The sequence below is a fragment of the Pongo pygmaeus genome, chromosome 2 (assembly GCF_028885625.2).
Source record: "Pongo pygmaeus isolate AG05252 chromosome 2, NHGRI_mPonPyg2-v2.0_pri, whole genome shotgun sequence".
NCBI classification, from domain to species: domain Eukaryota; kingdom Metazoa; phylum Chordata; class Mammalia; order Primates; family Hominidae; genus Pongo; species Pongo pygmaeus.
This window is the reverse complement of record NC_085930.1, coordinates 167,616,036-167,688,124: the sequence shown is the minus strand read 5'-3', so window position 1 is coordinate 167,688,124 and position 72,089 is coordinate 167,616,036. Positions and strand designations below refer to the sequence as shown.

Genomic DNA, 72,089 nt, shown 5'->3' with positions numbered 1-72,089 from the left:
CAATATCAGAGCAGCCCCTTCCTAGTTGTAGGAGGAGTATTCTAATGGAGGAGAACTCTTGGTCTCACTCTGCAATTGCTCAGACTTCCAAGTGGAGAGTCTTCACTAAAGGCATTTCTTTAGCTCTGGCTACTTTGCTTTTATTTACTCATAAAAATATCAGGAGGTGCAATACACTTTCAGCTTTATAAATATTCCCTTTTAGCAAAATGCATACTCTTTGCATTTCAACCTCTCTGACTTTGGGAAATAAGATGACTATAAGAGGAGCACAGTCTTTAAAAGGCTCTTGCACTCTGTGGGATGGTTAATTCCGGAGACTTGGCTGCTTGTGTGCATTTTGGAGTGCTCAGCTGTAACTACATGCATCTAGAACAGATGCACACAGGAGACCCTCAAAAAATATTTTTAAGACAATAAAAAATTAGGCCGGGTGCGGTGGCTTCTGCCTGTAATCCCAACACTTCAGGAGGCCAAGGCGGACAGATCACGAGGTCAGGAGTTCAAGACCAGCCTGGCCAACATGGTGAAACACTGTTTGGCTCCAGAACTTCTATCTGATACTACTAAAAATACAAAAATGAACTGGGCATGGTGGCGCGCACCTGTAGACCCAGCTACTTGGGAGGCTGAGGCAGAAGAATCGCTTGAACCCAGGAGGTGGAGGTTGCAGAGAGCAGAGATCATGCCACTGCACTCCAGCCTGGGCGACAGGGCAAGGATCTGTCTCAAAATAAATAAATAAATAAAAGAATAAAAAATTAAAACCTTGCACCTGATGGCTGTAAGCTTATCATACCACAATATGAGAGACTGTTGGCAATTTCTATTTTGCGTTCTGTTCACATACATTTGTCCATCCTGTGAACTTACATAGACTCCACCAATTTGTTTGAGGCTCCCTGAGAACTTATGCTGATTAGTCTAGTGGCTCCATGTTCAGGTGTAGGGAGAAAGGCCTCTCTTCTTGCTCTTTCCAAATGAGCTACTTCTTGAGATCAGCACCAGGAGGACAGGACTCCAGCTGCCATTTTCCTTGAACCATGCAGGCCCTCTAGCATGGATCTGGTGTGTAGGAAAATCTCCATGAGTGCAGAAAGCAGCTGAAGAAGTCACAGGAAGAAGAACCCCATAAGCCCTGCCCCAAACATGCTCCATTTAAGGATTCTGTTATGGAGGCTTAACACCAACTATGTGTCAGTGGTAAATAAGACAGACAAAGCTCTGCTTTCAAGGAACCTATAGTCACATGGAGGAGCTGGAAATTGCAGGGTCCTATGGGGGCACAGAGAGGAACATGTGGCCCAGATGGCCACAGAGAAAGTAACCTCTAAATGCTGACACCTAAAAGATAAGCAGCAATCATTAAGCCAAAGCAGGTGGGCAAGGAGAGGGTTCTCAGCAGGGAAGCAGCAGCTGTCAAGGCCCGTAGGTGAGAGATGCTGTGATTTATTTGGGGTAAACCTAGAACAGAGAATGCAAGGGGAAGAAGTAGCCAAAGATAAGGGGAGGTAAGAGATGCCAGGGGAAGATCACATAGGGATCGTGTTAGAAGGTTTGTCTTTATCCTGGGAGAAATCGGGAGTCACTGAAGTAATTTAAGCAGGGAAGGGACATGATCAGATTTGCATTTTAGAAATATCAAATAGTGATTTGAACCAGGGGAGTGGCAGTGGAGATGATGAGAAGCAGCAGAATTTAAGAATCATTTAGGAGGCAGAATTTACAGATCATGGAAACTGAATGAATGAGATGGATGGGGGAGGGGGGAAGTCAAGATCAAGCTGCAGGTTTGTAGTACAAGCAAGTGGGAGAATGGAGGTGCCATTCCTGAGCTAGAGCACGTAGAAGAAAAACAGGTTTGGAGAAAGCGGGAAGACAATGATTTTGTTTGAACTGGTTGAATCTGAGTCACCTGTAGGACATCCAAGTGTAGATAGATGCCCATCACATGGTTGTGCATTTGGTCTGGAGCTCAGCAGAGAATCTGGGATTTGGAAGGCATCAGCATAGAGATGGCTGTGAAAGCCATGAAAGTCAGTGGGTGGGCAGGGGGTATAAACTGGTTAGTTGATGGATTAATTGGTTGGTTTAAAGGTAATATAGATGGTTAATACTAGCTCTCCAGCTGAAAAATCAAGAGCACATTTCAAGAAGATCAGTTTGACGTTCCAAGGCTAGAGCTTAACCAAGACCACGCTAACTCTGTTCAAGGGCGTAGAGCCGCACTGCCCAATACGGCAGCCACTAGCTGCACGTGCTTTCTTAAATTTAAATGAAGTTAAATTTAATTTAAAACTCACTTCCTCAGTCATACTTGCCACCTTTCCCATGCTCGATAGCCACATGTGACTAGTGACTACCATATTTGGCAGCACAGATATTATAGAACATTTCAAACATCACAGATAGGTCCATTGGACAGTGTTGCCCTAGTTACTTGTATTGTCAAAATTAAGAGCTGACGCAAACACCACAAGCATGGTGCAGCTTAAATTAGCAGAGGAGGGCAGCAAGATGATGCATGTCCTTTCCAAGTCACTCATCACCCAAGAAAAACATACTTAAACCAGGCACCCCTGGATGCAACCTGTCTTGTGCTCCAGGAGAAGGAGCCCCTGCAGCTCTACCTTTTGCTGTAGACTTTGAGACTGAGAGCAGGCGGCAAAACCTAACCAAGGATGTGACTAGACGGTTTTGTGGGAAGGAAGCCTCTCAGTGGAGATGAATCTCCTGCCAGCTGATCAAGGGTCCCCCTTCCAGGGTTCTAGACGAAGCGAGCCATGGAAACTCCTTAGGCAGGGTAGAAGCCCTGTGCCCAGTGGCTTGTTGCCAGGAACCCAGAGAGATTTAGGTCATTCGGGGGACAGTACTACCAGGGCCTCCTTAATGATAAAGCACATTCTATGCTTCTTTTCTAAACTAAGCCTTAAACCTTTATTGACAATGTTATATTAATGATATAAAAAGTTAGACTCACAGGACATTGGAAGTCATCTGGTTTTCTCCTGACACAGCTGGGAGAGATGACCCTTCCTCTGCTGATGGTCCTCCAGTGACCTCCCCAGTGGAGGATTTATAATTTAGATAGATAGATGTGTGTGTGTGCGTGCGTGAGTGCATGTGTGTGTGTGTGTGTGTGACAGAGAGAGAGAGAGAGAGAATCTCTACTGGTTCTGTTTCTCTGAAGAACATTGAATAATACACAGATAATATCCAGTTCAACCACATTCTATTTAATAGCTACATGGTAATCCAAATCCATGTTGATGGATATTTGCGCTGTTTGTTACAATGCCAAAGTGAACATTCTCAGTCATGTCTCAGTGTGTGCAAATGCACTTCTAAAATGCATTGGTAGAAGTGGAGTTTCTGGATCAAAGGGCATGGACATTTAAATTTCATTAGGTGTTGCCAATTTGCTTTCCAAAAAGTTGCACCAATTTACATGCTACTAACCAGGAATAAGAATGCCTGTTTTTCCATGTAAGAAGTGGTTGGTTGGTTGCTTAGTTTGCTGGTTGAAGATGGGCAACCATCTTCATGCTTAAAAAGATGAAATGAAAGAAAGGGGAAGGAGAAATAGAGAAAGAGAAGATTATAGAAAGGGAGAAGCCAGAGGAGAAAGAGCACAGAATGCAGGTGCAGGGATTCACCCTGGAGAGGAGGAGGGACTCTCCTTCCATCACAACAAAAAGAGGAGAATGGGGTGGAGCTAGTCAGTTTGTAAGTTTGGTGGCAGGCAGAGGCTTTTATTTTTTCTGAAAGGTAAAAGGAATGAGTGGTTGCTTAAAGTGACAGTGGAGGAATTAGGTTGGGAGGTTGGTACAGAATAAATATTAAAGTAACCACCATGAAGAATAGGAGGGAAAGTTGACTAGTAAAACAAAGAATGATTTCCAAGCAGTATTTAAGTCCAATCATTTATTTTTAGCCAAACACAAGTTTTCAACAACACTTCCACTCAGTCTCCATCAATACATCCCTCCCTCCTAACAGAACACAATGGAGGAGGCACTTGTAGGCAGGCCACCATCTGAGAATCCCTCAAGACCGGGAAGGCAAGTGGGGACCTTCCCAAGGATGGAAGTTAAGCCCCCACTGCAGAGTTTTTTGTGTACCAGAGGCATCCAGGTTCTCCTAACTCTATAACCAAGGGCCTCTCTCCACTTGGTTACAGAGGCACCTATGGTGTGGTTTCAGGATGTCCTCAAAACATCTCCCCCATCACTCCTGAAAATTCACCTCAGAGAACTAAGAGTTGGTCCTTGCTTCTTGCTGAGGTACACAACAGATGCCCACTGCAGCCTATATTCCTTAGTAAGGACTAAGATCCCTTAGTCCAGTCCTATTGTCCAGCCCTCTCCCCAACAGTTCATCCCATACTAACTCTGATGGTGCCGCTGCACTCCAACCTGGGCTACAGAGTGAGACCTTGCCTAAAAAATACATAAAATAAAAAATAAGACATCTATCAATGACACCCTGCAACAGTGCAGCAGTGGGGGAAGGACCTCGTAGAGAGGTTGCCTATGTGCTATCAAGGGCAGGTCAGAAGGAGGGGCCCTAACAAGCTGCCTTCGCCTTGAAGCTCCGTGTTTCACTGTTTGGCTCTGCCAACACATAGAAATTAGATACCCACATGTTTTTTCAAATTAACAAACCTAAAATTTTATTTATTTACTTTTCAATGAATTTGAATCCTCCAGTGGTACAGCATCACATGGATTCTGTGCCCAATGGCCTTAGCAGGAGGGTGGCTCTGGAACTTGGCACACTGTTCTTTCCTTGGGCACAAGTTACCTTTCCCCAGATGACTCTGGTTTTGTTTGATTTGCTGCCAGGGCCACTGTGTTGTTCTTTGCACACATAAGTACATCTGTTTCCCAAATAAAATTCAGTTTCATCTCGGGCATAAACACCTTCAATTTCAAGAACAGTTGTGTGCTCCCTCTGGTTCCAGAAATGTCACTTCTAGCAAAAGTGGCCTCAGGGCACAGCCCTGCAGACATGTTTGCTGTTTCAGAAGCCCTGTTCCCATGGGCCTCTCCAGGCTCCAAGAGGGCAAAAAAAAATGAATTTGATATCTTTTGATAGAATAAGAATCTCTCTTTCATTAGAGAAGAACAAAGTACTATCTTATACAATGTATCCCAAAATAAACTGTTTTAATTGCTGAATCTAAGACATAGTGATACGTGTAGTCCTAAATCTTACTCCAATTCCTTAAAACTAGCTTGAATTTCCAGAAGGTTGGTGCCCTACTATTTGTGATGAAAAATTAACACTACAAAAAAAATAGCTCCACTAATAATTCCACCGGAGAAAAATTACTTCACTTCTCCCTATTGAGATTTTGAAAGACAGCGTATCTGTTTACCTGGACATCTTCCTAAATTTCATAATTAATCCTCAAAGGATGTAAGTAAAAGTTCTGCAGGTCAGTAGGAGGAAACAGAATTGAATTTTATAAAGTATTAAGATTGCTCAAGATACGGCCTAAGGCCATACTCCCTTGGGCTCTGGAGGATCATGTTCTCAGGAAAAGTAGAGTTAGGGTTGGAGAGAACTCAAAAAGTATATGAGGGGTGTAGCAGGATGTGGTCGTTGCGATTTAGGAGGCCTCACCCCCCTTGAGTCAGTAATAATTACAATACTGAACACTCCTGGGGTACTTTTGAAACCTTAGAAGCCCCTCAAAGCCTCACCGTGGGTCCAGAGCACTGGGTTGCTGAGAAAGGTCATTTTTACAAATATCACGTAACCTGATGTGCTCTGAAGTGGTGGACAGCATGGGGGAGGAGGAGCTCCATCCTGACTGAGTGCTAAGTGTTGCAGTCACATCCTCCTCACTGAGGATACTGTGCGTCCACTCTGCCTGTCCACAATTGACAGCAGGACAGTCAGTGGGCCTCTGAAGACACAGTCTGAACACATCACACCTCTAACCTGAACATCTGAATGGCCCCACATCACTCTTAGAACAAAGGCCGAATACCTAATATGGTGTTTGGAACTTGGTATCTGTCTTAGTCCATTTGAGCTGCAGTAACAAAATATCTTAGACTGCGTAACTACCAAAAAAAAAAAAAAAAAAAATTATTGGTCACAGTTCTGGAAGCTGAGAAGTCCAAGATCAAGGCACTGGCAGATTTGGTGTCTGGTGAGGGCCATTTCCGCATATATAGGAGTCTTTTCACTGTAAGCTCACACGGCAGAAGAGAAAAATGAGTTCCCTGGGTGCCTTTTATAGGCACTAATTCCATTCATGAGAGCTTCTCTTAATACTCATTTGGATTAGGTTTCAACATATGACTGGGGGCAAGGGAACATTCCCATCAGAGGGGTATCTGACTCCTGCCCACTTGCCCACTTCACCTTCCCCATCCTGTTCCTGCCACTCTGGCCTTCTATGAGCTCCTCAAGCATTCCAGATAGGCATCGTCCCACTGCAGAGTTCTGCACATGCTGTCCCCCAACCCAGGGCGCTCTCCCTTCCCCACCTCCTTGCCTTGCCGAAACTTTAGGAAGCTCATTTATCTTGACTGGATTGCTTAATGTTAGTCTAATGTTTAAATTGTCCAGTTGAGATAACAGGGTCGCCTTTAGTGCCATGAGTTTATGATTATTCTCTTTTCCTGGAGGACAGAGATGCAAAAGTTAAAGTAATCAAACTACTGTTAAGTTATAGAGAATAAAATTCAAGGGTAAACCTTTACTGTGTTAGGGGTAGAAATCTGCATGTTAATTATACCCTGTACTGGTGGGGAATTAAGCCAAATGTTACATTTATAAAGGATGGTACAGCACTATGCCATTGATTCATGTGTCAAGCGTTTATTCAGAGCCTGTGATGTACATGTGCCAGGTATTAGGAAATAACACAGTGAGCAAAATAGACATGGGCCTTGCCCTTATGGAGATCACAGCTCAGTGGGAGAGGAAGACGTTAATCAAATAATCATACACATAACTGCACAACTGCCTATTGTGATAAATTCTCAAGGGAAAGGTTCTGAGAGAGGTAAACTAGTCTGGGTGGGAAGCTTACTGAGAAACAGACCGTTAAGCTGAGACCTAAAGCAGGAGTGTGAAACAAGGCAAAGGGACCAGCCAATGCCACCACTGCCTTGCAGGAAGCCCAAAGCCTACCTTCCTACCAACACACAGAGCCCACCTGACACGGCCAGAGCCAAACACAGCCGTGCTCCCCTTCTCTCCACATAGACGGAAACACATGCGCATCCACACCCAACATTGGCAAGTAGACACAGCCCAACAGAAGGAGAAACCCCACATGGATTACTCATCTCATCTTACCACAATCTACACAAAATTAAACACAGCAGTGCATCCATACTTTTATTATGACTTCCTTTTTAATTGAACTTTTAGTTTTTCTGTTATAAATATTATGAACTTTTTACAAATTCAACTCTTTCAATGAACTATAATTATCATTTTCAGGGCCACGTTCACACTTCCAAAGGCAGGCAGGAGCTCTCTAGGTCAATGCCTATGTCCTTTCATCACGGATCCTAAACCACTTGAAATCATTATTTTGCTCCAGATCAATCCTGAGGTTTTCTCCGACTAAGACAGGAAATCAGCTTCCCTGCAAGGGGCCCTGGCTCCTTATGGAGACCAAATTCTGAGCAGAGGGGGATGCACAAGAGAGTGAGCAATGGCCAAGCACCCCCACTACTCTCCTGTATTGTTAGTGGTGCTAGAGTGAAGGTGCATCTTTGAGGACTTGCATTCTCAATAATGCTCTCATTTAACAGACCATGTTGTTGTAACCTACTTTTCTGATAGGATGAGATTTCATTAACCATAACATTTTTTCTTTTCTGCTCTTTCTTTCCTCAGGGAAACTGAGGCTGAGAGAGCCTGTATGACATGTCCAGGATGCCATCAGCAAGCACTGGGATGCTATTTCAAACCTGGTCTAATCACAAAGCTCATGTCCTCTCTATTACAAACCATTTTGTGAAACAGAAGCTATAGTTCTGGTCGTTCATTCATTTATCCCATAAATCCATCTTTCTTTATAGCTTACGACTCACCTTCTTCCCTTCTCCATCCTGTCCCATGGTCGTAAGATGATCGAAGTGGGTCCTGTCCTTCCTGAACATGCTACCAAATTTCTTTTAATTTTTAAATATGTGAATAGAGACAGGGTCTCACTATGTTGGCCAGGCCGGTCTCAAACTTCTGGACTCAAGCAATCCTCCTGTCTCTGCCTCCCAAAGTGTTGGGATTATAGGCATGAGCCACCGTGCCCAGCCCACACTGCCAATGATGAGAAGAAAATGTTCCTAGAATGGCATTCAAGGAATCTTTTCAAGAAAAAGCACTTGTATAAATTATTTTTATGCATTAAAGAATTATTCTCTCAGGCAATCACATTGGCTCACATTTCAAGGTCAAGATCAGGATGAGGAGTAGAGGATAATAACAATGGATATCATCTGGGCAGTGTATACCAGCAGAGCAACTGTAAATGAGGATCCAAACCCTGACAAGCTCTGAATATCAGAATAAATGACCTGCTCCTTCCTTGCAGAATTGGCCTGTGGATCAAATAAGAGCCCAATAGCCCTTAGCCCAGCATCTGGCACAGATCAAATACTTGGAAAATGCCCACCATCATTGGAAGCATTACTTCTTTCTGAACCACCCAGCATCTTGAGCACCATGTGTACAGTATTATGATTGGAGTTGGAGTTAGTATAAATAAACAATCCTGCCTGTCAAATAGCAAAAATAATGGTTTCAAATAGCAAAAATAATGGTTTCAAAAACCACTTTTCTTGAGAGAAACAATGTGTTGTTTTGAGTTAGAGGAAGATGAGCTGGCCTAGTGAGGAGAGTGCCAGCGTGAAGGAACGGACCACTTTGGGCCTCCTTCGTGGAGAGCTCCTACCCATCCTCTCTCAGGGCCTAAGACAAATAAATGAGGCAAAAAGCAACTGAGCTCAGAACTATAGCGGATGAAAGCAAATTTAATGGGCATCCTTACCAAGAATTAAGTCAAATGGTTTAAGCATTTAGGATAACTTGCCTTTATCAAAAGTCAAGGGAGATCTTGTTTTTAGTACATTTAAAAAAAAGACTTTACGTCACCCCAATCCTAATTCCCCCCAATGCCAAACAGTTTACTTACTTTGGTTTCTTCATTCAGAGTGATTATATTCCCAAATTGGGGCCTACTAAAGCCTTTGGAGGCCTTCCATCTGTAAAGATGGAAGATTAAATAAAATTGCAGTCAGCTCAGTAGAATGTGGTAACGTTGTAGTAGAGAAAATTAACAGTCCCTGTCCCACATATTATAAAAATCTTCTTTGAAAAAAAGCAGAAGGAAAAAGCTAGTCAAAGCTGATCTAAGTTTCTGTAGATAGTGGCACAAATTGATGATAAACAAGTCCATTAAGTTCCCATTTTCTCAAATGCAGAATAAATTTGCTGAGACAGCTCTGAATAACCTAATTAATGACTGCAGACAATTTGATAGAATTTTTAAAATATAATTTAAAAATATATATAACCAATGTCTTTCTATCAAGTTCAAAAGCAGTGTTTGAAACAGGTGTTAGTTCATACGTTACAGTGAAAATCTAAGTTATAGTGTTGCATATATATCTGTTTGCATATATAAGAAATATATACATATAGCTGTATGTATATGTAATTATAATTGGTACATCTCTATAATCCATCCAAGTGTTCATGTAGGGATTAGCCTCTGCAATTTCTAATAAATGCAATACAAGTTTTGAAACTCCCTGTGAAGCCCCTCTATCAAAAGGAGCCTAGAAAAATTATACACACAAATATACATTTTCCCTCAACACCATGGGTGCCAAGGGAGTTTCTAATCTGCCTACTTCCATGGATAAAAAAGAGTAAGTTTTTCTCATAAAATCAAACCCCCAAACCTATTCCACTTAAGGGAATGATATTCATATTTACATTTTCCCCAGGTTATAGGAATCCTTACTCAGAAAATTAAACTGAGAGCTAGGCAGGGACTCAGAAAGCCCTGTGATCTAATGAAAGCAACCAATCTTGTAAGAACGCCATAAAGAGAGACCTCGCAAATGTGAGATAATGGAATCATGCACCTGACATTACAGACATATTTTTGTCACATTTGAAGTATTTTTGAAAAAACTGAACATTCATAAAACTTGACCACTGAATGAACATCAAAAGGAATCTCAGTAAATAAAAACTCAATATCATTCAGATCAAGTTCCCAAACCATAATAAAATACAATTAAAAATCCAAAACAAATAAAAAAAGAACCAACATATTTGGAAAATAAGAAATACATGTCTAAATATTTCATGAGTTAAAGAATACATCATTTAAAAAATAACAAAATACTGTATTTAGAAATGGATACCAAAGAAAACGCTACATATCATATGGAATGCAGGTAATGCAGAACCTAGAAGGAAAAATTCAGATATATTCATAACGAAGAAAAATTTAAAAACTAATGATTTCACAGTCAGTTCAAGAGAAAGCCAAAATTGACAAATGGGATCTAATTAAGCTAAAGAGCTTCTGCACAGCAAAAGAAACTACCATCAGAGTGAACAGGCAACCTACAAAATGGGAGAAAATTTTTGCAACTTACTCATCTGACAAAGGGCTAATATCCAGAATCTACAATGAACTCAAACAAATTTACAAGAAAAAAAACAAACAACCCCATCAAAAAGTGGGCAAAGGACATGAACAGACACTTCTCAAAAGAAGACATTTATGCAGCCAAAAAACACATGAAAAAATGCTCATCATCACTGGCCATCAGAGAAATGCAAATCAAAACCACAATGAGATACCATCTCACACCAGTTAGAATGGCGATCATTAAAAAGTCAGGAAACAACAGGTGCTGAAGAGGATGTGGAGAAATAGGAACATTTTTACACTGTTGGTGGGAGTGTAAACTAGTTCAACCATTGTGGAAGTCAGTGTGGCGATTCCTCAGGGATCTAGAACCAGAAATACCATTTGACACAGCCATCCCATTACTGGGTATATACCCAAAGGACTATAAATCATGCTGCTATAAAGACACATGCACACGTATGTTTATTGCGGCACTATTCACAATAGCAGACTTGGAACCAACCCAAATGTCCAACAACGATAGACTGGATTAAGAAAATGTGGCACATATACACCATGGAATACTATGCAGCCATAAAAAATGAAGAGTACATGCCCTTTGTAGGAACATGGATGAAACTGGAAACCATCATTCTCAGCAAACTATCACAAGGACAAAAAACCAAACACCGCATGTTCTTACTCATAGGTGGGAATTGAACAATGAGAACACATGGACACAGGAAGGGGAACATCACACTCCGGGGACTGTTGTGGGGTGGGGGGAGGGGGGAGGGATAGCATTAGGAGATATACCTAATGCTAAATGACGAATTAATGGGTGCAGCACACCAACATGGCACATGTATATATATGTAACAAACTTGCACATTGTGCACATGTACCCTAAAACTGAGAGTATAATAATAATAAAATAAAATAAAAAGAAGTCATACAACAAATAAAATGGAAAGAGTAAATGTAAGAACTGAAATGAATGAAATAAAAAACAAAGATAACTAAATAGATTTAATAGACAGACACAGTAGTTCATGCCTGTAATCCCAGCACTTTGGGAGGCAAAGGCAGGAGGATCATTTGAGACCTGCTTGGGCAACATGGCAAAACCCCATCTTTACCAAAAATATAAAAGTTAGCTGGGCATGGTGGCAATGTGCCTGTGGCCCCAGCTAGTCAGGAGGCTGAGAGGTTGGAGGATTGCTTGAGCCTGGGAGGTCAAGGCTGCAGTGAGCCATGATCACGCCACTGTACTCCAGCCTGAGCGACAGAGTGAGACACAGTCTCCAAAAAAAAAGGAAGCTATATAACTAATAAACAAAACAAAGTAGAAGAAAAGAGCTAATAAATGCAGGAACAGAAATGAATGAAATAAGAAAACAAAGATAACTAAATAGAGTTAATAAAACCAAATGCTGGCTCTTGACAAAGACTTATAAAATAAATAAAACCTTCACAAACCTGGCAAATAATAAATAAGAAAAGGCACATATCAACAATAATAAAAAATAAAAATTCAATATAAATACTGGCATAGGAAATTTTAGAACCTCATGGAAGAATACTATGAACAACAATATTATAATAAAAATGTAGATGAAGTACACAATTTTCTAGAGAAATATTTTAAAAACTCAAGAACAATAAAAAAACCTGAAAAGATCTGTTAAGCATTTAGAGACAATCAATAATTTAAAAATTTAATAAATTTTTAAAAAATCAACAACTAGGGGGCAAAGGGGTGAGAGGGGTTTATAGAATAACACTTCCGCATCACAAGTTTTGAAGAAGAAAATAATGCATACATTGGGATGAGCGATGGGCTTGCACTGCCAAATGTTAACCCACATTATAAGTATATTAAATCCACACAATAGTTATTATAAATGACTAAAATACATGGTTCCATAACGAAAATAGACTATTCTATTCAGCTGAATAAAAGGTACAAAAAAAATCAACAACAAAAACAACAGTCTTTCAAAATGATATACCCACTTTAGAAGACAGTCTGGCAGCTTCTTACAAAACTAAAAATATTCTTACCATATGATTCAGCAATTGTGCTTCTTGGTATTCACCCATATGAGCTGAAAACTTATGGCCACACAAAAACCCATATATGAATGTTCATAGCAGCTTTATTTATCATAATTGCCAAAACTTGGAAGCAACCAAGATGACCTTCAGTAGGTCAATGAATAAAGAAATTGTGGCACATCCAGATGATGAAATGTTATTCACTGCTAAAAAGAAAGGAGCTACCAAGCCATGAAAAGACATGGAGAAAACAAATTCATATTACTCAGTGAAAGAAGCCACTCTTAAAATTCTACATACTATATCATTCCAACTATGCAACATTCTGGAAAAAGTATAATTATGGAGGCAGTAAAAGGATCAGTGGCTGCCAGGGATTGGTAGGAAGGGATGAAAGATGTTAAAGAATAAATCATTTTCAACAGCACAGAGACTTTTTGGGACAGGGTAACTATTATGTGTGATACTACAATGGTGAATATATGTCATTACACATTTGTCCAAACCCATAGAATATACAACACCAAGGGTGAACTCTAATGTAAACTATATACTTTGGTTGATAATGATGTGCCAATGTGGGCTCATCAGTTGTAATAAGTGTTCCACTCTGGTGCAGGGTGTTGATAGTGGGAGAGGCTGAGGAAATATGAGAACTTTCTGTACCTTCTTCTCGGTTTTGCTATGAACCTAAAACTGATCTAAAAAATAAAGTCTATTTAAGAGGGAAAGAAAAGATCAACAATCTTTGAAGGCTTTACAATTGTTTTACTAATCCTTTGAAGAAAGATAGCAAAGATCTTAAATAAAACATTAGCAATCTAAAACTGGCAATATACTACATTTTTAAATTTAGGATTTATTCCCAGAATGAAATAATGGCTTAACTTCAGAAAATCTATCAACGTAGAAACTAGCTTAACAGTTAAAAAAGAAAAAATTTATAATTATTTCAATAGCTGTAGAAAACACACGTAACAACTTTAAAGCCCATTCGTAATTGGAAAATAAACTCTTAGCAAAGTAGGAAGAGAAGTTAAAGCTCATGATTTCATCAAAGATGTTCTCTAAAAGATTACAAAAACATTTAATGATGACATATTAGAAGAATTACCTTAAAATCGGCCAGGTGCAGTGGCTCACGCCTGTAATCCTAGCACTTTGGGAGACTGAGGTAGGTGGATCACCTGAGGTCAGGCGTTCAAGACCAGCCTGACCAACATGGAGAAACCCTGTCTCTAATAAAAATACAAAATTAGCCGGGCATGGTGGCTCATGCCTGTAATCCCAGCTATTCAGGAGGCTGAGGGAGGAAAATCACTTGAACCTGGGAGGCGGAGGTTGCCGTGAGCCGAGATCGAGCCATTGCACTCCAGCCTGGGCAACAAGAGCGAAACTCCGTCTCAAAAAATAATAATAATAATAATAATTACCTTACAATCAAGAAAAATTTAAGGATTTTCAATATTGTCCCTTCTATTTAACTCAAGGTTTTAGCCAGGAAAATAAGGCCAGGAATAAATATAAAATGTATAAGGTTTGGAAAGGAAGAAACAATCTTGCCATTAATTGCAAACACCATGAATGTTTACAATGCTTTCTGTTGTTGGGTAACAAATAACCACACATTTAGCAGTTTAAAAAACCCACATTTATGATGTCACAGTTTTGTAGGTCAGAAGTCAGTATCTCTATACAGGGTGTCAGCAGGCTGAAATCAAGGTGGGGCTGAAATCAAGGCGGGGCCCTACTTCTGCTCTCAGCTGGAGCTCATGATCCTCTTCCAAACTCATGTGGTTGGCAGAATTCAGTTCCCTGGGATGATAGGACTGAGGCTTCCATTTTCTGATGGTTGTTGCCTGGGGCCTGCTCTCGGTCCCCAGAAGCCGCCTGCAGTCCCTTGCCACTTGGCCTACACTGTGACAGCTTACTTACTCAAAGCCACCAGGAGAATCTCCCCCTTCGGTCACCTAGAACTGTCTTAAATGGTACAGCATAATAACGGGAGTGACTATCCCATCATATTAACAGGTTCTACTGACACTCAAGGGAAGGGAATTATATGGGGTATGTACATCAAGAGGTGAAAATCTTGGGGGCCTTCTTAGAATTTTGACTACCTTAGTATAGAAAATCCAAGAGAGTTTTAAAAACTATTATAAGTAAGATGATAGTTTGACCAGGTGCAGTGGCTCATGCCTGCAATCCTAGCACTTTGGAAAGCCGAGGTGGGAGGACTGCCTTACCCCAGGAGTTTGAGATCAGCCTGAGCAATATAGTGAGACCCCCATCTCTACAAAAAATAAAAAATTAACCAGGTGTGGTGGCTCGTGCCCGTAGTCCCAGCTACTTGGGAGGCTGAGGTGGAAGGATTGCTTGAGCCTGGAAGGTCGAGGCTATAGTGAGCTGTGATCATGTCACTGCACTCCAGCCTGTGTGACAGAGTGAAGCCTTGTAGACCCCGAAGCTGGAGTGCAGTGGTGCAATCACAGCTCACTGCAGACTCAACCCCCCGGGTTTAAGTGATCCTCCCACCGCAGCCTCTCGAGTAGCTGGGACTACAGGCACAAGCCACCATACCCAGCTAATTTTCTTTTTCTTTTTTGTAGAGATAGGGTGGCACTTATGGTGCCTAAGCTGTTCTCAAAGTCCTGGCCTCAAGTGATCTGACAGCCTCAGCCTCCCAAAGTGCTGGGATTACAGGTGTGAGCCAATGCACCCCACCCAGATTTTTTTTTCATGAAACTTTTCAAGTACATCCTCAAATTAATGCAAGGAATAAACAGAAAAGAACAGCTAAGAAAAAAAAATTGAAGAAGAAAGAGGAGGAGGAGGAAGAGCAGGGAGAGCCAGAGACTCACTCTTCCAGATAATATAACTTCTTATGAAAGCTAGAGATATTAGAAGGACATCATAGCACAGAATGATCCAGAAAGACAGACAGACCAAGGAACACATCTAGGTGCAGTTCCTCATACATGTGAAAACTCCATTATTTATTTATCATACTTGCCGCCAATTGCTCAATTTAAATATACCAGCCATTTTCTCCTGGGACACTGACAGGTACACCTGGTACAAATTCTACTTTTAATGTGGTTTAACCCCTTTAGGAAAGTTACTTCACCTGTTTTACTTCAATTACTTGATCTCTAAATGGTACTGCTGTGGGAATTAATTGTGATGATCTATACAAGCTCCTCAGCACAGCTGCCAGCATGGTGAGCAATAGCAAATGGTTGCTATTATTGTCATGGTGGTTTTTATTATTGCTGTTACTACTACTATTTCTTCATTGCTTTGCAGGGGTCTGAGTAGCACCTTACCATAGTTAGGCAAAATGTCATATTAGTTAGGATTCTCCAGAGAAACAGGCCAAGAGGATATATAGAGATATATAGAAAGCGATTTATTATGAAGGATTGGCTCATGAATTACAGAGGCTGAGAAGTCTCCAGATCTGCCATCTGCAAGCTGGAGATCCAGGAAACCCAGTGTGGTTTCTTCCAGTCCAAGTTCCCCAAGAACCAGGAGAGCTGGTGTTTGACGGCAGAAGGTGGATGTCCCAGCTCAGACAGAGAGCAAATGTGCCCTTCCTCTGTCTTTCTGTTTTATTTGGGCCCCCAACAGATTGGATGACGCCCACTCACATTGTTGAGGGCACTCTTCTCCACTCAGCCCACCAACTCAAATGCTAATCTGTTTCAGAAAAACCCTCACAGGCACACCCAGAAGTACTATTTTACCAGTGAGCTGGGCATCCCTTAGCTCCATCAAGTTGACACATAAAATTAACCATCACAAACACCAAAGCTGAACTTAAGACCGGACAGCTAAAACATAATTTGCTATCAGACTTAAAGAACTTCCCAGAATTTTCTTAAGGTCACCATCATATTAGTGAATGTTGAACACTCTTTGCAAAGTACAAAAATATAGGTGGATATCTTCTATCCACCAGTGATGAATGGGTCGGTCCAGCTCATCTCTTGCAACAAGAGAAGACTTTCTTTTTTGCAAGGCTGGGCTGCACTAATTACATTCCACAGACACTTGTAGGTGTGTCAGCCACAGCAGTCAGGGATGTTCTTACAAATGCAGGTCTCCACAAACAGCAGCCAACACAAATCACCAGGTAAAGGCCAGCCAGTATGCACTCCTGCACCTGTGAGCACCTCTGCTGGCTGCAGGCCTCATGAGACAATTCTACCCGCCAGGAATGATGACATTGGTTGTTATATACCTAATGACTCTCATGTTCCAGCAGAGTGTCCCTCCTTTTAAGTTCAAGTTTACATATACATTTTTTAAGATACTACGATTTGCAACACAGAGTAAACATTTTAATTGGTATGACACTGAACTATTCAAAGAAAATTATGCAATAGAAAATGTGAGAAAACAATGTAGTAAACACTTGGTTACCTGTGCCATAGACAGAGATGGAAAATGCTAAACTGCAGTTATTTTCAAAACATGTATATTGTTCTTATTTTATTTTTATAGGATATTTCTTTCTAACCACCTTTAGTTATATTTGCATGGTGTCTAAGACCTGTTAGAGTGGTACAGTCTTAGGCCACATGAAGAGTGAGGGGGAAACCGACCGGAAGGAGGCACTGAAGCATTTCTGGTGTGATGGGTGGGACCTGTATCTTGACTAGGGTGCTGATGGCATGGATTATACAACTGCTTAAACTCATGGAACTGCATATTTAAGATCTGGGCATTTCTCTGTAGGTATTAACTCAATTTTTTAAAAAGGTCACAGGTGCAGGGATAAAAAAGTTAATACACAAATTCTAAAAGATTATATTTGAAGGTACATCCCACTACTCTATTTCTTTATGTGATGGAATAAAATCTTGAAATATTAAGCAAATTGATCCGAACTCCCCAGGAGTTTACTAAAAATGGCTGGTGAAAGGAAGTGACTCAGAGACCTGTGAGTGGCAAAGAGGAGCCAAATGAGGATTAGGCCTTTGCTGGGAGTAAACCACCCACATAATTATAGGGGCAATGCCTCAATTACCTGTGCTTATTCAGAGTGGTGTTGACCTGGTGGCATCCTAGCCTTTCTGGAATATGCTTCAGCTCCTAAGAGATTTTGATTTTTCATCAGCATGTGCCCAAAGCCTCTGGGGTTACCCCTAAGGGCCAAAATAAAATTAGATCTATTCTCCCTGGTAGCTGAACAAGAAAATAGAGATTATCAACTGACAGCTTGAGGTGAATCTCAATGGATGTCTCAGGTGATGTGCCCCAGGGATCTGTGCCAAACATTTGTACTGACACTTTGGATGGGGGCACAGAAGGTGTGTTTACCAAATGAGCAGAAGCCACACACCTGGGCAGGACAACCAAGAAGATGGGCCAGGGGCTCATATTTCACATCACCTGAAAAGGGACATTGACTAGGCCCAAGCCAATAAAGTAAACTAAATTTAAAATAAACTGCCATTAGGTCAAAAGACCAACTGCCAAGTACAGGGTGGAGATGGGAAACCTGACCCAACAGAAGTTAATGGAGAACGCCCTGTGGTTCTAACTGGTCACACATGCATTATAAGCCAGTGTTGTAGAGCAGTTAGTTAAAAGTTGAATACCTTGATCAACAGACCCACAACCTCAACACGGAGGATCTCCTTCAGCTCAAGAAGTAGCATGTTCAGAGTGACGTTGACGAACTGGAGCATGAACCCAGAGGGGTACCAGGATGGTGGGATGTAGACACCTCGTCTACTATAAACATTTTAGGAAATGGCATTGTTCAGCCTGAAAGAGAGTAGACAGTGGTGACCAACCATTCCAGTTTTCCTGGGACTGAGGGAGTTTCCAGACCCAGAACTTTGAGTTTTAAATCCAGGATACTCTCTGGCAGACCAGGAGAAGCTGGTCACCGTAGGTCAAGATGAGAATGAGTAAGAGGTGCCAGGACACATTTGGACCAGGACACAGACTCTGATTTCCAAAGGTTGGAGGGGCTTATTCTCAGTCACACTACACAGGACCAGGGCAACTGTAGAAGTGACCCAGAGGCAGAGCTGGATGCAAGATAAGGCTGGCTCTGAGACTCCCAAGGAGCTTTTATGGATGAGTGAGCAGCACGCGCCAGGTCTGCCTGAGAAGGAGCTCGTGACTCCCTGAGTATGAAGACGCCTTAAACACACACGTACACCAGAAAATGCATCACGGTCAAAACCTCTACGTTCAGGGATGCTTTTAAAGGAGTCCATATTCTATCTATCACAACAGCGTCTTGATACATTTGAAAGTGCTTGCACACGTGGTGTGGGAGATGTGGGATTTATTCTTTCTGTACAAAATGCTCAGGCCTCAGTTCCCGTGCAAGTACTCTGACCCCGCTATCCACCCAGTTCACCTTTTGAGTTTTCAGCCTCAGGGGAAAGGGTGAGGCTGAATGGTGCCCCAAGATTCCTTTCAACTCTGAGATTCTATCATTTATCAATACTATACATATTTTTCTTTATAATGTATGTTGTTTTCCTCTGGTACTTGTTTCCAGTGCTGAGGTGTTCTAGAAACTGACATCAGTCAAAATGATAAAGATACAATGTAAAGAGCAGATGTATTTGCAACTCTGAAAAATCAAAACTCTAAGAAGAGATGCCATGCCTGTACTCATTCTGATAAGGAAGGCAAAGGAGGAGAACACAGGGAATAGAAGGCAGAGGAGCCCCGTCCTGCAGGAGTCACCAGACAGGAGAGGGTGGTCACAGCAGGGGAAGAGTGGCCTCCAACCCCAGCCCAGCCCTGGAGAAGCAGCTGTGTTTGCAGGGAAGGGATCCGGGAGGTTGATGGGGATACAAGCCATGAGAGCCAGGGCCTTGAAAGTGAACAGGTGCCTAAGGCCTGAGTCTAGACACCAAAGACAAGAGGCTTGGGGACCAGAGCTAGAGAGGTCAAGAGTCCTGATGAGGGCCAGGAAGGTTGGACAGGCCTGGGTGTGAATCCCAGCTCTACCCTTCCTGGCTGTGCGACTTGGGCATGTTACTAAAACCCTCTGAACCTTAGATTCCTCATCTGTAAAACGCCATGTCGAGGGCTTGGCATTGTGCCTGATCTGGAGTCAGTGCTCAGGAAATGTTTGTTCATGTGGCTGCTAGTCTGCTGATTCTCATCACTGTCATCAGTGGTGGGACACTCACATGTCACTTTCCAGTCACTTCTCTTCTTTCTCAGACTCTGTGCTGATGGAGGCAGAGCCCTTGCAAGTAACAGAAAATCTAACAAACAGGCAGTGTCTAGTAGGGGTTTTTTTCTCACATGAGAGGAAGTCTGGAGTTCAGCAGCTGCTGGGGTTGCCACTGGAGAGGCAGGCTCCTGCTCTCCACCTGCTCCAACTTGCTCAGTATGGAGCCTGCATTGTAGCACCATGGCTGCTGCACCACCAAGCCTAGCATCTGCATCCCAGGAAGGAAGAAGGGGAAGGGTGAAGGGCAGAGGACAATAAGAGCACCCCAGCTGAGTCAGACCTCCTTTTAAAGGTTTTCTCAGAAGCTCCACACAGAACTCTTGCATGCATGAGCCAGTAGCAGGTCACACAGCTGCCCCTAGCTACAATGGCACTGGCACAGTATTTAGCTGGGCACATCACCACCCTACACGACCCTTGGGTCTGGTCAGTAAGTGTCTTAGTCCATCTGGGCTGCTATAACAGAATACCATAGACTTGGGTGGCTTATACAACAGAAATTTATCACTCATGGTTTTGGTGGCTGGAAATCCAAGATCAAGGTGCCAGCAGATTCAAGTTCTGGTGAGGACCCACTTCATGGTTCACAGTGCCTTTTTGCTGTGTCCTTGCGTGATGGAAAAGATGAGGTGCCACTCTCGGGCCTCTTTCATACGGCCACTAATCACCTCTCAAAGGCCCTACCTCCTAATCCATCACCTTGAGTGTTAGGACTGAAACATGTTAATTTGGGGGGAACACAAAACACACGATCACAGTAAGGGAGAAATGGAGAAGGGATACTGTGGAAGCAGACAGCACGGTCTGCCTCAGCCTCCTTCTCTGGATACATCCACTTGTCACTTCTCCATCCAGCTCTCACTGGTACTTGGGGGACTAAAAATCCATCAGTCCTAACAGCATGGTCTGAGTGTGCAGTCTCAAACAGGAGGCTAAGGCCATCAGAAAGAGAGGTGAGCGTGGGCCATGGGGCTGAGCCTTGACAAGGAGCCTTGACATGGGACTCCCAAAGCAAAAGTGGTCACAGCACTGGGCCCCAGAAATTTGTGTGTATGAAACGCAGCACAGTTGGAAACAGAAAATGACTGGGTAAGTGTTTTTTTCTCAAGACTTTGGTGCAACTGGGCTAACTGTTAAAAAGAATGTTGTACCAGCCCCTCTGTTCTGAAAACAAACAAAATGACTGAAGAATGGTTCAAGAGGAAGCAGGCCTTACGCAGAGTGGGTAATACTACATGGTTTGTGTAAGGATTAAGAAATACAAAAGAGCTGGTCCTGGTTACACAGCGCCTCATTCACTATTCTGACAATTCTGACACCCTGTCTCCCTGTGACTGGAAGGTATCAGTGATGTACCCACATTAGCCTGGCTGCCTTCCAGGACCTCAAGCCCCAGAGATGAAGAAATACAGAAAGATGGTTTTTCCATCACCTCACCTGCAACTTCCTAGACCAGTGCTTCTTGCAGTCTGGTCTGACTGGCAGCATCAGCACCACCTGGGTACATGTCAGAAATGCAGAATCTTAGGTCCATCACAGACCTACAGAATGAGAATCTCTGGGGGAGAGGCTCAGTTGTCTGTTTCAACAAACCCTCCTGGGGATGCTGATCCATGCTCAAGTCTCAGAACCACCAGCCTAGATCATATCTTTTTTTTTTTTTTTAACTTTGAAATGGAGTCTCGCTCTGTCACCCAGGCTGGAGTGCACTGGCACGATCTCGGCTCACTGAAACCTCCACCTCCTGGGTTCAAGTGATTCTCCTGCCTCAACCTCCCAAGTAGCTGGGATTACAGGCACGTGCCACCATGCCTGGCTAACTTTTGTATTTTTAGTAGAGACAGGGTTTCACCATGTTGGCCAGGCTGGTCTCAAACTCCTGACCTCAGGTGATTCGCCTGCCTCAGACTCCCAAAGTGCTGGAATTATAGGCATGAACCATCGTGCCCAGCCAATCATGTCTAATAGCAGGGAAATACTCAGTAAAAGTAACAAGTCTATGGTTTTCTAACACATATCACAGGAGAAATATTAAAACCAGTAAAAAGTCAAGTCAGTCTTCTGGATTCTGTAGTATCTAATGTGTTTAAAGAGAGTTTAAGTTATGAGGTGTATTAGGAAAACTTTCTATAGGTCTGCAATTAAATCTACAATTTTTAAACTCTAATCACAGCATCTTAGAGCTGTCATGAATGTTATAGCAAGAAATAATTTATTTGCACAAATAGATCTTGTGGCCTGGTGTGCTGGCTCACGTGTGGAATCCCAGCACTTTGGGAGGCTAAGCCAGGTGGATTGCTTGAGCCAGGAGTTCAAGATCAGCCTGGGCAACATGATGAAACCCCATCTCTACTAAAAACACAAAAATTAGCCCAGCATGGTGGCAAGTGCCTGTAATCCCAGCTACTCAGGAGGCTGATGGGGAGGATCACCTGAGTCCAGGAGGTGGAAGGTGCAGTGAGCCAAGATCACGCCACTGCACTCCAGTCTGGGTGACAGAGCAAGATCCTATCAAAAAAAAAAAAAAAAAAAAAAAAAAAATCTTGAGTTTTTTGGTACCAAGTACAGGGATAGGGATAATATGTATCAAAAAGTTTTGCTAATTACTAATTGCTATTAACAATTACCATTGTTACAGCCCCGGTTCTAATGTTAACATGATATCTGTTATGGGCTCAATTGTGTCCCCCCAAAATTCATACATATGTTGAAGCCCTAACCCCCAGCACCTCAGAATATTACAGCATTTGGAAACAGACTCATTAATGAGGTAATTCGTTAAAGTAAGGTCATTGGAGTGGGCTGTAGTCCAACAGGACTGGTGTCCTTATAAGGAGACAAGGATGCAGGCACACACAGAGGGAATATCATGTGAAGACACACAGAGAAGGGGAAGCCAAGGGGAGAGGTCTCAGAAGAAACCAGCCCTGCCTACACCATGACACTGACACTGGACTTCTAGCCTCCAGAATTGGGAGAAAATAAATGCTGTCTGATCTGCCCAGTCTGTAGTATTCAGTTATGGCAGCTCAGCAAACTAATACAATATACGAAAGACTCTGCTTATGATGAGGTTGGGTCTTGCCCAGCAGTCACTGTTGTGGTAAGCATTTGTGCTGTTCCACAAACTTCCAGCTCTCTGCCTCCTGGAGAACATGATATTGTACTTTCCCACCCCCTGAAAAAGTTAAGCAGCGCCTATGACATGCTTTTGTCAATAAAAGGTGAGCAGAAGTAATACATATCACTCCTGAAGAGAAACTCTAAGAGCCTAAGCGTAATTCACCCTGTTCTCTTTTTCCTCAGTTGTAGCAACAAGAAATGCTCCAGAAGCAGCTGCTCCACCAGCCTGCCCTGTGGAATAAGAACACTGACAATGGGTAAAACCCCCAGCCAAGCCATAATGGACTTGTGATGAGAGCAACAAATAAACCTTTTTTATCTTAGGTCCTGAGATGTAGACATTGTTTGTTATTGCAGCATATCCTAGACTACCCTGACTGCCACATCAGTTTACTTACAATTCAAAATAGGAGTCATTTCATTTACCAAATTCCAGACATTCATTTGTTTCATTTAGCTCAGAAAAATAAGCATATCAATTAAACCCTGATCTTTGCTGGTTTGGATTTTTTTTTAACTTAAAATATCTGGTAATAAGGCCAGGCATAATACCTGCATGATGGTAAGAAGGCACAAGTCTTCTTTCAGAAGGTGGGAAGATGCTACTGAGATTAGTCCAAAGAAAGGACAACTTAGCAAGGTTCTCTGCACCGGGTAGGCACAGGTAAAAGAGAATAAAACTACAGTGTTTCAAACCGGCAGTTCCCTCTGATTACCATGTGATTCATCCCACACCCAGCACTTTACCCAGAAGAGACTGAGCCAGTTTGAGTGGTTGAGCTGGGACTAGACCCCATGCCTTCTGACTCTCAGACCAGAGCTCTTTGCCCTGTACCATCCTTCTTAGTTCTTTAAGAATCAAAAGATAGAATTTCATTTTAGCCAACAATAGTATCTCTTTATCCTAAAGCCTCATCATAATTCTGATATTCACCAGTGAAGAGAAAAACATGTTTACCGTGGCATTTGTTTCAAAAAAAATAATCCAACCCAACTCACCCTGTGCACAGTAGGCTCTTTTCAAGGTTAGGTGTGCAGGGACTTTAGAGAAGCCTCTAAGAGCAAATGCCCATTGCTGGGCTTCAAGGTTTTCCACCTTTTTCCTTTACTGCCAAGTAGCCACTGGCATGATTCCAGCCAGCTTCACTGCTGTTCTGTTTGGTCTTCCCTACAATTCATTCACTCAGCCCACACCTTCTGCCTAGACCAGTCTGCCCCTTGCTCTTCTCACAACTTGCTGACTCTTTTGAACTCCCACAAATCCAGCTTTTCTGCTTCTGGACTTGAAGATCCACCCACCGCACATTACATTCCAAGGAACTAGGGGCAGGATGGCTGAATAGAAGCCTGCACTAATCATCCTCCCTGCAGGAGCACCAAATTTTAACAACTAACCACACACACAAATCAGCACTGTCATAAGAACATTCCAAGGAATCAACCAACCTCTGTCTGTATGTATTCATGTATTCTAAGTCGTCTAGGTGATTGTGTTGTCTATTTATCAGTCAGGTGATTTATCAGTACTTCTGTTTGCTCTATTATACATATGCCCTGCTGTGCACCCTGTAGAAATAATGGTGAAGGGGGAAAATAGAATGAGGGCTTTCTAACACACTGTCCTGTGATCTAGGCTGCCACATGTGGGAAGATGCCTTCCTCTGTGGTATGAAGAGTTGGTTTTGGTTTGCCTTGATAACATACTCCACGCAAAGTTCACTGATGAACGCCAGTGTCATAAACAGAATCGCATAAATCAATCACTCCAGAAAGTTCATGGCATACAAATATTAACAAGTGTTACGAATTTTCTTTGAAATTTTCTTTGAAGAACATAAGATTCTAACTATTATTGCCGGAAAAAAAAAAAACATTAAAATCCTTTATTTCACTCTGTAATGAATACACCATCTTCTCAAACAGGAAATAAGGTTTATGATTTCAAGCTTTATTTAAATACCCTTTGCTTGAAAAACTAAAACAGTCCCAATTTGTAATTTATTTTACATCTCAGTTTATAGATCACTTAGAAGAGTGCTAATTCATTCTTGGAATGGCAAATGTCCTGTCTTAAGTGACTGATGGAAAAACAAAATGCCATGCCAAATTCATCAGAAAATGTATAATTGAGCTATAAATACATTGTGTTCTTAACTAGCATGACATGCCAAAAATGAGGGCTTACTTTGGAAAACTGCAAAATCCAACACATGGGGTACTGACCATTTTCACTTCATTACATTTGAAAGCCCATCTGTTGGCAATTACATGTCAACATGGGCTTCTCAAATCCATGTAATCTAAATTACTTTTAGTTTTAAATGTGAACACATGGCAGGTTTTAAAAGAATTGTTTCATGCCACCGGTAAGGGGAGCACAGAAATGTGTAACAGTTCTATTAATCAGCTCAAGTTTAGTAATATTTCTACATCAAAAGTAGTAGAGCAAATAGGCTGTCTCCATTGTGTACTTTGGCTAACAACCAGTATTGAGATCACCAAATAATTTAAATACAGGAAACGTGATGCTTTCCATCTTCTTTAGAAGCCACCAATCTGGTTAGCCCACACAAATGGTTGCCACACACAAATGGTCCTAAGTTCCCGGCTGTTGAGTTTCTCCAGGACTACAGAGTCAGCCTCACAGGGGCCTGAAGTCCAACCAGGCTCCCTGAGATGTGAAGAGAAATGCCCATGTCAGAAACAAGGCTTTATCACATTCTTCCATAGCCCCCATGTAAACCAGAATAAAATGAAGGTTTCATTAATGGTGGCAGAGACAGCCAGCTGTTCTTCTCTAAGAAATGATCTTTGAGGCCAGGTGTGATGGCTCACGCCTGTAATCCCAGCATTTTGGGAAGCCGAGGCAGTCAGGAGTTCAAGACCAGCCTGGCCAACATAGTGAAACCCCATCTCTACTGAAAATACAAAAAATTAGCTGGGTGTGATGGTGGGTGCCTGGAATCCCAGCTACTCAGGAGGCTGAGGCAAGAGAATCGCTTGAACCTGGGAGGTGAGCCAAGATCACGCCACTGCACTCCAGCCCGGGTGACAGTGTGAGACTCCATCTCAAGAAAAAAAAAAAAAAGGAAATGATCTTTGAATATAGTTCTAAAGATCGAGTGACTTCTTCAGTATTCTTCTCTTGAAGTGAAATAATCTCAATTTACCTAACCACAAAGCCACATTTCCTGGCCCTTAATTCACTTTGCCACCATAATCAAAACCCGTAAGTAAATTAGAGTCTCCCCAGTTGCGGAATGTACAAGCAGTACTTGGGTGGGCTATACCTGAGCTTGAATCTCTTCCCTGCTCCCCTGTTACTGATGCAACCTTGACAAGTTACTTAATTCTCTCTGGCACCCAGTTTAGTCCTCAAACTTGTGGAGATTAAACAAGATTATTCTGTAAGAAAGCATATAGCATCATGTCTGAAACACAGTTCCACAAAATATTACTCGCTCTTTCTCTTCCCAAACGAAGTACTATAGAGAAAAGTCAGTTGTCTATAACTGTGCTGTATGATACAGTTATCATCAGACACCATATAAATATATGTGGCTATGTATATTTAAATCAATTTAAATTAAATACAATTAAAAATTCTGTTCTTAGACTGCACTGGCCATAATTCAAGCACTTGGTAGCCACATGTAGCTAGTGCAGATATGGATCACTGTCATCAGAAAGCTCTCTTAGACAGGGCTGATTACCTTATCCCGTTGGGTGTTGACACTTCCAAACACATCCATGTCAGTCTCTACCTAAACTATGTCATGTGAAATCTTTCCTTGGTGACAGGAATAAATGCAACCACCCTGTTTTCTGTGGCATCTCTTTTAGAAAGAACCTCGTCTCCAGTTCCGCATCCCCAAAGAATTCAGTCTCACTAGATTCAAGCTGGAAAGCTTCTTCTTTAACCTCATAGATTCAGAAAACTCTAGTTAGCTGTTCCATTGCAGCCCAAATCCAGATTCTAGGGTCCTCTGCACTGCGACCTTTGCCTTCCTGCTGAGAGTCTGGTGGGCTGTGGGCATAATGCTGAAGGCTCCAAGCCCTGGCTCTTGCTCCTAAAGCAAAATGCCATCACTGGGGACTCAACATAGCCACATAAACCTCAGGTAGCTCATAGGCACAATATTTAGGACACTGTGAATTCCCCTGATGAGTCCCAAGCACATTCACAGGAGAGACCAGTAAGCCAAATGCTCTGGGAACGCAGCTCACTCCATTGATTAGGGGCTCTGTTCTTTCTATGGACAGCTAAGCGCCTTCCTACAAGGGCTTCAGGACAGGCATTACGGGCCCAGGAACACAGCATGGTACATGTGTAGGTTTACAGGGCTTCACCTAAACAAAAGCTGAGTTCCCCTCAGAGCATGCAAGATGCAGGCCCAAGGAACCAGGACAGCTGCCTTTTCTCCACCAGCATTCTGGTTCCAAAGCTCTGAGATAACAATCATCTCGGTCACACCCTAGCTTTGGTTAATCAGATTTCAATAGTCAAGGCTGGATTATCCATATTCTTCTTGCCAACTTCACCCACCCTCACCTCTGCCAAGGGGGAAGACCAAAAATGATTACAGATTCATATTTTCTTAACTGCAAATAGTTCTAATGAAAGATTAGGTTACAGGGGCTACAAGTAACAGCTGAAATTTTATTTAGTGGTCCAGCAGGTTTCAGTCCCTGCTATCTCTTCTCATCTTTTGTGAAAAGAAATCCACAAGTGACTGCCTTTTTTTCAAGATTGTATCTAATTTTTAAGTTACTGGCAATAATAATAATAATAGGAGTCACTTACATAGCCATTACTTTGTGCCAGGCATTGTCCTAAATGCTTCACATATACACAGATAGTGAGTTGTTTGCACCTCACTAACAACTCAATGAGGTAAGAGGTACCACAAAAGCATAGAGAGGTGAAATAACTCACCTCAGATCACACAGGTCAAGCAGGGCTACAAACCGGGCAGCCTGGCTCCAAGTCTACTCTCTGAGCCACTGTGCAACCTACAAACGATAACAGAAAAGAACCCAAAGACTTAACAGTTAGAGAAAGCCCCTCTGACCCCAAGCATCCTCTCTGTTCCCCTAACCATTTTTAGTCATTTCTGATTTGTCCTTCCAGAGACGGTCTGTGTGCACATCTTTCTAAACGCACATCTAGAAGGAAGAAGCTTCTGATATCACCTTGGGCAGTCACACTCATGCACAAATAGGAGATGTTTTTATCTTTTCTAATAACTGATTATCAACTTTGCTTTCCAAGCCCCATGTGGGTGCTTACACTGGTGAGTGCAGGGGCAAGGAGAGAGGAGAAAATAGTCTCAACGAAGGGTACCTTTGCAAAATACTCCATCCACCCCAGTGATTCTGCTGTCTTCTCTGATGTGACTCTCAGCCATGATGTAGGTTAAAGCGTCTATCTTAGGGATTCCTTCTCCTTCCCCAGGATCTTTTTACCTCTCTCCCCGCAACCCTGCTCTCCCTCACAGCCTTAGAGAGGGCAGCAGGGCTTGTGGAGCTGAGAGATGATGCTCAAATGGGAACAGACAGTTGTCCAGCCTGGGAGCAGTCACTTCTGACCTGGGGTCATGGCTTGGCCTGGCCCCTGTGGCTGACAAGGCACTACTGCCATGGCTGGGAGTTGCTGGTGAAAGGAAATGTCCCTTCTCCAGCTGGGTCATCCCAAAATTGGTGGACTCTGAAGACATGGTAGTCCCAATGCAAGTAGCAGCTGTGGTGTTCCCAGATTGTGTTTGGCTTCCACCACACCCGGCACTATCTCCCCACTGCCTCCCACCTCCCACCCCCAGTATGAGGCAGCCTTAGATCTCTGTTTCCTGCCAATACTAACTGCCTGTTGCATGAAAATCCATTAGGAATTTTCAACCAACGTTACAAAACCACACTCAGGCTGGCTTTAACTGTGAAATAGACTTACTGGTTCTGATAATAAAAAGTCTAGAGACAGGGCAGGCTTCAGATGGGTCACGGTCCAGTGGGTTAGTAACACCCCCAAGGGCCTGGTTTCTTTCCGGGCTTCATCTCTGCCTTCCACTGAGTCGACACCATCCTGAGCCTCTTTCCTGAGGAGGCAAGATGGCACCACCAGCTTCTGGGGCACAAGCTTCCTCTCACATGCACAGCAAAGGAAGGGAGAGCACACACTCTCAGAAGAGTAAGACAACTTCCCTCCAAGACTCCACCAGCCGCTTCTCCTGACTTACTTGCCCAAATAGGGTACTGAGCCTATCCCTGAACTCACCACAGTGACGCTGTCTCTCTCCAGTCAGATCACCAGAATGAGGTGTGTTCAGCAGCACTGGAGAGAGGCGAGCAAAGGTGAAAATCAGAGCAGCATTAGCAGGAAGAGGGGACAGCTGCTGGGAGGCCCCCGCACACCTGCATCCACATGCCTTCACCTGTTCTTGATGTATTCTCAGGGCTTGGCTAAGAGAACCTGGGGCCTGAGATGCTTGGGAACTGGCTCCTGGGCCTTCTTACATTCCACAAGCTGGGGTGGCCAAAGGTAACCAGGATGGCAGTGTCACCATGCCCTTCTTTCTCCGCAGCCAACCACCCGGTCTCCTCATGCCCAGTCCTCTCTTCTGCTGGGAAGACACATCCCAGGCCCTCTGGGATGGGTTTGCTATAGACTGAATTGTGTCCCCCCCCAGTTCATGTGTTGAAGCCCTAACCTCCAATGTGATGGTATTTGGAGGCGGGGCCTTTAGGAGGCGATTACAGTTAGATGAAGTCTAACCATAATTACTAATCCCATGATGGGATTAGTGTCCTTATAAGAGACACAGAGGCTTGCTGCTTCCCTCTCTGCTGTGTGAGCACGCAGTTCCAGGCCACGTCAGGAAGAGGGGCCTCAGCAGGAACTGAATCAGCCAGCATCTTGATGTTGGATTTCCCAGCTTCCAATCCATACGAAAACACATTTCTGTTGTTTAAGCCACCCAGTTTGTGGTATTTTGTTATGGCAGACCAAGTTGGTTAAGACAAGGAAAATAAACAGCCAATGCCTCTCAGAGCCCTCTCTCTCTGCTTTCTGGCCTCTTTATGTAGTCAAGAGGATAGGAGGGGGGCAAGTACAGCTGTTCAGGGGCTGCTGGATACCTCTACCCAGCATAGGGCACAGAAGCCAATGCTGCAATCTGCTCAGTCAGAAATTAGGTCTCTTGGCTCAAGACCTGGTCCCTATTTAAATAACAATACTTCTGAGATGAGCAATGCCGTCAGCCATGGCAGCCCCTGACACTACAGTATGAATCTGCTCAGCAGCTCCTTCCCTGGAAGTTTCAATGTGAGGAAGCAGGACTAGGTCCGAGGCAAGAAAGAGTGCGGCGAGGCAAGAAAGAGTGTGGCGAGGCAAGGCTCAGAGAAAGGGAGACAAGCTGGAACTACACAACAAGCAAGCAAGGCAGGCTTGCTCTGGCTACACAGAACGATAGAACTGTAAAGCTCCTGTAGTGGTCTTCCCTACCACAGGAGAAACTGATTGAAGCGCACTCGGAAACAGCACCTCATTTATTTACTTATTTAGAATAGGTAACATACATTATACACACATGAAAAAAGCAACCACCACAAAAGAGAGCCAGTGGTGAAGAGTTTCTCTCTCATCCTATATTGGCAATTCTTGTAAACCTTTGCAGAGACAGTTTTTTGCATATTTCCACATTTATGTATGTTTTTTTCTTTTTAAACAAATAGCAGCATACTACTTGTCCTACTCTACACCTTGTTGTTAACAACATTATACCTTAGAGATGGTTCAGTATCACACACAGCTCAATATACCTCTCCTTCATGACTGTACAATATTCCATTCTATGGAGGTACCATAATTAGTCAACCATGAAACACAGGTGTTTTCCCAGCCCTTAACTCTTCATTATTAAAAAAAAAAAAATCTGTATTGGCGCCTATTGTGTGCCAGTCACTGTTCTAGGGAATACAGAGTAGAAAATGAGACATTCAGTGTCACTGCCGTGGAGGAGTTTACAATCCATATGTGGAAATGAACATCCTTGCACATACTTCTTTATGTACGTGTGTGAATGTATTGTTATTATAAACTCTCAAGGTGGAATTACTGGGTCAAAGCCATGTGCATTTCTAATTTCAATAGATATTGCAAACTGTCCACCAAACAGGTCATGTCAATTTCCCCTCTCACTGTCTGTACTATCTTTTCATATGATTAAAAGTCATTATAGCTTTATATACCATTAGGTTTCTTAAACACAAAGTAAGTTCTCTAAAACGCTCATGATAACCTGAGCAATGACTAAGGAACTAGGGAACATGACATATCAGGACACCCTTGTGGGGACACATCTGCTTCTGTGCAGAGGCTGGGGCGGAACCTGCTGGCTGATACTTTCCTCGCCTCCCATGTGGCACAGTCTTCCAGCAGCCCTGGGCCAGGGGTGGGATATGATGACAGGCCTTTTGGAGAACATGGTGGACAGTTAGCAATGTCACTCCCCCACACAGTATGTGGCAAGGAAGAACAATCTGTGTATACACAAAATATGCCTATGAACTGAGAAAAAACATAGGGATACCCATGACAGACCAAGGCCTGATTTCCCTCGTATTGAAAGAGCTTCTACAAATCAACCAGAAATCCAACAACCCCACAGGTAAGTGGACAAAGAATATGGACAGTTCTTGCAAGGGAAATACTCTGTGTTCCAGAAAATCCCTATTTATAAAATAAATACTATAATTAAATGTCTACATGCATTGCTGATCAGCATCAATTTGCCCCCATTGTAACTGTTATCACTATTTAAAATAGCTAACCTCGGAAGAGTGCCCTGAGCTCACACAGCAGCACTTGGTCTCCTGGTCTTTTCTGTCTTCCCTCTTGCTTATGACTTTCCATGATTCTCACCATCTCATAGGCAGGAACTGCACACATGCTGCACAGGCTGCCTGTTGGCCACTATCAGCCATTTCCACCCTTCCCCTCCTTGCCTCAGTGACAGAGGTGGCTACTTCCGTCCCACTAGGCATTATCCCTGCAGGGACCCCACTGGGGCTCTGCAGAGATTCCCGGATCCCTTTCTCTGAGTCTGCCCCTTCCACTTGGCATGCTTTTGCTTCTGACCTAAAGCTCCTGCAGCTCTTCCGGGAGGGCTGTTCTTGTGCTACTGCCCTTTTGTGCCCACCTATAGAAAGACTGATAACCCACCTGGGTTATCAACGAGGGTGGCTCTTAGCCAGTGGCTGACAGGCATAGAAGAATGGAAGCCCAGATACCCTGCCTGGGGCAGGGACATCTCAGAGGCATCGCTTACAGTTGAGAGCTCCCCTGCAGGTCAGGCTGAACCTACCTGTCATATAACTGTCTGAGATCCTTGCATGGCTATCCTTCTTCTAGCTCCTTACTGAATTCTTCTCGGAGCATTTCTTCTGGGAAGAATCTTTGTTTCCGGACCTGCTTCTAGGAAACCCAACGTAAGACACAATCTTCTTCCTCAGTAACAAAATCCTGAGTTTTATTTTGGCATATGGCCACCGTGAATAAAAACTACATTTACCAGCTTCCTTTGCAACCAAGTTCTTGCCAATAAGATACAGGGCACAAGTGCCCTGTGAGATTGCCAGGAAATCCATAAAGGGAGCCCTGCTGATGGCTAGTGCCCATCTTGGACCCTGAGGGCAAGGGGTACACCCTCAGGATGTCGGAGCAGAGATCTGGAAAAGGCCTGGACCTCTAACAACCTCATGGATCTGCCAATACCAACTGCAGATTGTCTACTACCCCACCTTTACCCCACAACTTCTTTTATGTGAGAAATAAGTTCCTCTCCTGTTTAAGCCAATGTCATTCGGGTGTTTATTCCATGAAGTTAAATTTCATTCTAGTTTATAGACCAGAACATTGACTCTGAAAAACGACAGATACTCAGTTTGCCAGCCTCCCTTGCAGCTAGGCTTTGCCACTGTAACCCAGATCTGGCTGAGGAGGTATAAAGGAAGGTCTGGGGGGGAAGAAAGGTGTAGGCAGGAGGTTCTGGAAAAGATATTTCTTCCTGATGCAAAAAACAAACAGGTGCATAATGCCCAGCTCTCTTTCCACTCTGGCAACCTATTCCCTGCTACCTGCCTTCAGCTGCAGCATGTGAAGATGTGCTGTCTGGAGCTGTGGCAGCCATTCTATAACCAGGAAACTACAAGTGCATGGACAAAAAGCCAACCAGCTGAGGATGGCTGTGCAGAAGGATGGAGAGAGCCTGGGTCTTTCAGAAATTCACTGAGATCTCCCACTCCAGACCAATAAATAGTCCACACTGTTAATCGGGTTTTCCATCACATACAGTTGAAAGCAATCTAACATACTCACAGGGAACAAAGCACTGAAGTAAAATCACCTGGAGGTGATCAATTCTCAAAAAGCCTGCTACTATAACCTCTTGGAGGATGCTATAGTTTGGGTGTTTTTGTCCCCTCCAAAATTCATGTTGAAACTCAATTCCCAATGCAAGAGTGTTGGGAGGTGGGGCCTAGAGTGAGGTGTTTAGGTCATAAGAGTGGGTTCTCTCTCACTCTTCCAGCATGTGAGGACACAGTGTTCCTCCCCTTCATAGGATGAAGCATGCAAAGCCCCATTTTGGAAGCAGAGACAGAGCTAAGCCCCCACCAGACACCAAGCCTGTTGGTGCCTAGATCTTGGACTTCCAACCTCCAGAACTGTGAGAAATAGGTATCTGTTCTTTATAAATTACCCAGTCTCAGGTATTCTATTATCGCAGCACAAAACAAACTATGGGGAGATGACTGGGTTCTGGGAGGCGATTACCTGTGCTAGGCTGCCTCTGAGGGCAAGAAACAGCAACTCCAGCTTCAAAGAAGTGAAATAATAAGAAATAAGCTCCAGGATCAGCTGATTCCTGTGTTCAACAATGCCATCAGGAACCCAGGGCCCTCCCCTCTTTCTGCTCTGCCACTCTTGAAATGGGCTTCATTCTCAGGCAGCCAGCAAGACAGAGGCATGCTTCTGGGCAACACAGCCAGACCTAACTGGGGCCTATCAAGGGCCTGCACTCTCCCCCTTGGCTTCTCCCTCCAGCTGGATTTTCTTGCTTTTCTTTAAACATGCCAGGTAGACTCCTGCCCCAGCCTCTGCACTTGCGTTCCCTCTGCCTACAGTGCTTTTGCATACATGTCCACCTGGCTCCCTCACCTCCTTCAGGTCCTCACCCAAATATCACCTCCCCAGAGAGGCCTGCCCTGACCACAACTTTTAAGATTAACCACCTCCCAACTCCCCACTTCTTTTTCTGCCTTAATTTTTCTCCCTGGCATGTAACTGCATCCAACATAGGGCACATTCTCTTGGCCTCATTGAGTGTCTGGGCCCCATCTGCCTAGAAGGTGTGCTCCAGGAAGGCAGAGATGTTTAAGATTGTTCACCCTCATTCCCCCAGGGCCTGGCAGAGTAGGTGTTTCACAATTATCTGCAGAAGGAAGGAAAGATAGACAAGGGACAGACAACAGCCAGAGGAAGAAGTGCAGTGAGACAGGATCTTTCCAGAGATGGCACCATGTCCATCAACCCACAGGCTTTGCTCACCATGCAGAACTGGCACATGCCCACTCTCAACCACCCACTGGCAAGAAGGGATTTCCTTTAGCCCCACAATGGCGCAGGGGTAGACCCCTGAACAAAATGCAGGATGGAGAAATGGATGTTGAGTGTGCCTAGCAGTACCAGTTCTCCTCTCTCAGCCCTGGTTCTCCAGGACTTTTTCTCTTGCCTATGGTTTAAAAACAATGGCTATCTTAGCCCTTCACTGCCACCTGTCTAAAAAGAGTTGCCGCCGGGCACCGTGGCTCACGCCTGTAATCCCAGCACTTTGGGAGGCCCAGGCGGGTGGATCACGAGGTCAGGAGTTTGAGACCAGCCTGACCAACATGGTGAAACCCCGTCTTTACTAAAAATACAAAAATTAGCCGGGCATGGTGGCGGGCGCCTTTAGTCCCAGCTACTCGGAAGGCTGAGGTAGGAGAATTGCTTGAACCTGGGAGGCGGAGGTTGCAGTGAGCCAAGATCGTGCCACTGCACTCCAGCCTGGGCGACAGAGCTAGACTCGGTCTCAAAAAAAAAAAACAGTTGCCAACACTTGCTGCCTCCATTTCCTGAAGCCCCATCCATGCCTCACCCAGCTGGAATCCGACTTTCACCACCGGCCTTTAAATCTGCCTCGCACAGGGGTTATCAATGTATCAATGACCTACTTGCTTCTGAGACAAATGGGACTCTCAGGCCTTATCTTACCCTGCCTTGCTGCCCACTCCTCCCTCCTCGGCGCCTCTCCTCCTGGGCAGGACCGGCAGGTGCTCAGGCCCATCCCCAGCCCCTGGCTCCGGCGTCCCGGGCTCCCTGCCGGCGTCCACCTTCAGCCTCCTCCCCAGCACCAGCCCTTTGGCGACTTCTCCCACCTCCACAGTGGCTGTGCCACGAGGAGCCCCATCAATGCCCCCTGCGGCCTGCCCCTTTCTCCGCCGTCCCCTTTCACCTGCTGGGAAATCACAGCCCTAAGGCTTGGAGAATCCAAGCAGTTTCCCTCTAAAACCCCAGGGTTGCGAAACGGCAGGGGAAACGCCAAGTCCCTGAGCTGGGCTAGGGGCGCGGTACGAGGTAGCACGGGTAGGCCGCGATTCCTCGGGGGAGGCGTCCCCACTGTCCCCCCAACCCCGACCCTCTCCCCACGCGGCCTGGGCCAGAAGCACCCGGCCCCGCGCTGCGGAGGTGATGCCGCATCCTGGCACTAAGCCGGGGCAGCGGGGAGGGGCAGAGAGAACCCAGGGGCTGCAGGAAGCGTGGAAAAGGAGTGGCCCCATGGGGACCCGGGCTCGCTCCAGACCTTCGCCCTGGGGGCGGAGGGGAGGGGCCCACCACGGCCTTATTTCCGCGAGCGCCGGCACTGCCCGCTCGGAGCCCTGTCTGTCGGGCGCCTAGCCAACTTTCCTGCGTCCATGCAGCCCCGCCGGCAACGGCTGCCCGCTCCCTGGTCCGGGCCCGGGGGCCCGCGCCCCACCGCCCCGCTGCTCGCGCTGCTGCTGTTGCTCGCCCCGGTGGTGGCGCCCGCGGGGTCCGGGGGCCCCGACGACCCTGGGCAGCCTCAGGATGCTGGGGTCCTGCGCAGGCTACTGCAGCAGGCGGCGCGCGCGGCGCTTCACTTCTTCAACTTCCGGGCCGGCTCGCCCAGCGTGCTGCGAGTGCTGGCGGAGGTGCAGGAGGGCCGCGCGTGGGTGAGTGCGGAGCGACGCGCCGGGGCACGCGCCTACCTGTCCGCGCACGGCACTGGGAGGTGACAGCTGGGTGCGCGCGCCTGCCGGCCCAACAGCTGATCCGCCAGGGAAGGTGCAGTGCGTACGACGCCCGGGGAGATCCCAGCTGCGCCTGGTGCCCCCGAAGTATCCCAGGGCGTGGAAGGGGCCCTTCGGTGCACAGCGTCTGCAGAAATCTGGCTCGTTCCTTCCGGCATTTATGAGGCCATAGGTTTTTCACAGGGCAGCGCTCTTGACCGCTCCCATACCTGGGAGAGAGATGCTTTGGGAAATTGAGGAACAGGCTGAAAGGGCAACATTTAATTTTGTCTGGAGGTACCCAGAGTTGGTTGCTATGTGGGTGCTTATTGTGCCCGCGCCCTACTAGTGGTTGCAGCCAAAGTTTTGGGCGGGATTTCCAAAATCTAAGCCAGTAGCCATACCGTACCGCGGACGACTGTCTCTTGTTAATTGCAGTCCACCACGCTAGGGCTTCGGGGTAATGTGGTTGGAATTTACACGTAGGCCGGGACAGAAACCTGCTAATGCTGGCGTCTGCTTTGATCTAATAGAAGTGAGTGAATCCGAGCTCAGTGTTCTATAGGAACCGAATGAATGAGAACTTTGCAACCCGTTGTTTGGTTGCTGATTTCAAGGCATTGACTGTAGGAATTGCCTCGTATGTGTGAAGCTACTTTGCGTTCTTCATCCTATAGATTACAAAAGTTACAGAACTACACTAAGTCTGTCCCAAAAGTAAAGTTGCTCCTTCTACAACCCCCAGATATTCCACAAAGCCTGCAGACACACAGCCTCAAAGAATCTGGAATTGAGTATCCCATGTATTTAATAAATAGATGGAGTTTTAAAGCGTAGCAGCAGGATTTTCATTTAACAGTGCCGAAAGCCTGGTAGCAGACACCATTGGAAAGTCCTTCAAGAAGCTCAGCCTCGGTTCTTCAAAACTTATTCCTGCACCCGGCACGGCTATATTTATTGAATGATTAAATCAAATTGTTCCTAGAAAAAGGCAACCTGGCCGGGCGCGGTGGCTCACGCCTGTAATCCCAGCACTTTGGGAGGCCGAGGCAGGTGGATCACCTGAGGTCGGGAGTTCGAGACCAGCCTGACCAACATGGAGAAACCCCGTCTCTACTAAAAATACAAAATTAGCTGGGTGTGGTGGCACATGCCTGTAATCCCAGCTACTTGGGAGGCTGAGGCAGGAGAATCGCTTGAACTCGGGAGGCGGAGGTTGTGGTGAGCCGAGATTGTGCCATTGCACTCCAGCCTGGGTAACAAGAGCAAAACTCCCTCTCAAAATAAATAAAATAAAATAAAATAATAAAGAAAAAGGCAACTTCGTGGGGCATGGTGGCTCACGCCTGTAATCCCAGCACTTTGGGAGGCCGAGGTGGGCAAATTGCTTGAGCTCAGGAGTTGTAGACCAGTCTGGGTAACATGGCAAAATACCATCTCTGCCAAAAATAAAAAAATTTAAAAATTTTAAAAAAACTTAGGCGATGTGGTGGCGTGGGCCTGTGGTCCCAGCTACTCAGGAGGCTGAGATGGGAGGATTGCTTGAGCCCAGGACCCCAGGACCTGGAGGTTGCAGTGAGCAGAGAATGCGCCACTGCCCTCCAGCCTAGGCAACAGAGCAAGACCCTATGGGGAAAAAAAGAGAGAGTGAAAGGGAGGAAGGAAGGAAGGAAGCAAGCAAGCAAGCAAGGAAGGAAGGAAGGAAGGAGCAACTTATTCTTGTCACCTTTTTTTTTTTTTTTTTGAGACAGAGTCTTGCTCTGTTGCCCAGTCTGGAGTGCAGCACCGCGATCTGGGCTAACTGCAACCTCCGCCTACCAGGTTCAAGCAATTCTCCTGCCTCAGCCTCCTGAATAGCTGGGATTACAGGCACGTGCCACCATGCCCGGCTAAGTTTTCTATTTCTAGTAGAGACGGGGTTTCACCATGTTGGTCAGGCTGTTCTCGAACTCCTGACCTCGTGATCTGCCCGCCTGGGCCTCCCAAAGTGCTGGGATTACAGGCATGAGCCACTGCGCCCGGCCATCTTGTCACCTGTCTTAACAATCCTTGCTGTCTGAGATACAAAAAAGTTCAGTTTTCCTAGTTCAACAGAGCAGTGAGATAATGGAGCTTGAGAACTTTCTATCAAGGTAGGCGAGTAGTAGCCAAAGCCCAGAGCCTAAAGAAGTGGCCTCTGAGGATTTGCTCCCTGGTTACCAGGGGCAGGATTCCCTACAGAAAACCAAGCTCACTCAGATTTCTAAGGTACACCAGTTTTCAATCCCAGAGATTTTTTTTTCCCCTTCCAAACCCATTTTAAAAAGGAATAATAGGCTGGGCGCGGTGGCTCACGCCTGTAATCTCAGCACTTTGAGAGGCCGAGGTGGGCAGATTACAAGGTCAGGAGTTCAAGACCAGCCTGGCCAAGATGGTGAAACCCCTTCTCTACTAAAAATACAAAAAGAAATTAGCCGGGCATGGTGGCAGGCACCTGTAATCCCAGCTACTCAGGAGGCTGAGATAGAGAATTGCTTGAACCCGGGAGGCGGAGGTTGCAGTGAGCCAAGATGGCGCCACTGCACTCCAGCCTGGGCGACAGAGCGAGACTCCGTCTCAAAAAATAAATAAATAAATAAAGGAATAATAAAATAGCTTGCATTATCATGCACTTAGTCACCCCCTTGAAAATAAAATAAGATACTTGACATCCTTCATAAAATAATCAAACCAGCTCTCAAAACCTGAGTGAATAAAGTAAAAATTCCCAGCCCCTGCATTGCTCCAATGAGGACGCAGGGGCTGGGAATTTTATATAAGTTGCATAAATCTTAAAGAGGTCTTAAACATCATTTAGTCCAATGGCTTTGGGAAAGGTTATTTAAGTCTTTTCTGGCTATTTCCTTGTTTGGAATGGAAATAATTCATGTTCTGCCAACAATATCAGGTGGTCTAAGGAGTCATATGAGTGCCAATTAGAAAGTATAAAAATGTGAGTTCAGGGGTAGTCTGTTCATCCATTAGCTATGTATTGAATGCTTACTCTGTGCCAGGAACTGGGCTAGAAGTGTGGCCTAATTCATATTTAGCATAGGGTCGTTAAGGAAGGCCTCTTTGAGATTCCCTCAGTTTTGAAGCACTCCGCTGCCTGAGTGAAGAGTGTAGACACACCTACATGGAGTTTTCAGTGTAGTCATAAGAAATTCCTGCCTCCATTATAAGAGCAGTCATAGCACTGGGGAGAAGTAAAACATGGGCCAGGTGCGGTGGCTCCCGCCTGTAATCCCAGCACTTTGGGAGGTTGAGGCAAGCAGATCACTTGAGGTCAGGAGTTTGAGACCAGCCTGGCCAACATGATGAAACCCCATCTCTATTAAAAGTACAAAAATTAGCCAGGCATGGTGGTGGGTGTCTATAATCCCAGCTACACAGGAGGCTGAGGCATGAGAATCACTTGAACCCGGGAGGCAGAGGTTGCAGTGAGCAAAGATCATGCCACTGCACTCCAGCCTGGGTGACAGAGCGAGAATCTGTCTCCAAAAAAAAAAGGAAACCACGATTGATCTCGAAACTCAGGTTTGCACTTTACCCAACCAGTGCATTGTTGGACTGAGTGTTCAGTTGCTGCACAATGTCTATCATCCATCCAGAACTGACCCTGAGGGGCGAGCAGGTAGCCAGGTAGGGGAGAGAAGTGTAGCTCATGGGTATCCCTCCCAATTCTAGGGGTCACTGCATTCCTTTGTAAGATGAGAGGCTGAAATGAAGTCAGAGTTTTTCAAACTAAGAGCTCACTAGGGTTATAAAGCCAATTTAGTGTGGGATCCGGTTTTTTTTTTTTTATTAACGAAATAGTGTAGACTACAAACGATTAGAGTGTATTGCAAAAGCAAGGGTAAGTAGTGTCTCCAAATGTGTTTCAGATATATATGTATGACCTAGGTCATAATGAGAAATGCAGTTCTTGCTGTGGGTTGCAGCTTTAAAAAGTTTTGAAAGCCTTTAGACTAAATGATGTTTAAGACCTCTTCTCGCTCTGAAATTCTTTGATTCTATAAGCTGTTGGCGCGTCAAGTTATCTTTCATTTTAAAAACACTGTTGCCCTCTGGTGGTGAAATGCAGCAATAGCTGTGGTAGTAAATTCAAGGAAGAACTAAGTGCTAGCTGGAGTTGGGTGGAGTGGAGTGGAGGAAGTGTTGTTTTGTTTTGTTGCTAATTGTAGGCGAGATCACAGACCACGATTTGTGTTCCCTCACTGCCCCCAACTGATGCCTTTCTTACCTGGCCTTACACTACCTTTCCATAACCAATGAGGCTTTTACTTTTCTAGTATTACATGGCATAGGCTCAGGACCCACAGTTGGAGTGGTGGGAGATTTTGGATGGTGCTGAGCGATCTTATGCTTTCCAGGGTTTCCTGGATCATCCCCACAATGTTTGCCCTGCTCCTGACTATTCGAGGCTGTCCCTTCCTTGGAGACAAGTCTCCTCTTGCCACTCAGCAAGTGCTGGGACCACTGGCTCTATGTGGAGCATTTGGTGAGAGGCCGGCCTTTTACTAACATTTTGAGAAACTAGCTGAAATCTTCAAGTGCACACACTCTATAAGAAAGTCAACCCATTCTGGAATCCACTATTGTTTAGGAATTGGCCACTTAAACAAAACACCCTCTGACCAGGCCAAGACCAGTGGTTGGAAACATACTTTAAACAGTTGATCAAAGCATATGGGGAGAGGGGAGCTATGCCCATACCTTAATTGCTTCAATTTAAAATAAAATCTGTAAGTGTACATTTATCATCTATCTTTTGATATAGGGCCAAGGCCATTTAATTGGAGCTCCTTCCAGTCTTCGTTGGTCATTTCTTGCGTTGTTATAAAGGAATATCTGAGACTGGGTAATTTATAAAGAAAAGAGCTTTGATTGGCTCATGGTTTTGCAGGCTCCCCAGGAAGTGTGGTGCTGGCATCTGCTTCTGGTGAGGCCTCAAGGAGCTTACAATCATGGTGGAGGGCGACAGGGAGCCAGCATGTCACATGGCAAGAACGGGAGCAAGACAGCAAGCGGGGAGCTGCCACACACTCAGGCAACCAGATCTCAAGAGCAAGAATTCACGTATCACCAAGGGGATGGTGCCAAACCATTCATGAAGGACCCACCTCCATAATCCAGTCACCTCCCACCAGGGCCCCCTCATCTCCAAATTGGAAAGCACATTTCAACATGAGATTTGAAGAGGACAAACATCCAAACCATATCACAGTTTTTCTAGCAAGAAAACACACCCATGGGGAATCGTTTGTGGTTTCCATTTTTGTTTACTTATGGTGGAATCAGCTCTCAAAGAATATGCCGAACAATCTTCTGCTTTTACTTTTCCTTGCCTAATCGCAGCTTATTGACACCAATTCAACAGCTAAATTTCTCAAGCATTTAACTTGACTTCATCGACATGACATCTTTGTTTGTACCCGCTCTTCACCAGTTTACATAATATTTACTTAAGTAATGAGGTACTAAGTACATCTGATATATGCAAGTTTGGGAGCAAAGCAGCTGGCTTTGGGTAAGCATCAGGCCAGGCCCATACAGGCCACTAGGCAGGAGCCCGTGCTCTGGAGTTCAGGCCACCGTGGGTCTGACAGCAAGCATGGAGCCCTGTCCACCAGGCCACAAGGCAGTTAGGAGAGCATTTACTCTGCTATGAAATACTTTATTCCTTTGTGATTTCTCAATCTATAAAGCACGTTAATACAACATAATTTATTTAATTACTGCTCTTGAGGTCTTCTCTCCATTAATGTCAATAATTTAGAGGTGAACATTCAGGAGATTAGGAAAGCAAAACATTAAATTGTCCATAGAAACAAAAACTGGAGAATTAAAAAGGCTGCAATGAACATAGAGGGAGAAGATAAGTAATAAAATACTCAAGTGAACTAGTCTTAATTTTCATGTAAGGAAAGCTCCCAAGGGTTTTTATAGGCATTAGGAAAGAACGGCAGGGAGGGGGATATTTGAAAGATAAACTAGGATCTCTTCAGTGCCCTCACACTGCCCTAAGGATGAAACATAACAATTCTGAAAGCGCAGAAGAGACAGGCAGGAATCTCTCCTTCCAGGCAATGTTTGTGCTGAAATAGCACAGATGTGCCTACAGTCTCCACCCCATCACCCACCACAGCACCCACCTGGTCCGCAGACTTGATCGCAGAGTCTGGGTCTAGCATGGGGTGGGAAAGGCCACTAGGTCCTGGGGTTAAAGCTTTGACTTTGACCTCCTTTGCACTTTGGCTCAATCTCCTAAGCTAACTGCACCCAGATGAGCTAGCCAGGAGGAATTTTTTTTACCATTTTATAATAAATTGTTTTTAAACCACAATTTTTTTTTTTTTTTACCAGCCCACGACATTTTCCACTTGGCTTTCCACATGTGGAGTCATAGCCAAGGATGCATGTAATCACAGAGCATTAGTAATGTCCCACATCAAGACCGGCGGTGGTGGGTCATGATTGTTGACTGCCAGAAGTCTGGCTTGGCTGCAGGCTCATCCTTTAAGGACCTAGGTTGTTCTGCTGGAGACTGCATGTAAATAATCAGCCCACAACGATGGACATTGTGAGGCATGGAAGGTTATACATACACACACACTTGCCCAAATCCAATCTGACACTTGATCTCACTTGCTGTTAAGCAGTATATTACCCCAGAGATGTATGACACTTATGTGACCTCGGCATTTATTTGCCTTTTTGGATGGTGCCTCAGTTGAAGAATGTTTCACAGAGGTAGTCCCACAGTGGCTGGGGACAGTAGCCATAACAAGTCCACTCTGGCTGACTTGCTATGGTTGTTCAGGATGTCCCTAGCCAGAAAAATCAAATTACAAAAGGAAATCTTGGCTGGGCATGTTGGCTCACACCTGTAATCCCAGCACTTTGGGAGGCCGAGGTTGGAGGACTGCTTAAGCCCAGGAGTTCAAGACCAGCCTGGGCAACGTGATGAGACCCCATCTCTACAAAAAATAAGTTAGCCGCATGTGGTGGCACATACTTGTAGTCCCAGCTACTTGGAAGGCTGAGGTGGGAGGATCACCTGACCCTGGGAAAGTTGAGGCTGCAGTGAGCCCTGACTGCACCACTGCCTTCCAGGCTGGGCTAACAGTGAGACCCTGTCTGGAAAAAAAAAAGAAAGGGAGTATTGTACCATGGCTGTGTATGGGATGTATGTGATCCGTGGTCATCCCAAGGGCACATGCTCACACAGAACTTGACATGAAGGATCACAGTAATTCTGTATCGGTATTGTGTCCTATTGCTGCTATAACAAATGACCTCAGATTTAGTGAGTTAAAACAACACAAACCTACTCACTTATGGTTCTGGAGGGTAGAAGCCTGAAATGGGTCTCCCTGGGCTAAAATTAAGGTGTCTGCAGGGCTTTGTTCCTTCTGGAGGCTCTAGGGGAGAATCCATTTCCAGCTTCTAGAGACGACCTGTGCTCCTTGGCTCATGACTCCATCCTCCATCAAAGCAAGCAGCATAGCATCTTCTGATTATGACACTACTGTCTGCTTCTCATAGGACCCTTGTGATTACATTGTGCCCACAGGAATAATCCAGGATAATCCTGTCTCAAGGTCCTTAATCACATTGGCAAAATCCTTTTTGCCATGTAAAATAACATAGTCACAGATGCCAGGGATTAGGAAGTGGACATCTTTGGGTGCGGGGTGTGGGGGGGCATTATTCAGCCTACCATACCCAGTGTCCAGGCTGGCTGTGAGCTCCTGCAAATATTTACCACTCTGCCTGACATATGCCGGTACCCAGAAAATGCAGCTCTTGCTCCCACCTCCTGTCTTGCTGACCTCTGCAGCCTTGCTAACCTCACATGTGAACCCACCTGCCCTCTCCTCTCTATCTCAGTACTCGACCATAGGCTGCTTTGTCAAAGCTCTTGAACAGCCAATTTTCTTTCCACTCTGCCCACGTGCTTGCCTATCCCAAACGAGATGGTCAGCTTCTACAGGGTGCAAGGTATTATATCATGTCTCTATCTCCTTCATTGCACTAGCACACAGCCTGCTAGAGACAAATCTTAGATATTTGTTAAATTAAATGAAGGTAGCTGGAAGGGTGCTGATATCATTGAGGCACCCGGAACAGGGAGACAGGCCAGGACCCAGCCCATTCCCATTGCTCCCAGCAGGAGAAAAGGAGACCTGAAGCCTCATGTCCTGCTCTCAACCAGCCTTTTCTGATTATCTCCACCTGAGGCCAGAGGGGACCTGGAGGGGGCAGCTGCTTCTGGCCACTTCCACTTGCTTCCTACTCCAAATCAAGAACGTGGGACCCAGGGTTGGCTGAGAGAGAGGACACACAGTATTCTGGCTTTCCTCTCCACTGCTACTTAGCCTGAGAAAGCAAAGCATTCGCACACAAATGGCTCCTTGGGCCCCACTGCCTGGGCCTGATCAGAAGGTAACTGACTTCTGTTCCATAAACTGTATTTGCTTTATCTGGCCTTGCCCGAGAGAAGGAAAATGCAATAAAATGATTCCAGGGTATAATATAATATACTGATGCTGTCTCCATCTGGGACATAAGGATAGCACAGCAATTTCTATGCACAAATGAGTTGTTTACTTGTCTCCAACCAAGCCTGACTCATAAAAGTAACCTTATAAAATGAAGAAGTTTGCTTTTACTGGAATAGCCTGACATTTATGTTTTCTTATCAAATGTGAATGCTGGAAGCGACATTTAGGAGCTGAGTCTGTTAAACCAGTGAGTCCCAAGATGCGTGGAGGGAGACTGGAATTACCTGTGAGCTCGTCCCCACCCACCCACTGCCAGCCTGAGAACAGGAAATTTAACATTGTCACAACCGGCACTAACAAAACAGGAAGGACCGAACAGCCCTTAGCAACCAATGACAGACACCGCAGGGAGGGGGAAAAATGGGAAGTGTTTTCTCTAGAGGAGCTTTGGGCAGAATCATGTCTTTGGAGGCTCCTCCATGGGGTGGTACACAGCGAGATTTCTCCAGGACACCATCCGTGCTCTTTTATTTGCTCCATGTTTTTGTGATGTTTTGAGAGAGTTTAAAGGGGATGTTAGATTTTTTTTTTTTTTTTTTTTTTTTTTTGAGACGGAGTCTCGCTCTGTCACCCAGGCTGGAGTGCAGTGGTGTGATCTTGGCTTACTGCAACCTCCACCTCCCGGGTTCAGGCCATTCTCCTGCCTCAGCCTCCCAAGTAGCTGGGACTACAGGCGCCCGCCACCATGACCAGCTAATTTTTTTATTTTTAGTAGAGACGGGGTTTCACCATGTTGGCCAGGATGATCTCAATCTCCTGACCTCGTGATCCACCCACTTCGGCCTCCCAAAGTGCTGGGATTACAGGCATGAACCACAGCGCCCGGCCAGGATGTTCGATGTTTTAAATGTGCTCTTAGAATACATAAATACCTATTCTCTATCCCTCATCAAGTTCCTCGGGTTCATTTCTAACACACCCAATATTTCAATGACTTTACCCAATCTTTCCAATATTGGAAAATATTTAAATATTTTAATATTTCAAATTGACTTTATGCAATTTTGGTGATTTTATGCAATATTTCAAAAAAAGTGGCTAGTGCCTAATGTAAAGATAGTGCAGACATCTACTGGAAGAAAAATCTTTGATCCATTAACATGAAAACAAAGCTTTGTGGTTTAGTATAAATAGCTTTCACTGAAAACAGGACATCACATTGTAGAGTTGCTATTAGAACGAGCAATTTTAACTTCTTGGTGCATATACAAATGTCATTATAAAACAAAGTAGTTATCCATCTAACAGGAAGCAAGGAGGGAATTTTCTTTAAAAATTATTTTAGTCCAAACTGCCTTCTTCGTGTTCCTTCTGGATACTCTTTTTATTTTTTTTGAGTTTCATTCCTGTTGCCCAGGCTGGAGTGCAATTATGCCATCTCAGCTCACCCGCAACCTCTACCTCCTGGATTCAAGCGATTCTTCTGCCTCAGCCTCCCGAGTAGCTGGAATTACAGGTGTGCACCACCACGCCCAATTAATTTTGTATTTTTAGTAGAGACGGGGTTTCTCCATGTTGGTCAGGCTGGTCTCGAACACTCGACCTCAGGTGATCCGCCCCACCTCGGCCTCCCAAAGTGCTGGAATTACAGGCATGAGCCACCACGCCCAGCCCAAGTGTTCCTTCTCGAAGAACAGCACATACTGTGTCACCATGGAGTTTATCAGTTGCACCTGCTGAAGCAGAGGGTAGACCTGCCACCTGCACTTTCTAAAGTATCATAACCTGATTCACCAGAAACTCCAGGGTCCTGAAGTCACCACACTTTGAAAGAACACTCCTCCATTTCATTTGGTCCTGATGATACTCTCAGGCGTTTGGAGAGAATTAATGGTCCCGGCGTCAATCTCCTATTTAGCGGTCAGCTGTATCCTAGTGATTGTCATCTGATCTGCATGTCACTTCCTACCTGCACCCCTTAGACCTTCAGTGGTTCCACTCAGTAGCTAGAGAGTTCTCCAAGTGTGGTCCCTGGACCAACAGGATCAGCATCATGTGGAACTTGTTAAAATGCAAGTTCTCAGGCCCCACCCCAGACCTCCTGAATCAAAAGTCGGTGTGGATCCAGCATGCTGGGCCTTAGCAAGCCCTGTAGGGGATTGCATGGCACACTCAGGTTTAAGACTCACTGCTCTAGAATGAAGTCCCCATAAGAGACCATCTCTAATCGGATCCCCCACCCACCATTGTAACCTCAACCCCAAGTCTACCCTGACTTAATCTGCTAACTGCCCCAGGCTGGTCTGCTAGCTTCCATACCCTGGCGCACACGCTACCTTTCCAGAGCACCCTCTCCCTCTCTTGGCTTGTCTAATCCTAGTCCTTCCTGGAGATGTCCTCACCTGCACTGGGTTATACTTTCATTTATACCTTGTCTGAAAGGGTCTGCATCCGGGGGCTCCTTCTAAAGTCTTAGATCACCTTTACTTCCATCTGTTATGGGTTGAGGTGTGTCTTCTAAAAAGAAATGTTGTATTCAAAAAGTTCTAACCCTCAGTGACTAAGAATGTGACCTTAAGTGTAAACAGAGTCTTTGAAGATGTAATCAAGTTAAGATGAGGTCATACTGGATTAGAATGGGCCCTAAATCCAATGGCTGGTGTCCTTATATAATATTAACGCCATGTGGATATGCAAACAGACTCAGAGGAAGACCACCATTTAAAGATAAAGGCGGCCCGGAAGATCCCTTGAGCCCAGGAGTTTGAGCTGCAGTGGGCTATGATTGCACCACTGCACTCCAGCCTGGGTGAAAAGAGCAAGACCCATCTCAAAAACAAACAAACAAACAATAATAGAGGCAGAGATTGGAGTGATTCAGTTGCAAACTAAAGAATGCCAAGATTGACAGCCACCACCTAAAACTAGGAAGAGGCAAGGAGGGATTCTACCCAGAGTCTCAGAGGAAGCATGGCCCTGCTGACACCTTGAGATTGGCCTTCTGGCCTCCAGAGCTGTATGAGAATAAATATCTGTTGTTGTAAGCCACCTAGTTTATGGTACTTTGTTACAGTAGCCCTAGCACACTAATACACACACCATGCCTGGGGAAGGTTTGGAGTGGTTCTTTCCACAGGGACCTTGGTTACAAGCACAGTCCAAGAGCATCCCAGCGCGCTCTCTCTCTCTCTCACACACACACACACACACACACACACACCAGCAGCCAGCTTTTATTCTTCCTTTTCTTAGGGAGGTTGCTGGGCTCTATTTTTCTGTGCAGTCCTGTGCGGTATTTGGGAAGAACGGGGCTCTGCAGGCCAGTTTTCCTGCTTCCTGTGTTGTGACTTTGGCCAATTCCTTAATTTTGGTCAAGTGCCTCCATTTCTTCATCCTTAAAATGGTGATAACAATCATACCTACTAAAGGGCTTTAGTGATATAATAGGTTAGTACATGGGTACCAAGTTGGGTCGGGTGAGGCACATAGTAAGAGTACAACATGTAATCACTTTTATCATGATTCCCTCCGATGATGCTTCATATGTAAGCACTGAATGAATGCTTAATATTGATTTGCTAAGGATTTGAGGATCATTTACCAAAAAATAAATAAATAAAATCTAGTGTGATGAGTTCAGGTCTTTGAAAGCATTCCATTGTACATTCTCTCAAACAGGTCTTTGAAAGTGGCCTGTTTCCCTCCAAACTGATTGCAAATCAAACCAAAATCAAAGTGTGGATCAGTCACTAAGGAGTACATGGTGGTATGGCGTATGAGGAAGGGGAGGTGGAAGGTTTATGGGGAGGGGGATGGGACTGCCTCTTCTCACTGTCCAGTGGGGCCAAAAATCACCTGTAAGATAAACATACAAAAAGTAAGGGCTGGGTGCAGTGGCTCAAGCCTGTAATCCCAACACTTTGGGAGGCCAAGGCAGGTGGATCACCTGAGGTCAGGAGTTCGAGACCAGCCTGGCCAACATGGTAAAACCCCATCTCTGCTAAAAACACAAAAATTAGCCGGGTGTGGTGGCAAACGCCTGTAATCCCAGCTACTTGGGAGGCCGAGGCAGGACAATCACTTGAACCCAGGAGGTGGAGGGTGCAGTGAGCTGAGATTGCACCATTGCACTCCAGCCTGGGTGACAGAGTGAGACTCTGTCTCAAAAAAAAAAAAAAAAAAAAAAATTAGAGCATAAACCATGTTATTAGTGGCCCATGATTATGAAGAATTTAGTTCCAGGCTGTAGTATACAAGTCTTCTTTTATACATAATTTTTTTTAAATCTACAGTGAAGAGCTACTAATTTATTCCTTCAGGTTATACAGTCATATGGTCATTTGCTTGCTTTTTCTTATTAAATAGCCCTTTTCCGAAAAATATTGGAACGATGTGCTCTGTCTTTGGCTGTGTTTAAAGAAAGGGATGTCAAGTTTCCTGATCTGTTTCACAGATGGGCAGTTCTGGCAGTGTGTTGGTGAAAGGAATGAAATCACTGTAATCTATATTACAGGAATCCTTCTTTCCTCAGGAAAGCTAGAATTGTTGGTCACCTTTCCTCATGTCAGATTTGGCTGTTTCAAAAAAGTCTACTTACTTTTTTCATGGCTTTGAATTTAATGGATTAGCTTTACACCATGTGGCTGTAGCAACCTGCTGTCTAAGTCCCAGAGGGAGCATCCCTGGGCAAGACCAGAAGTCCTTATAAGGTGAGTGCCTCCAAAGCCCCACCTCCCCACACGGTGCCTCAGGGAACATCCTTATGAGTCAGTTTCTTCACGGACCTCCATCACAATTTCTCTGGGATACATGCCCAGAGTGGTATTTCTAGGTCACAGGGCATTCACACATAAGCTTGATTTGACCACGTACGCCAGATTGCATATGCCAGACTGCAGTCGTAAAGCCCCAAACCCCACCCAGCAATGGGCCCTGTCCACTTTCTGATTGCCAGTCTACTAGTGGTACTGTACTAACTCATTGCTTATTTAATTTGCATTTTTGCATTTCTGTAATTACTAATGAGTTTGAGTAGGCCTTCAGAGCTTTGTTAGCATACTTAATACATGTAGGGTGCTTAGAACAGTACCAGGCAATTGGCCCAATTATTGGGCTACTTGCATTATTCTGTACACACAAGCATCTTTTAAATGACACAATGTTAAAAATGTTGTTTTAAGGCCAGGTGCAGTGGCTCATGCCTGTAATCCCAGCACTTTGGGAGGCCGAGGCGGGCGGATCATGAGGTCAGGAGATCAAGACCATGCTGGCTAACATGGTGAAACTCCGTCTCTACTAAAAATACAAAAAATTAGCTAGGCCTGGTGGCATGTGCCTGTAGTCCCAGCTACTCGGGAGACTGAGGCAGGAGAATCTCTTGAACCCAGGAGGCAGAGGTTGCAGTGAGCTGAGATCATGCAACTGTGCTCCAGCCTGGGCAACAGAGCAAGACTCTGTCTCAAAAAAAAAAAAAAAAAAAAAAAAAGTTGTCTTAATATAAAATGTATTCTAGTTATGATTTCTGATCTTGAATTACCTGCTTATTTTTTACTTTCTGATGGGACCTGGGGTTTGGTGGTTTATGACTGCTCTCACATGGCTGGTGGAAGGGTGGCCTGCTGCAGCCTGGCTGGGGGGCAACCTGGCATACTTGGTCCACCATATGCTTCTCTCCATTTCCACCGTCCTCACCTTGGCTCCAAGCCCTGCTCCCTCTCCCGCGCACCCTCAGCCAGCCTCCTGCTCTCTCTACATTCACTCTGCACAACTCCTCACTCCCACATCATTCTCCACACTCCAGCTAGAGGGATCTTTTCAAAATCCCTCCTTCTGGTCCCTGGCTTTCCATTTCTCTCAGGACAAAATCCTCTCTGTGGCCTGCAGGTGTGGCCCTAGTCACCCAGTCAGCCTCTTACCGTGTCCCAGCTCCAGCTCCAGTCTTTCTGCCCTGGGGCCCCATGGCTGCTCCTCAGGCCCTTGCCAGCTCTCCTCCCCGCACCAAGACCAATTCCTTCTTCATCTTCAGAGTTCAGCTCAAATGTTGCTTCCCTGATCCCTAGACTAGACCAATTCTCCAGCTATCCTCTCATAGCTCTTAAGTCAGCCACAATCAAATAATCAATCCTACAATGCTCTATTTAAGGCCCTCTCCCGCTAGGCTGCCTGGAGAGCGGCTGCTGCTGTTTTGCTGTCTTTCCTGCACCCAGCACAGTACTTGGAATAAGGTAGAAGCTGAAATCATGGAGTGATGTTGTTGAACATCAAGGACCCCTTTATCACAGAACATTTTAAATCAAGGACAGCCAAAGTTCAACACAATCCTAAAACCACTGGAGAGCAAGTGCGAGACACTGCGTCCAGAGGAAGGTGGCCCTGGCTCCCACCCACCCCACACACAGGCCTGTGGCTGTGCGGCTCATCTCACCAGAGCAAAACAGCACGGGGCACTTGTGACTCAGAGGAAGGCAGAAGGGAGAGGCCTTTGTGAGAGATAAAAGCACTGTGTCTTGATACATGATAAAGTACAACCAAAAATATAAACATTTTATTTTGGATGAAATGTGGACACTTTTAAGAGTGTCTTGTTAACCGGGCGCAGTGAGTCACGCCTATAATCCTAGCACTTTGGGAGGCCGAGGCAGGCGGATGATTGCCTGAGCTGAGGAGTTCGAAACCAGCCTGGGCAACACGGTGAAAACCTGTTTCTACTAAAATACAAAAAATTAGCCGGGTGTGGCAGCATGCACCTGTAGTCCCAGCTACGCAGCGGACTGAGGCAGGAGAATTGCTTGAACCCAGGAGGCAGAGGTTGCAGTGAGCCGAGATCGTGCCACTGCACTCCAGCCTGGGTGACAGAGCAAGACTCTGCCTCCAAAAAAAAAAAAAAAAAAAAAAAAGAGTGCTTCCTTAAAACAAAATAAATCAAATCAGCAAAGAAAATAACTCTTTAAAAGGACAGACTCCACACCAGCTCAAAGCCCTTCTCACTTTGCCTCCATGTGTTTCCAGAGCACTGTTGCATCAAATCATATCTTAAGTCCTGTATTTAAAACATGCACAATTATATCAAGAATAAGGAAGACTTCAGTGAATCTTTTTGCACAGCATATAACCATGCCCCAATGTATCACTGACGTGAAGGCTGATGTTCCTCAGGATTCTTATTCTACACATCTTCCCTGGGGGATTGCATCAAATTCTATGGCTTTCACCACTACCTCTGCTGATCCTACTTCTATAACCCTCAGCATTTTCCGAGACATCTCAAATTTCCCCATGTGCCAGAGATTGAACCCTCCCAACTGGGCTTCTTCCTCATCTCATGAATGGCCTCCGCGCCCACCCCTGCCCACCTCACAGCTAGAAACCTGAGGGTGTCACTGACTCCTCTGCAGGAGGCTATACCCAGGAAGCCCCTACTCAATGGGACAGGCAGACTCCCAGGTGCTGCAGTGCACATAGCAGCAGCAGGGCTGGTGCAGCCACCCATTCAAGGCTTAGAACCCACTGGCAAGCAGAAGTGTCACCTTCTGAGTGTTAGTTGTTTGCGGGTGCCCATGTGGCTGGGAGTGTGAGAGGCAGCAAGCCACAGCCCTGTGTTCCTCCCACATTGGCAGGTACTAAGGATGCTGAACTTCAGGAATCTGAGATAGAGGTCATGGGAGCCTTGTCCAGCCACTGTCAGGCATGTGTCATTTATATCCTTTCAATACTCATTGGGTGTTTCAGGAGTAACCCTGATGGGAGACCATGTTATATAATGTCCCCTATCCTTGAACTTGGGTCAGTCTCTTGTGTTTAGCCCAGTTCTTCTGCTCTCTCATGCCTATAGATTTTAGTAATAATAAAAATAGTAAACAGACATTGAATTTTATGCTGACCCAGGCACTGTCCTAAGCCCTGTTTATGCTGTATCCTACGTTCACAATGCCCTGTGTATTGTGGATTGTTTAATGTTACTCTTCCAGACTTTGGGATCAAATTCCAAGTCATCTTCAAAAAAGTGAGGCTTTCCATGCCCTTGCACCCACCTCCCCAGACACCTTTTCTCCAGCTTCACTGTCCCCCTGGAATTCCAACCCCTACATCCCACTCCCACACCTTTGTCTAACACTGGCTCCTCAAAGAGTTAGTTTAGGCCTCACCCACTCTAGAAAGCCTCTCACAGGCTGCGCTCTGCCACACTGATCAGCTACACTACAAAACTGTTTCCAAGATAGAAGTAGGTTTCTGGAAAGGCTGGGCTGGACATCATATTTCTTTATATCTCCCCAAGGCCTGGCACAGTAGGTGATGAACAGCGAATGAGTGAATAGACAGACTTGTGTGTGTGCGTTGTGTAAACCGGAATCAGTGCTTCAGCTTACAACAGAACTCGTTTGAAGACTGACGATGAGCCCTCAGCAAACTGCTCTGTGTGCAGTGCTCTCGGGAATTCTCTCTCCTTCCCCAGCAACATCTGTACATGTACAAGCTTAAATATTCCCTACATAAATAACTGCCAAGGAATCCTTTCCTTCCCTTCTCCAGTTTCCTAGCATTTTTTAAGAATCTATAATAGGAATGGATACTATCTGGTCTATTTAAAATAAAATAACGCTGTTTTTCTATTGCATTGCTATGCTAAGATGCAAAGGAAACTGGTGTTTCCAGAGTCCAACCTTAATCAATGCTATGTGAAATAACTTCAGCTCTATACAACAGCAAGTTCCCTTTCCTCTCTAGGAAATATTTCTTTTACTGATTTATCATTTTGCTCTCTTAAAAAAAAGATGGCAAACAATAAGAACTTCTCCTAAACAGTTTAAATTGCAATGACATAGATAGGTATATTCCAAAATATGCACTGGAATCAATTCAACAGTTTTAAAAGGCTAAACATTAACATTTCCGAAGTTTAAAAGTATGCTTGCCTGTAAAAACTGCCAACAAAAGAAAGGATAGCATTGGAAGACTTCTTCAGTGTTGGTGATTCATCCTGTTGCAGACTGAAGTTCCACCTCACGCCTGTGCTTGTGGGTCCCCTCTGCCTGTACCGGGCGTCCCCCACCTAGATCTGGGATGGCTGCTTCCTTCCTGTCCTGCCGGTCTCATCTTTGAGATCGCCTCGTGCCAAGCACCTTCCTACACCACCACTGTCTTTCTTCATTCATCAGCCCCTGAAAGCATAATTATTACTTGTGCGTTTGTTGCCAGCATCCTCCATTGGGCTATGGGTGGCAGGAGGGCAAGTCCTCGTTGGTCCTGCTCGCTGATGTGGCCCCAGGACAGGGCGTGGAGCAGGCACTGAGGAGTTGGGGATGAAGGAATTCCCTCCAGCTCCCTGCACACTCCTGTTCTTTTCTCCTTTAGCTGCTCTCACAAAGTCACTCCAGTCAGAACGCAACCATTTCCCTTTCTCAGTCTCCCTCTTTGTGAGTAGGTGTCAAACTAGCAAGCAGAATGGCACAATCAGAACAAAATTTGAGATCTTTCTTCTAAGCAATCACCAATTTTATTCAGGTATAAATGCTACAGCCACCATTTGTGTGCCATGTTATCCTAAGAGTGTGATTCCTGGATATGAGGATGTTTAAGGGAGCTTCTACTATACTAAGATTCAGTTTCTGTGTTCCAGATTAATCCAAAAGAGGGATGTAAAGTTGACGTGGTCTTCAGCACAGAGCGCTACAACCCAGAGGTAAGCTGCCACAATTGGCAAAGTATCCTATTAGCAACTGCTATAAATATGGCTTTGTAAAAAAGTGAGAATCTTAATATATAGTGATCTGAAGGTTTGCTTTTGTTTTTTCCTGATTTGTTTCCTATTTGTTATCAAGAACTAAAGAACAGAACTAGGCAAGAGCTCAATATTTAACTATTTCAACCTCATGGTCTTACGCCGGGTTGCATTTAAAACAATCCATATAAGCGATCACCTCCCTCTTCCTTGGGACCCCTGGCAGAGAATTTCACAGCTCCCTCTGGTATCCCTCCTAGCTCCTCACAGTCCTCAGAATGACTCACTCTCAAATGCCAACTTATTCTCTTCCTGTCAGAGGGTGACATTTCTGGTTAGCAGGCCAGCACAGCGTGAGACCAACCCCACGAGCTAATGTACACAGAGGCACTCTGTAAAACACCAGCACGTGCTCCAGCCGTTATCAGCCTCACTACAGCTTTGACCAAGCAGACCATGTTTTGCCAAGTTTCCTTTTCCCTGTTTTCAAGAAGAGAGTAAAGAGAAAACTCGTATAGAAATTAGAGCCAGATGAACTTCCTTGTGCTAGGCCAGGCTGAAAGGCGGCAATCAGAGCATGGGCGGAGAGGAGATTGGCCCAAATGCTCTTTGTCTTGTGCTGAGAAGCAGCCTGGAGCAGGCAGCATCCAGGATTAAAGTGTTCCAGGGTGGCAGAGTTTCGGGAGTTGAAGGCATGACTCCCTCAATCCCATGCTTCTGGAAGAATGCTCACCAGTACTCAAGTTCCAACAAGTTCCAACATGACAGCAGTATGCTCTTTGTTTATTAACCTATGAATTAAAATTTCCTTAACGCATACAAAAGATGCCTTTGATTGTTAGTGTCGCAAACTGAAAGTGTTAAGCTAGAGGGAATATAATTACTAGATTATTTTCACCAACAATATGCTTCCCTGGATTTGATCCTGTAGATGCATTAAGAGCAGAGCCAGCTAATTGAAACCTTCAATTTCAGGGGGTGAAGGGCAGTTCTTTTATCCTCAGGCAATGGCTTTGATTCCATGGAGATGTTTTGAGGGGGAAATGGAAAGGAAAATGAAAGGGGGCAGTACCTGGTTCTTTTTCTCTTCTCTGGAAATGGCTTTGACAACAGAGGAGGCCATGCACTAGGTTCCTTCTGCCCTTTCATAAGCCTCTTCCTGAATGCTTCCTTTACCGTTATTCTATGTTGCACCAATAATTAACATCTTAAGGCAGTACTGAAATTCCCTCTCACTCAAAACCAGCACTCACAGGAGGAAAAGTTGCCTACTGGAAAGTGTTTCTCAGTTGTTTGAGATAGTTTTAGAAATAGGCTTATTAAGAAGATCCAATTTTTTATTTTTAATTTTTATGTATTTATTCTTTTTGAGACAGGGTCTTGCTCTCCTGGCTGGAGGGAAGTGGGGCGATCATGGCTCACTGCAACCTTGACTTCCTGGGCTCAAGCGCAGAGAGAATTTTGATTACAATTTGTTTCTTCATGGGCTTTTTTCTTTTTCTTTTTGGTAGTTGTTTTCACTGGGACTTCACCCAGTTTAAACAACCACAAAAGTAAAAAGAAGATTATCACCTCAACTATGCAACCAGCCAACGAGAGTTGGATTTGGGTAGGGCCAAGACTAGTGGCCCATGAACTTCCTCAAATTCTAGGCCCAGTGCTGATATGTGCATTTTTCAGGGAATAGGTTCCGTGGCTTTTCTTATCTGGTTAAGGAATCTGGGGAATTCCTTTAAAGGGGGAAGAACCACTATGCTAGAAATGAGTCATACATCTGATGTCTAGTTGAAGCTCCAGATGTTTCTGTTATAAAATAAGTGAGGGAGATCCCAGAATATCCAAAACATCTACATTTAAACATGAATGCTGGGGGTGGTGGCTCATGCCTGTAATCCCAGCACTTTGGGAAGCCAAGGCAGGCAGATCACGAGGTCAGGAGGTTGAGACCAGTCTGGCCAACATAGTGAAACCCCATCTCTACTAAAAATACACACAATTAGCCAGGCATGGTGGTGGGTGCCTGTAATCCCAGCTACTCAGAGGCTGAGGCAGGAGAATCGCGTGAACCCAGGAGGCAGAGGTTGCAGTAAGCCGAGATTGTGCCATTGCACTCCCACCCAGGCAGGACTCCATCTCAAAAAAAAAACAAAAACAAAAACAAAAAAGATGAATGCAAATAAACATCACTCAGGTAGTTGAATGAATCCCATGTGGATGATCAGTGTCCCCATTTCCTCTGGATTCGATCTTGGCATAGAGAGATGAAGTTAGTACAGAGAGCCTAGGCTTCGGTGTTAGACAGAAGTGAGGTCAAGCCCTGGCTTATTAGCTGTGAGACATGGAGTAGGTTCCTCCTTAAACTTCAGTATCTTAATCTCTCAAACTGGAATCAGAGGACCTAATTCATAAGGCAGCATGAAGATGTTGTTGTTATTTTTGTAAATAGGAGCCAGCTTCATCTTTTAGTTCAAGTTAGTAACTTTGAGGTCCACCTAAGCATTATGTTGGTCCACATTAGAGAGTAAAGTGGCCACTACTCTAGAGGTTTGAGCCAAGCAATGCTCAATGGATGTCGATATTTCTTTGGAAATATGCCCAATGTCATTTTATAAAGTCACAATCAGAAGACAAGAGTTTAAATGATAGCAAAGAGAGAAGAACTGTTGTATTCAGCTGTGAGCACAAAAACCACTTTCTATAAAGCAAAACCCACTACATCTATTGATGCCAGAGCCTGCCTGCCTTGTACAATGAACTCTTCTCAATCTTGTGTGTGCTTGTGTGCACTGGGGTGAGTGAGAGGTGATAAGAAAGTATCCTGTTTAACTCCACCGTCTTTACTTCAGGAAGGTGAGGGACGTCTGGGGAAATGTTCTGCTCGGGTGTTTTTCAAGAATCAGAAACCCAGACCAGCCATCAATGTAACTTGTACACGGCTCATCGAGAAAAAGAAAAGACAACAAGAGGATTACCTGCTCTACAAGCAAATGAAGCAACTGAAAAACCCCTTGGAGACAGTCAGCATACCTGGTATGAATCAGCATTTGGAATTTCTATATTCAGGAATGTATGTAATAACTAAATCCTTAAAAGAAAGATCATTTAAGTTTTTATCCCTAAAGTGGCACTTTCATTCAACTAAAGATTGTGGTATCCCTCATAATTTAAACAAAACTCACAGGTATCATCTTTCTGTTCTTCATCTCTAATCCAACACAGTAACTCCACCAACAGTATGTATCCCTTTCATCTCCTCATTTTCCAGCTGGGCACGGTGGCTCACGCCTGTAATCCCAGCACTTTGGGAGGCCGAGGCGGGCGGATCACGAGGTCAGGAGATTAAGACCATCCTGGCTAACATGGTGAAACCCCATCTCTACTAAAAAATAGAAAAAATTAGCCAGGCGTGGTGGCGGGCGCCTGTAGTCCCAGCTACTCAGGAGGCTGGGGCAGGAGAATGGCGTGAACCTGGGAGGCAGAGGTTGCAGTGAGCTGAGACTGTGCCACTGCACTCCAGCCTGGACAACAAGAATGAAACTCCATCTCCAAAAACAAAACAAAACAACAACAACAAAAAAAACTCTTCATTTTCCATCCCAGAATGAGAGGCACAGTAAGAACTGAACCCCCAGGTAAGAGGTACAGGATTTTGAAATAGGATATGCATATAGGGGTGCTGCTTTCAGGGTTGAGTCCAGGAGCTGAGGTGACATCTCTATTTTTGGCAGTGGCTCTGGAAACTTTAGACGACAGCCTCCAGAGCCACTACTCTGCTCATCACAGCCTCACACTCCAAGGCCAGATGAGCCCTCTCTGGGATGCTGCAGGGGAGTCATGTTTATCTCATTTCAGGTCAGTGGTTAATGGGCAGTGGTGCTGTCTCCAACAAAGGAGCCCTGCCCTCTAAAGTGACTCAGCTGAAGGGAAGCAGAGCTCATTTGTTCCTGCACTCACCAGAACGTGTGGGCAGCAGTTGAGACTCAGCATATTTACTGGCAAATCCAATTTTCAAAACCACGAAAGTCATCTCTTGGGTATTAAGCTTGATGTCTGACCACTACAGCACTCATCGTCCCACCTTCTCCCACAGTTCACTCATTTGCCCAGATTCTGTGGCAAACCCATGTCAACACTGGAGGCTCTGTAGTCTCCATTCCTGAATGTCTCTGCTCCCCATCGATTTACTGAGACTAAATGTCCTTAAAAACCTCGAAGTGGAATACTGCTTCTTCCATTTCTAAAATTCTGAACCCTGAATGATTCTCACATGATAGTTCTCTGACAACTCAGATCAAATCCTGTGCCAAGGAATCAAGGGGAGCAATTAAAATCTCATGTTGTAGCAGAATTTGTTTCTATTGAGTATTGCTTGAAATAAATGAGCTGATGACTGATACTTACAAATCTATACTTATTTAGGAATTGTTTTCCTTTAGTTGGGAAAATAGGGCTTATCTATACTCCTTAAAACACAAATTTTAGAAATTGTATTGGATCTTTTCTTTGAATATTTGCCACAGGATCACAAGATTTTAGACACTCTTTAATAGTGCAGGCTAACTGTATGTTTAGTTAATAAGTCCTGTATATCCATAGGGGCGATTCTAAAATAATCTAACAATGTAGCTACTGTGAAACTCCAAAAAACTTCTTTAATAGAGGGCAACTTTTCATCAAAAAACTTATAAGTTTTGCTGTCATAGTAAATTCAGCAGAGACATTTAATGGTGCTATCTATAGCTTGTCTGTGTATGTAAAATTATCTACTTAAAACCAAAAAGGTTTGGTTTTAGATAAGGTAAATTTTACCCAGTTCAAATCTCAGGGGGGCCAGGCACGGTGGCTCATGCCTGCAATCCCAGCACTTTGGGAGGCCGAGGCGGGCAGATCACGAGGTCAGGAGATCGAGACCATCCTGGCTAACACGGTGAAATCCCGTCTCCACTAAAAATAGCCAGGCATGGTGGCATGCACCTGTAGTCCCAGCTACTTGGGAGGCTGAGGCAGAAGAGTCGCTTGAACCAGGGAGGCAGAGGTTGCAGTGAGCCAGATTGCGCCACTGCACTCCAGCCTGGGCAACAGAGCGAAACTCCGTCTCAAAAAAAAAAAAAAAAAAATCTCAGCAGATTCTTATTCAGTATTTAATGGATCCAAGGCACTGGACTGTTGTAGTACAATGGATAAGTGAGAAGATGTAATCCATTGTGGAATATCCTTGCTCCACATTGTTTTTTCCCCTTGTCTGTTTTTTATGAGTGAAAGTTTCACTTCTAATGAATTTGCAAACTTCCTAGTGATGAATCCAAGTACACTACATACAGAGGGAAAGACTAAAGACCTGGGAATAACCAGCTAAAGTTGTGTCTGCCCAAGTGGTTCTATAGCAGTGTTGCCAGCACTTACCCTTTCAAATGTTCTCACTATTCATTTAGTATAACTGGTTTATCTTCTAGGGTGATGGGTTTTGATCTCACAAATCTGAACTCACAGAAGCACCATAAGATAGAACATGTGATGATGAGCTGCATCAAGGAAGTTTTCAGTCAATGAAGACAGGAATGATGGGAAACCTCTTAAAAGCAAAATAAGCAAAAAAGTTTATATCGAAGATATTGAATTCAGAGTCTTGTATTACATAATGTTCTGAAGTTCTTATGGTTCAGCTGCTCATAGCAATGAGGAAAAACAAATTCATTCGTGAAATGCTGATATTCTTGTCAGGAAGTAGAAGTCCGAAACATACTTTCTACAATAACATCTGTAAAAATAGTCACAGCTCCCTATTGATTACTTATCACATGATGACAGGAAAAAATGACATTACCAGGTTAAAGAAATTACACAGAAAAGCCAGTGAAGAGTACTGGAAGTCCTCAGTTCCAAGTATGAAGGCACTTCGATATTAACGGGAAAGCATTATGGAACCCTTACATATGTCACATAAGGGTGATATGATGACAATGAAGGGCAACAAATACCTTTTGCTTTATTCTCAACAGGTATTTTCTTCTAAAAGATTTCTCCAAGTGCTGAGCCCTCAATGCTGCTATTTATTTCTAACATCTTACTGCACTCCACTTGACAGCTGTGTTGAAGCTTTTCCGTTTTTTCAAGGCCCACACCCCGGCCTCATGCACTTTCAGGAGACAGTCTTGCCTCCTGCTTTACTGAGACTGAGACATTTGATTCTGTCATTTCTTCCCACATCACAAAGTCGCTACGTCTTCCCCAACCCTCTCTTTAATTCTAAGACTCCTTTTATACCCTTGGTTCTAGTTTATCTGGTTCTTTCATAATTTTGCCCCATCAGTATCCTTCCCACCTTGAGAATCTCCGTCAACCAGTTCCTTCTCTTGTCCTATAAAGATCGTCAAGATCAGAGTTCTGTTGACCAGTTTCTTCATAGGCCCATCACCCCCTCTTTTTCCTTATTCTGTCTACTTTTCAAAAGTAGATTCTATACACATTGCCTCAACCTCAAACTCTTCCTATTTGGCTTCTACTCTATGTACATAAAGGGACCACCCAGATCACCAAAAACCCTAACCAGATCTTGCTTCTTATCCTTCTTGATTTATCTGTAGCAGTTTTTTTTTGTTTTTTTTTTTTTTTGAGACAGAGTCTCCCTCTGTCCAGTGTGTGGTGGTGCAATCTTGGTTCACTGCAACATCTGTCTCCTGGGTTCAAGCGATTCTCCTGCTTCAGCCTCCCGAGTATCTGAGATTACAGGCATGTGCCACCATACCCAGCTAATTTTTATATTTTTAATAGAGATGGGGTTTCACCATGTTGTCCAGGCTGGTCTTCAACTCCTGACCTCCGGTGATCCACCCCCCTCGGCCTCCCAAAGTGCTGGGATTACAGGCGTGAGCCACCATGCCCGGCCTATCTGTAGCACTTTACATCATCCACCTTCATGACTTTCTTGACACTGTATTTAATACACCTAATAACAAACTCAACTTGTTTTCACCCAAAACGTTCCCACTTTCTGTCCTACATTTAATGGTATTACTATTCTCCTAGAGTTGGCTAGAAACTTTGGTCATTATCAACTAATCTCCTAACATTTAATAACTTGCCATTTCCTATCAAGCCTGCGTTCACAAAGTATTTTGGACTAATCTTTTCATCTCCAAATCCACTGTCACCATCCTTCATGCCTGGGCTTCTTCTCCCTGAGACCACTGCACCCAGCAGTCAAAGTCATCTTCCACACTTACTACTCAATTGCAGTTCATACCCACTCTGGCAGCGATGCAAACAAGGCCTTTCAAAATCTGCTGCCAGTATACTGTATACTCTATCAAGACCAGTCACTGAGGCTGCCCCTGCCTGGTGCCTTCCTATCTTCACGTGCTCGCTTTCTCACTCAGACCCCCACACACATGACAGCAATTCAAGGCCCAGCCAAAATCTCATCTCTGTGAAGTTTCCCCTAACCCTCTCTAGCCCAAAGCCCAAAGAAACCTGTCCCTTCCCTGCTGTCCCTCAGCTTTCTGATCCTCCCTCTCTTAAGGAATGTTATCAACTATAACTCCACCATGTCAACATGTGGAGGGTGGGGACCCATCTTGGTATCCTTCACAGATCCCAAGAAATCAATGAATGCGGTTTGAATTACCTCTGAGTATAAACTAGCCAAGTTCTACCAATACAGAATAGAATTTATGCTAAGGATTACTTCACCCAGAAGGATTAGTTTCCTAATAAATTTGTTAGTATTCCTCATGTGTTGTGCTATTATTAGGCCTTAATATAGTATCCCTACAAAACTGCATAAAATGATGGTTCATGAACAGTCACCTCACAAAATTTGAGCTCCTAAAAGTCACAAACAATAATTTTATTAGTCATTGTATCCCTAACCTCTCACAGTGTCTAATATTGTGTAAGTTTTAAGAAAGATGTTTGCCAAATTTAAAAGATTTTAGGTCCGAAAACAATGCCACAGAAAAAAATCTACCTGATTTCTTCACGTGTTAAACAAGAGTGACAGAGATGCTGCCAACACATTGATTAGCTTTAAAGCCAATGATTAGAGAAGCACAAAGATATTCTGGCAGACTGGGAAGCAAAGACCACCATCACATTGACTGTAGACCTAAACCAGAAGGTAAGGTGGAGAATATCAGTGATAGACTTTTCAACCTAATTAAAAATGCTTCTTGGCCAGCACAGTGGCCTTCACCTGTAATCTCAGCACTTTGGGAGGCCACGGCAGGAGGATCGCTTGAGCCCAGGAATTCAAGGCTACTGTGAAGCATAATTGTGGCACTGCATTCTAGCCTGGGCAACAAAGCAAGACCCTGTCTCTTAAAAAAAAAAAGCTTCTTAACTAACAAGACAGTTAAATTGAATGTCATCTTTGAGTATTCAGTAATGAGTATGGAAAAGTCACTTTAGCTGCTAGGTGTGAGACAGCTGGAAGGAGAAGACTGAAATCTGAGAGATTTGGTAGCAGACTGTGGCTGTGGTCTCAGGGAGAAGCAACTCAAGCCTGAAGGGTGGTGGCAGCGGGTTCGGAGAAGACAAGATGGGTCCAAGATACTTTGTGGACATAGGCTTGATACAACGTAGGCTTCATAGCTCTTACTTTGCATGTATACAGTACAGCAAATGGCCATTGATTTATAATAGATTTACTCAGTTTGGCAAGTTGAAGAATATAAATCTACATACTAACATAGAAACAGATACAAACAAATCACATATCTGGCTCAAGGTCTTGCTGTGAGAGAGATGACTGGTATGACTAAGTTTAAACCCTATTTCATTTCTGCAACTTCTGAGATTGTCTCAAAAATGCATGAATACAAATGTGCTTTTTTTGTCTCTCTCAGATAATCATGGACATATTGATCCCTCTCTGAGACCCATCTGGGATTTGGCTTTCCTTGGAAGCTCTTATGTGATGTGGGAAATAACAACACAGGTGTCACACTACTACTTGGCACAGCTCACTAGTGTGAGGCAGTGGGTAAGAAAAACCTGAAAATTAACTTGTGCCACAAGAGTTACAATCAATATGGTCTCCTTAGACTGAATTCATGTGAACTTCTAATTTCATATCAAGAGTTTTAATCACATTTATTTCAATAAATATGTGAGTTCCTGCAATGGGCCAAGTATTGTTTCAGGGGCTGGGGATACAGTCGTGAACAAAGATACAATGTTGCTGCCCTCATTGAGATTAATTCTAGTGAGAGAAGACAAAAAGAGACAGTGAGCTAATAAATAAATATGTATCATATGATGGTAAATGCTATGAAAAAAATTAAGTAGCCAAGGTGGAAGGATCATTTGAGGTCAGGAGTTTGAGACCAGCCTGGGTAGAATAGCAAGGCCCTATCTCTACAAAAAAAATTAAAAATTAGCCAGATGTAGTGGCACATGCCTATAGTCCCAGCTACTCGGGACGCAGAGTTGGGAGGACTGCTTGATCCAGGAGTTGGAGGTTGTAATAAGCTATGATTGAGCTACTGTACTCCATCCCGGGCAACAGAGTAAGATGCCATCTCTGTCTCCAAAAAAAAAAAAAAAAAAAGTATTGCAATATTCTAGGCAAGGCCTGGTGGTGGCTTGGACCAGGGTGGTGGCAATGGGGCTGGAGAGATGTTTGGATTCTGGCAGATTGACAGTATTTGCTCATGGGTTGGATATGGATATCAGAGATGAGAGGAGTTAAGGATGATTTTTAGGATTTTGGCATGATTAACTAGAAGTACACAGTTTTCATTTACCGATTGGGGAAGCTTATAGGAGGAACAGAACTGAGGGAGAATTATCTTGATTTGGGGCATTCTAAATTCTAGAACCAAACAGAGAATTTGTATAATCTTCTGGACAGAAGAGTCTGAAGTTCAGGGGAGAGGTCTCGGCTGTAGTTGTCACCATCTAGTATTTAAAGCCACAAGACTGGATGAGATCACAGATAATGAATGTAGACAAAGAAGGTAAGTTATGTAAGGATTGGATCATGGAACTCTTCTGACTTAAGCAGTTACAGATATGGGAAAAGAAAGTATTTCAAGGATGAGGACTGGCTGGTAGTACTAAATGCTGCTGGAAAGTCAAGTAAGATGAGGACTGAGAACTGCCCATTTCATTGAGCAACTGGAAGTCAATGAATGGAGAGCTTATCAAGAGCCCTCTCACTGGCACAGTGGGGACAAAAGCCTGATTGGGGTAGGTTCAGGAAAGGACGGGAGGAGAGGAAGTGGACATTCCATCCTTTCAAGAAATTTAGCTATAAAAAAGGAGAGTAAAAGGAAGGAATAGGACTACAGCTGGATGATGGGTGAGCATAGGGCTGAAAGGGTTTTTGCATTTTTTTGGTTGGGAGACACAACAGCATGTTTATATGTTGATGAGGAAAAGTCCGGCAGAGAGAGGCAAAGTAGGAATTGCATGAAAGAGAGGGAAAAGTTGTTAGAGTTACTATCTTTGAGTAGGCAAGAGAGGATGTGATTAATCCAGATGATATTAGAAACACGGAGAGTTTACCTAGAGGGAAAGCAGGAAACAGTGGCCCAGTGCTAGGAGGGCAGATATCAAAGTAGGAGCTTGTGGAAGCTCTATTCTAACTGCTTCTGTCTTCTCAGTGAAAAAGGAGGCAAAGTAATCAGCTGAGAGCAGGATGAGAGCAAAGGTGTTGGGAGTATTAGAGAGGCAAGCTGAACTAATCATAAGCACCAATTTTAAAAATTCGTTTTGTTCATAGGTTCACCCATGGATGTATCATCAGTGAGTATCTTCTGAGTACAGGATTTACCCAGCATTAAGTCATCATTTTTAATGTCAATAATACATAGTTTGGTTTGCTTTCCAAAGACTGCATATACAACACACATCAACTAGAAACCTAGATTTTGTCTTTACTTATCAAAATGAACATGTCTTTCCCCATATAGAATGCTTTTTAAATAGAAATTACCATCTAATTGATTGTTGCCATATAACAAGTCAAGATACAGTACTAGTTCTTTTGCTAGGTAAGTTTCTATCTGTTTCTGACACACTCTCATCTACCAAGATAACCACATCCTCAACAAGAGGCTTTTACTGTACCTGATTTTAAAGTTAGGGGGAAGAGGTTGTTCAAGATAATATAGAACTAATTGTAGTAAATGTGAGAGGAAAACTTAATAGGAATAGAGCAACACTTTGAGATAACAGAAAAAACTAGGACATTTAACATGTTCCCCTTTCTTTTGCAGTTGCATATGACACATTTTTACCACTAGGACATACTAGGCTACAAAAAATAGCAGGTGTATTTCTCTCCCATTCTAACCAGTCTTTCATGTCCATCATCTGTCCACTAACATCCCTCAACCAAACTGCATGTAGGAAAGCGAGGACATACAAGTAACTAGACAGTTAAAAAGCAGAAATGCAGGCTGGGTGCAGTGGCTCATGCCTGTAATCCCAGCACTTTGGGAGGCTGAGGCAGGCGGATCATGAGGTCAGGAGATGGAGACCATCCTGGCTAACACAGTGAAACCCTGTCTCTACTAAAAATACAAAAAAATTAGCCAGGCATGGTGGCACGCGCCTGTAGTCCCAGCTACTCAGGAGGATGAGGTAGGAGAATCGCTTGAACCTGGGAGGCGGAGGTTGCAGCGAGCTGAGATCGTGCCAGTGCACTCCAGCCTGTGCAACAGAGCAAGACTCTGTCTCAAAAAAACAAAACAAAACAAAACAAACAAAAACAAATGCGGAAGGAGAATGGTCATTGACTAAGAGTTTTAGATTTTTTTTCCCCCCTGTGATGTCTGGGTGTTAGATAAATAATAGTTGAATACGCAGCTGAGTCATCCAAGGCAAATCATTTCATCTCTTAGGGCCTATTAAATGAGGACTCACAAACGGATTGAAGTTAAACTAACACAAATTTAAATCCCTGGAGCAATTAGGATATTTGGTTTCAAGGCTGATACACATTTCAGCTTAGAGTTCTCTTAAAGAAAAGTATGCACATATCCACAAAGATTTTCAAATTCTGCTATTCAGTGGCCACTAAGGTCTCCTGTGACCCTTCATCAAAAGAAGCAACAAGCAATGATTTTTAAAAAGACACTATGAGCAGAAGGTCTAAATACTGTTCTGAGAGACTAGCAACAGGACACTAGGGCTGAGAAAGCCAGTACGGCACAGAGGCAGGAAGTGACTGGAGGTGCTCTTGGCCCAAGGTAGCTCAAAAAAAGTATGAAGATTATAATTTTTCCAAAAACTTTCCGGGAATTACTATCTTGATACTCAGGGCTAATTTCACCTTTTAATGCAATTGTGTAAAGAAGTACAAGCTTATAAACTCACAGCCCCAAATGAACAAGGCCTGAGGGAAGAGTGTGCAAAAAAAAAAAAGACTGAAATGCAAATATAAAGTAAGACCCATCTTACTGGCACAGCTCTTTCCTTAGAACTGAAGAATAGATGTCATTCCCAATACTATGAGGACAGTGCCAAGAACACAGGATATATGCTGGCTAGGGAAAAAAATGGATAAGCCCCTACCTTTAGCCTTCAATATGAATTAAGAAAAGTCAAGCTGAGTATTGTTGTAACTCTTATCAATCAGTACCAGATTTGTAAGCACCCCAAACTATCTAACCTGCAGCACATCACTATCAGTCAGCTCATCTTCACATTAAGTAGAAGTCTCCATTAGCCAAAGCTACATATAGAAACCATCCTATCTACCTTATCTATTATGCTGAAATCTACTTTTGATAACTTCTATTACTAACTTAAGCCTAATTCTTCTCTACTAAAACCACCCTGGTTCTGTTAGAGATCCTTTGCTCCCTTTTAGGGGAAGCAGGGTGGAGGGGCATGGGGTGGGCTGGGTTATGACCAAGTAAAAGGGAACAAACAAAACACTTCCAGTCTGTCTGCAACAAGATTAAGTGCTGAGTTACCAGGAAATGTAACAACAAATCATCATCCATTTGGGCTACAAGATTTGGCACTTGTGATGATCTGAATTGAAGCCAAAAAGATAATTTCTGAATAATATTAAAAATAACGACTTCTTGGCATAGCTTAACATGGGGAGGGCAGTCCGATCTTGGCATCCTTTGCCAGGCTGGGATGTGCAATGTCCTCTTCTGCAGTTTTTTTAATAAGCTGTAATTTTTGGTTTGGTTTAAAGGTGGTTCCTCCTAAAGGAGGAGGAATCTATAAAAACAAAAATGTAAGGGGATGTTTCGATAACTTTATTGAGGAAGTTCTCAATCAAATGATAGAGGGTTTTACCAGCATTATCACGACTCACATTTTTGTATTTAAAAATGGGTAACACTCTTTGTGCTTTTACCAAAATAGTCTGTCAAATGGGGCTGGAATCCTAACATTTGTTTTAAGCTCTGCCTCTTTTTTGCCTCAATGGAGACTGCCATGATTTCCTTCAGAAATGCCGTTTTCAAAAGCAGAATAAGGCATTGTTCTCAAAAAAACATTTTAAGTGTATAAGTAAAACCAATTTATATATATATATATATAATTTATTATTATTTTTTTTTAATAAAGACGAGGTGGTCTCTATTAAAAAATAATAATATTGCCCATGCTGGTCTCGAACTCCTGGGCTCCAGTGATCCTCCCACTTTGGCCTCCCAAAATGCTGGGATTACAGGTGTGAGCCACCATGTCCAGCCTAAAACCAATTTTTAAATTATAAAAATACATGGTAAACAGTCAAGACTTGAAAAATAGTGCAGACAGCACAAAAGTCTGAGACAAATATCCAGCTGGTGTGGGACAACTTGGGATAGATAATCATGTCCTTCCAAGGTCAAGACAGCCACCAAATGAAGGTCTAACAAGGCTAAACACACCCTCAAAGCGACAATGCCAAACTGATCACTGGAACCACCAGTAACTGTTCCCTTAAGAAAGAGACACTGAATTTTCTTTCATGAATTCTCTGACTTTCCAGCTTGTGCCTCAGATGTTTGCTTTGAACATTCGTGGGTACACTGTGAGAGAGGAGGGAAACCTACCTACTATTGCCAAGAAGAATCATAGAAAATGCAGTTGATTTCTGATTTATCCCGGCCCTCTGGGGAAGGAAATGCCTCCTTTCCTTCAGGCATTTCTGAAGGAAATCATGGCAGTCTCCAGCGAGGCAAAGAAGAGGCAGAGCTTAAAACAAGTGTTAGGATTCCAGCCTGTATCTTCCCTCCAGACTTCCTCACCTACTGGCCATTTCACGGCTTGTAAAAATCTCCATCAATGTAGGCAAAGGGGAGTCTAAACTTTTTTGGTGGGGGGGAGGGGGTTGCTTTTTTGTATTCTTTAGTATTCTTAATAGAAACCTGGTAATGTAACCAAAACGCAAGTTTAGTCACTTGCCGCTTGCAGAATCCAATTCACAAGAGTGAGGTCTGGTATGAAGAAAGTGACTTTATTCCAAAGCTAGCTTAGGGGAAGAAGTATAGGCTCCTGCCTTTAAGGTACTCTTTCCCTTGTGGGACAAAAAACAAGGGCTTTTACAGGGGGACTTGGCATAAATGGCATGCAGAAGAGGGAGCAAGCAGGTGCAGGGTCTATGTGACTTCTTGGGTGCCTTATCTACCAGGTGGTCAAGCTGGCACCATTGTGGGCAGAGCTAGATTGTAAAATGGCCATTGTTTCAAGACACTTGGACAGAGTTCCCTCATAGGCCTAAATGAGGTTGTAAATTGACTGTTGTCTCTTAAGGCCTTCTCCTGGTGGGAGAGAGTTCTAGCTCTCGAGCACTAAAGTGAGCACATACATAAGCTTGCCATGCAGGGAGTGTCTGGTAAAAGAGAAGGTAAAGGTTATGACTCCATTTCTAAAGAGCTAAGCAGGAAGTAGAGAACAGGGAAAAAGGCGGAAAGAGAAAAAAAAAATTGTTTTTTAAGTAACTCATTCTCTTTCTCTTAGAAAAATGGAGTACTCAGTTATAGTAGGAAAAGACTCAAATGATAATCCAAATTAAGGTATTTTTAAAAAATGTTCTTTCTTCCATTTTTACTAGCGAACAGATAAGCACTCTTGCAAAAAAAAAAAAAAAAAAAAAAGGAAATGTCAGAAAGAAAATACGGAGTTGGTTTAGTCACTAGTAAAATGTACAGAAACGATGTGAATAAAAGAGATGAAGACAACTGCCTGCCTACTGAAAAATATCCAATGCGCTGGTTTTAGAAACAGCGTGTATAGCTTCATGTGGTATATATGAAGAATGTGGGTGTTAGAATCAGTAGATCTGGGTTGGAATTCCCATTTGTCACTTCCTAGCTGTAATCTCAAATTACCTCTCCTGTAAAACCAGGCTCATAATACATAGATTGTAAAGGAGAATTAGACGAGAACATGTAGAAGGTGCCTAGCACAGAACCCGGCCCATGGTAGGCCTTCTAGAATTACTGGTTGCCCCTCCCCTTGTCTTATTGCCTGTCATATCAGGGCTAATATATCAGCTTGAGGTATATATACAGTATCTAGATCCTTAAGGTTGTTAAAAGAATCTCCCTATTCCCACAGACATCAGTCTCCATCAGAAAAAGTGACAGACATTCAACCAGACTTTCATATAACTCAGTGACAAGACAAAAATGAGGATCCATGACTTCCATATCTTGAAGCAAAATACCACCAAAAACCATGAGGCTGAAATCGAAAAGGCAGTAGGAGACACAAGACACCCATTCAAAACAAGAATGTATTGTATAGTTACTACACTAAATACCACCATATTTATTACACTAACTCTTTTTTCTCCCTCTAGAAAACTAATGATGATACAATTGATTTTGATTATACTGTTCTACTTCATGAATTATCAACACAGGTAAAACATAACATTGTATGTAGAATTGTTTTTACCGTAAGTTTTTGCAGATTATAATATTTTATAACTCTATTTCCTAGGAAATAATTCCCTGTCGCATTCACGTGGTCTGGTACCCTGGCAAACCACTTAAAGTGAAGTACCACTGTCAAGAGCTACAGACACCAGAAGAAGCCTCCAGAACTGAAGAAGGATCAGCTGTAGTACCAACAGAGCTTAGTAATTTCTAAAAAGAAAAAATGATCTTTTTCCGACTTCTAAACAAGTGACTATACTAGCATAAATCATTTTTCTAGTAAAATAGCTAAGGTATAGACATTCTAATAATTTGGGAACACCTATGATTACAAGTAAAACTCAGAAATGCAAAGATGTTGGTTTTTTGTTTCTCAGTCTGCTTTAGCTTTTTAACTCTGGAAGCGCATGCACACTGAACTCTGCTCAGTACTAAACAGTCACCAGCAGGTTCCTCAGGGTTTCAGCCCTAAAATGTAAAACCTGGATAATCAGTGTATGTTGCACTGGAATCAGCATTTTTTTTTAAACTGCAAAAAATGATGGTCTCATCTCTGAATTTACATTTCTCATTCTTTGGAACATACTATACCTAATATATTTTATGTTGCTAAATTGCTTCTATCTAGCATGTTAAAGATAATATACTTTCGATGAAAGTAAATTATGGGAAAAAAATTAACTGTTTTAAAAAGAACTTGATTATGTTTTATGATTTCAGGCAAGTATTCCTTTTTAACTTGCTACCCACTTTTAAATAAATGTTTACATTTCTAAATAATGAAATGTGTTGAATGTTCTCGTGAAGATTTGTATACAAAGGAAAAATTTGTGCTAAACTGGAATTAAATGAAACAGTAATATTGCTTAACTTAAATTTTACAAATAATAGAACATCTGTCTCATCAGATAAAGCTGTCTGCAAACATGCATCAAAAGAAACACTGATGTAACTGAAAGTATATTAAATATTTACAATTTTCATTTACAAGGAAAACTTGGACCGAGTGTTGGCCTAAGTAATTTATAAAAGCAAACACAGTATGTACCATAATCAAATTCAGTGGAGTATCTCCTTAAGGCAGGAGGCATTGATCTAGGAAATGTTGTCATCATTTGCCTCTCAAAATTAGTATCACTTAATGGAATGTTTATGTCGGTGTGTAAAAACCTTGAGCCAGGTTCTGTAGCCAGTAACTGATTAGGAAATATCAGCCTTAAAATATACCAAAACATTACTTCTAAGTGTGCACTGTTAGACAATCAGAAAAGTTTACACTAAAGAAGGCATGAACTCATACAAAATAAAATAGGCTGATCTAGTATATTTTTCTACTTAAAACCCTATGCTTTGCATTTATCTTCCCAAAATCCAGTTGATTTAGAATTTAAAAAAATTTTTTTTAATTAAAAAAAAAAAACGGCTGGGCATGATGGCTCACGCCTGTAATCTCAGCACTTTGGGAGGCTGAGGTAGGAGAATCACTTGAGCCCAGGAGTTCATGACTAGCCTGGACAACATAGTGAGACTCCATCTCTTTAAAAAAGTTCAATGATTTAAAGATTTGTGGCTGGGTGTGGTGGCTCATTCCTGCATTTTGGGAGGCCAAAGGCAGGAGGATCACGTAAGCCCAGGAGTTCAAGATCAG

At 43.8% G+C, this 72,089-nt stretch overlaps 1 protein-coding gene and 1 long non-coding RNA gene across 3 annotated transcripts; one reads left to right on the top strand and one right to left on the bottom strand.

Moving 5' to 3' along the window:
- Window positions 1-25,600: 25,600 nt before the first annotated feature.
- On the bottom strand, window positions 25,601-28,034 carry LOC129033863 (uncharacterized). The gene is made up of 3 exons (XR_008501692.1): window positions 27,958-28,034; window positions 26,312-26,426; window positions 25,601-25,692 (listed from the first exon to the last, which is right to left on the bottom strand). It is a non-coding gene; the product is annotated as an uncharacterized LOC129033863 (long non-coding RNA).
- Window positions 28,035-35,898: 7,864 nt separating this feature from the next.
- RARRES1 (retinoic acid receptor responder 1) lies at window positions 35,899-71,433 on the top strand. 2 transcript variants are annotated; one of them, XM_054482977.2, is made up of 6 exons: window positions 35,899-36,305; window positions 54,504-54,566; window positions 57,440-57,635; window positions 63,449-63,585; window positions 70,363-70,425; window positions 70,506-71,429. In XM_054482977.2, exons 1-6 carry the CDS (start codon window positions 36,030-36,032, stop codon window positions 70,653-70,655), a joined length of 885 nt encoding a protein of 294 aa, XP_054338952.1. In that variant the 5' UTR covers window positions 35,899-36,029; the 3' UTR covers window positions 70,656-71,429. The 2 variants fall into 2 exon arrangements, with proteins under 2 accessions (XP_054338952.1, XP_054338953.1); XM_054482978.2 differs by having other exon boundaries at window positions 35,902-36,305; window positions 57,452-57,635; window positions 70,506-71,433.
- Window positions 71,434-72,089: the final 656 nt, after the last annotated feature.

What these genes read in the sequence shown, in the direction of transcription:
- RARRES1 (XM_054482977.2), top strand. Translation starts at nt 36,030, where the DNA reads ATGCAGCCCCGCCGGCAACGGCTGCCCGCTCCCTGGTCCGGGCCCGGG. An exon ending in TGCAGGAGGGCCGCGCGTGG is followed by an intron (nt 36,306 to 54,503) that starts GTGAGTGCGGAG and finishes TCTGTGTTCCAG; the next exon opens with ATTAATCCAAAAGAGGGATG. An exon ending in CAGAGCGCTACAACCCAGAG is followed by an intron (nt 54,567 to 57,439) that starts GTAAGCTGCCAC and finishes TTAACTCCACCG; the next exon opens with TCTTTACTTCAGGAAGGTGA.